The sequence below is a fragment of the Syzygium oleosum genome, unplaced genomic scaffold (assembly GCF_021117445.2).
Source record: "Syzygium oleosum isolate NSW1041296 unplaced genomic scaffold, Sole_v2.1 Sole_v2.09, whole genome shotgun sequence".
NCBI lineage: Eukaryota > Viridiplantae > Streptophyta > Magnoliopsida > Myrtales > Myrtaceae > Syzygium > Syzygium oleosum.
This window is the reverse complement of record NW_026607493.1, coordinates 390,532-462,620: the sequence shown is the minus strand read 5'-3', so window position 1 is coordinate 462,620 and position 72,089 is coordinate 390,532. Positions and strand designations below refer to the sequence as shown.

At 39.8% G+C, this 72,089-nt stretch overlaps 1 protein-coding gene, 1 long non-coding RNA gene and 2 pseudogenes across 2 annotated transcripts; 2 read left to right on the top strand and 2 right to left on the bottom strand.

Moving 5' to 3' along the window:
- The first annotated feature begins 39,751 nt into the window (after nt 1-39,751).
- LOC115669125 (uncharacterized) lies at nt 39,752-41,821 on the top strand. The gene is made up of 3 exons (XR_008817244.1): nt 39,752-40,140; nt 40,841-40,969; nt 41,376-41,821. It is a non-coding gene; the product is annotated as an uncharacterized LOC115669125 (long non-coding RNA).
- A 514-nt stretch (nt 41,822-42,335) lies between these two features.
- On the bottom strand, nt 42,336-42,997 carry LOC130139002 (G-type lectin S-receptor-like serine/threonine-protein kinase At5g24080). The gene is made up of 2 exons (XM_056314884.1): nt 42,867-42,997; nt 42,336-42,743 (listed from the first exon to the last, which is right to left on the bottom strand). The coding sequence occupies exons 1-2, from the start codon at nt 42,954-42,956 to the stop codon at nt 42,405-42,407; spliced, it is 429 nt and encodes a 142-aa protein (XP_056170859.1). The 5' UTR covers nt 42,957-42,997; the 3' UTR covers nt 42,336-42,404.
- Nucleotides 42,998-48,517: 5,520 nt separating this feature from the next.
- On the top strand, nt 48,518-53,281 carry LOC115680435 (probable glycosyltransferase At5g03795; annotated as a pseudogene).
- An 8,061-nt stretch (nt 53,282-61,342) lies between these two features.
- On the bottom strand, nt 61,343-62,197 carry LOC115680411 (uncharacterized; annotated as a pseudogene).
- Nucleotides 62,198-72,089: the final 9,892 nt, after the last annotated feature.

Here is a 72,089-nt window from a genome sequence, read left to right as displayed (position 1 = left end):
CAGGTCTTCACGGTCAGACTTTCCCAACTGTAACGGAGAGGGGAGGTCACGATCAACTCACGATTTGCCGGCGCTCCGCCGTCTAGGGCGGTGCCGAACACTCGTGGGAGGACCTACAACCCTCTCTCTCTGATTCTCTCTCTTCGGTTTGGCTCCGTTCTCTCTCCTCTCTCTCTCTGGAATTTCTTCAAACACCTTCCTTCCTCTCCTTCAGTTTTTTTCCATTTTTGTTCTGCGATTTTTCCCGCTCAAAATTGGTTGGAACCGACTTCCGATCGGTTCGACCAGTTACCTGGTGCCAGCTGGATGTTTTCCAGCTGGCCCAATCGATTTCCACATGCCAAAATAGCTGAAAATGATCGGTGAAGTCGCGGGTTTGATTCGGTTTTTCTGGGTTTAGTGTACTATGACTGAGTCGGGCGAAGAAGGTGAGTAATCCAGGTCGAGTCGGGTTGACCCGGTCGACCCGACAGACCCGGATTGACCTAAATTCTCAAATTCGAGCTGATTTTGACCCAATTTTCTAATTTTAACCCCAAAATTGAATTTCCCATCATATTCCGAACCCAAATGTATAATTTGCCCCAATTTTTCTTATAATTGTGTCCAAGATTTTCTCATTTTTATATTCGGGTTAATAGGGTTTTATTCAATTTGATGTCCTAATGACCTGATTAGGCAAAATTGATGCCAAAATTGAATTACCCACACCTGATTAACCCTAGAAATGATGATCTCACATTTCGACAATTTCATATTGGGCACGATTCCCAATTTGGGTTCAAAATTTTTAATTTTCAATCAAATTTTCGGGATTTTTTATTTTTATGTCAAATTGTGCAATTGGACCGACCATTATGCAATTCAAGGTCCCAGAATTAATTGTTGTGAAGACACTATGACTTAAAAATGACTAGAAAAAATTTAATTGCATTTTTGGTTCAATTTGAGTTTAATTTTGCCCAATTTTGGGAAAAACATATACCCGATTGATATTTTTCAAAATTGACAATGTATTTATGAAATTGGATTTAAAATAAGACTAATGACTATTTTATGGAATTTTCTGATTCCATTTGCTATTTTTCTTAATTTTCTCGCCTATTTTGACTAAATGAAATTAAGGAAAAATGCAGAAAAATGCTAAAAAATTATTTTTTTGGTTTAGAAATAGGTTTCTAGGCTTGGCCAAGATTCCTAGTTCCTAATTTTGAAATTTTTGAAATTCTTTGAAAATATGAAAAAAAAAATGAGTTAAAAATTAAGTGTCAACAATCTCCTAACAGATATAGATGCAAAGGGATGGTTTTACTTTATCCGTGGTTGAGGAGATTGTATCGGAATATTCATGTGAAGTAGCTAAAGGTGTCAATAATCTCCTAACAGTTAGTGTTTTGATGAGGCCCATGGTTATGGCAAAATTCAAGCACGACTTGGACTTGAAAGATGTTTTGTGCTGATTGAACCCATGTGGGCTGTGGGAGTAGAAGCGAAGTTCAAATTCCATTGAAGTGATTCCAACTTGGTTCAAATGTCAAGTCAACATGGAGATTGTCGAGAATGTGTCTCAAGTTTGAGTTCGAAAAAGAAACTTTCCTAATTTAAATATGTTTCCTAGAGACAACTTCTTCATGAGTTACCCTTTGAAGTAATATGAGAGTATTGAAGCCAATTGAATCTTATTGTAAGATTCGTTAATTTTTTTGTGAGATTGAGAGATTAATTCATGAGAAATTAGGAGGCTAAACACTGTGTGAGTTATTTGATGTAATTGGGAGTGGGAGACACCGGTAGTGTTTGAGACTAAAATGTGGTCGTGATTTCCTTGTATTGATTGATTTATAATAGAATTTTATGTTATTCTCCCTGTTGACGTAAATCACGTAAATCTAGCGTCTACTTTATTTTCTTATTTTGCATATTCTATTGTTCAATTACTTGCTTTCCACAACAAAAATAGTGAATAGTTATCATCTTGCAAATTTTTGATAACCAGAGTTAATTAGTAGATTAGTGGAGACAAAAACTGCGGACGGTTGTCATTTTTGAATTAGTGATTAAGTGGCATGCAGTTCTGTAGCTGTTTTGATCTTTTTGCTGGCGATAAAGAGTCAATTTACTATAAAGAATTTCAACAGTATAATAAAGGACAAAAAAATCAATGATATCTCTGTAATTATGGAGGCAGATTCTAACTAAAAGTTAGCTTTACAAAATGTATACATCTTATATCAAATTTATCAAAGGAACTTTTTGATGAGTCGAATTTAAATTTTCCACGGAAACAAAAGATTATATTAGTTTATAAGAATTGATAAGAAAAAGAATTTTAGGGCCACTTTAAATGCTTTTAAAGAACTTTGCATATTCCGTTAATAAAAATTTCGCACTTTTGACTTGAAAGGGAAAAGCAAAATTATAAAAAAAATGGCCAAAACCCAAAACCGTAACACCACCATAAATACAGCCATTTGTGTTTTTGTTCATTTTTTTGGGGGCTCAGACTCTTTCTTGATTTAAGAGCAAAATCCACCTGAAGTTGAAGATAAAGCATTAGAGAAAACATCTCTTAATAATAGCAAAACAATGCACCTGAAGAAATCCATTTAGAACCACCGTCCAACTGTCTCTCCTGCAAATGCAACCACTCTGACCAACCTTTGGTTTTTGCTTCAACAGAAAGCTAATTTCGCTTCCCAATCATTTTATTTGTTTCTGGAGATGGGATGTTGGACCAAACCGTACGGCGAGCCACCCAATAAATTGACAATTGACTCAAAATCGTGGAGTCCTCACTCCCATGGGCAAATGCTTCTCGAAGCCAACAAAACGTTTTTTTTACAAATTTCTTAATGGGAAAGAAAAATTGGTGGGAGCAGCCCGCTGCAGCTACCTCTGAGGCGTTATTACGAGGGTCTCGCACTCGCAATGGGATATGCGATTATCTCGTTATTGCAGCTCCCTCGATGTGTTTGCTCGAATCTCTCAACATGAGGAAGTAAATGCGTGAGACAAAAAGCCGGCGAGATATTGGCTCACGATATGACTCGAATTTATGATCTCAGGAAAAGTAGTGCGACCCTTTTATTATTTTGCCGCCTACTCAATCGTACGTTGATAAGTGTCCTAGGCAACAGCTAATCATACTCAATAAGAAAATGTTTTACTTCCCTATATATTGATATTGCGTATTAAGAATTACTTTGACTATTTAACAAGTGTTTTAGAGGTACTTTTCAAAAACAGAATCTCGACAAGAAAAACAAAGAGATATGTGTACTAGAAGTCCTAAAACTTATCATGAAAATGCAATTGAGTCCTAAAACTTTTAAAAAGTACAATAAAATCCTAAAACTTATCAAATTGTTTCAATTAAATCCTTCCTTTAGCCGATATCAACAATTAGCTTAAAGACCACCAGAATCGGCACCTTCTGTTTTTCTATAGAAGATCACGAATCTGATTCTGTCCAAATCTTAATGCTATCAACGAAAGATTTAAAGTGAGTTTTGATAAAAATCAGATTCAAAGATATGGTATTTGCTAAATATCCACTTTGGGTAAGAGTATCAAAATTTCATGTTCATTCTCTAACTTGCCTTGCAAATAATTTGATAAATTTATCATGATTCTTGATGATACCTGCTGAATTGCTTTTGATTATATATGATTCATATTGATATTGTTTCTTGTCGTAAATAAAAGGCATTATATGCATTCATTGCAGGACATGACATGTATAATGCTTGTACATGATAGAAGCATCAACATCTCCTTGTGCAAATGATGCCAATGTTACATGTTATATTCTTATTGCATTTGAGATTCTTTTTGCTAGAGGAAAATCCTCTAATGTTGAAAGCGACCGTTGCATGCTTTTGTGTATTCGGTTACAAGTGTTATATTGTAAAAAAAAAAAAATTGATGACAATGTTGGAAGTGGAAGAACCGATAAATATCAAGTTCGAAGATAAGTTGACAGGTGCACAAGCTGATGTTGATGAAGAATGAGTGCTACTACCTGTACCAACTGATGATATCTATCAAGATCAGCAACTTGAAGCACCAAGTTTGAAATCTACACATTACCAAAAGATTGGAGATACAACTCAAGTCATCCTAAAGATCAAATCCTTGGAGATCCTACCAAAGGAGTTAGGACCAGATCATGACTCAAACAAGAGCCAAGGGCATGGAATTTGCAAATATCATGAAGAACAAATTAGAAATGAGGATGATGGGAGAATTGAAGTATGTCTTACCATAGGAGAGAACATCTCGTTGTAAACAACACCCTCCCGCTATGTATACCCCTTCGCCACAAGTCTTGCCTTATGCCTCGCTACCTCGACAGCAGGAATCCCCTCCTTTCGTTTAAAGAGCCATTTACTTTCGACAATCTTCTAGCTCTTGGGTACTTTGACCAGCTTCCATGTCTGATTTTGATGGAGTGATTCCATCTCCTCAATCAATACCCCTAGCCACTGCGACGACACAGGACTAGCCATCGCCTTAGAGTAAGATGAAGGCTTATCTATCTCCATCTCATCACCTACAGTCAATGCATAAGTAATATCTGTATAACCATAACGTACTGGTGGTTTAATTTTGCTTCTCTGTCTCTCCACGGCTATAGTGTGCTACGGCTCTGCCAGTTGTTTTGTATCACCGACTTTAGGAACTGCTACCTCATCTGCAGTTTCTACTTTTGTTACCTCCGAAGTCTTTGGAGTCTCCACTTGAATCTCTATCTTAGTATTGACATCACGATCCGTCTGCTCTACTAGTTGTGTCTCAAGACTCCTCCTTTGAAGTATTGCAGTCTCGTCGAAGATCACGTCTTTGCTAATTAGAAAACCGGGTGATCTAGGATCAATGCACCACAACGGGTAGCCTTTCACCCCATGTGCATAACCCAGAAATATATACTTATTCGCCCTCTACTCAAGCTTACCATCACTAGCATGAGCATATACAGAACATCCGAATACTCGTAATCCGGAGTAATCAACAGGTTTTCCCCGACCATCCTTCCTCAAGAGTCTTCCACTCAATAGCAAATGATGGAGATCGATTAACCAGGTAATATGCCATATTCACTACTTCAGCCCAAAATTCCTTGCCTATTCTTGCATGCGAAAGCATGCTCCGAGCTCGGTCCAGTAAAATTTTGTTCTTTCGTTCTGCGACGCCATTCTGATATGGTGTCTCGGGCACCGTGCGGAGTCTCATAATCCCTTCTTTCTCACAGGACTCGGTAAAATCTTTACCACATAATTTCATGTCGTTATCGGTTTCCACTCAATAGCAAATGATGGAGATCGATTAACCATGTAATATGCCATATTCACTACTTCAGCCGAAAATTCCTTGCCTATTCCTGCATACGAAAGCATGCTCCGAGCTCGCTCCAATAAAATTTTGTTCTTCCGTTCTGCGATGCCATTCTGCTATGGTGTCCCGGGCACCGTGCGGTGTCTCATAATCCCTTCTTTCTCACAGAACTCGGTAAAATCTTTACCACAGAATTTCATGTCGTTATCGATTTTCAAACACTTGATCTGTTTATCTGATTGCATCTCAATCAATGCCTTAGATTTCTTGAACCGATCAAACACATCAGATTTGTGCTTAAGAAAGTATACCCATACCTTTTTCGAGTAGTCGTCGATGAATGTCAACTATATCGGGCACCTCCTTTCGAAGGAACCAGTGACGGGCCCTAGACATTTGAATGAATATATTCAACTAGTCGCTTGGTTGAATGAATAGCTATAGTAAACTTAATCTGGCGCTGCTTCCCAAAGATACAGAGCTCACATAAGCCTAGCTATCTTATCTTATGGCCCTTTAACAACCCCTTCTCAGTTAGCATCGTCATACCTATCTCATTCATGTGCCCCAATCGCATATGCCATAGCTGAGTCAAGTCAAAATCTGACTCACCTGATGAAACTGCAGCAGCTCTGGTCACGGTCTCTCCTAGTAGATGATAGAGAGAACTCACTTTCTTCCTCTTTATCACTGTCATGGCACCTCGAGAGATATTCAGTACTCCACCTTCGGCAGTGTACTTACACCCGATATCATCAAGTGTCTCCAGAGAAATAAAATTCTTCTTGAACTCTGGTACATGCCTTACATCTATCAGTGTGCGCACCACCCCATTGTACATCCAAATCTGAACTGTCCTTATCCCCACAACATTGCAGGTTGCATTATTCCCCATCATAACTCTACCCCTGTCTGTAGTATGGTAAGTAGTAAACCAGCTCCTATGAGGTGTTATATGATAAGAAGTGACATCCTAAATTTTGTCTAATCGATTAATAAGCCAAGGAAATTTATTTGGCGACGGCGATCGAATTTATTTAAGTAACACATTCATAATGGTCATTTGAGGAATTTAGGGACGGTGGCATTTAACCTATACTTTGTGCGGGTATTATAAGTACCTAAGATAAGTAACTTAGGACACAATTGGAACCCTAATATGTACAAGCATGGCCGACCACCTAAATCTATTTTTGCATGCAATTTAATTAATTTTAAGCCTTCTAATGATGCATGCTGCCCCCTTTAGCCAATGATCTTTCATGCATGGATGACAAGCTTGCCAAACACACTTCTTAGGCTCATGACGAGAGCTCATCATCATTTTTCTCTCTCCCTCTCCCCTTTAAACTCTTGGCACACTCTCTGTCTCACTTACTCCTCCTCATTTTTCAGGAACCACTCAAGAAACTCTCTCCCTTTCTCTTGCTACTCTCTCGGCCGACCCCCTCACTTCCTCCTCATCTTCATTTCTGCATTTTCTTTCCTTAAGCACTCTCGGCCAGCACTCAAAGGAGAAGGAAGCTGGTTCTGGTGAGCTCAAGGCAAGGAGAAGTGACTAGATTCTACTCCCCTTGATCCTTTAGACCCTCGATTTTACGTCGCTCGTCAGATAAGAACATCCCGAATCTTGCACCCATTCATCTCCTAACGAACCAATAGTCACACAAGACGGCATTTGCATCACTAGTGCCCTCCTCATCAACGTTTGCCACACTACTTGTGGCATTCTGCTTGTCACCTCTATTTCTCCACTTTGGACAATCTCTCTTGATGTGTCTCTGCTCGTGACACTCAAAGCACTTCATGCGTCCCTTGGACTTTCTATTGCGTGACTTTGACCTGCCTTTACCTCTGCTGCTACTGGACCCTCGATGTTGATCTCTACCTCGAATCACTAGTCCCCGCGCTACATCCTGCGCTAGACTATCACCTCGCAACTTTCTCTGCCACCCCTTAGAAAACAATGCAAACTTTATCTCTTCCGAGGTAATCGTAGTATGCCCTTATAGCAGTGAATCAGTAAAGTGTTCACATGATTCCGGTAAAGAAGCCAACAACATCATACCCTGCTCTTCATCATCAAGTATCTTATCGGCATTCTTCAAATCCATTCTGAGTTTATTAAATTCATCTAGGTGGGATCTAATCGACATACCTTCAGAATATCGAAACTGAAACATCCTCTTCATGTATAAACGATTGTTTAAACCTTTCGTTACATAGAGAGCCTGAAGTTTTGCCCACAACACTGCGGCATCCTTCTCCTCTGCCACCTCTATTAACATTTTATCTGATAAATTCAACAGGATTATACTTTTTGCTTTCTCCATTAGGTCTACCTTATCAGCTGCTTTCATTATAATGGGCAACTCATCTTTGCCATCTAATGCCTTGGCCAAACCTTGAATTGTCAATAGTGCACACATCTTGACGCTCCATAAACCAAAATTATTCCTCCCATTAAACTTTTCAATCTCAACTTTCGTTCCAGACATAATTACAATAGCAGAATTTCCAGATAATAATTAGACAAGCAAAAGCCCCAAATCACAATCTAGAAAAATCTAACCCTTAAGCTCTAATACCAATTGTTGAAATATAATGCCAAAATTACATGATCTTGAAAATTAAGTCAATATGAAAATACCAGAGAAATAAACGAGGAATGATAAAGGACACCAGAGATTTACGTGGTTCGATCTGAATATCGGTACTTACATCCATAGAGAGAATCAACAATAAATAATTAACAATAATCGGAGAATCAGAGTTATAATTCGCTCATACACTTAAGTGTTTGCACATCTAGATTTAAGTGTAAATCTAAAGTATTTATAAATAAATAACCTAATTAGACTAAATAAAGTCATTGCAAAAAATCACGGTGTGTGCAAGCACCAGGCAAAACGTTCTCGTATGATCGAAATCAAGAACATCCGTACGTTCTTTTCTTGTGCGGCGCTTTGAGCTAAGAGCTTCTTGGGCGACTCTCGCTCGTATCGCTCACGAAGGAAGAAAAAACTAGCATTTTATTCTGTCCACCGTGCGGCTACCCTAGGAAGAGAGAAAGGGGCCCACAAAAGGATTTTATCTTTTCTTTTATTCGGCTGCTGCAAGCCACACTCAACAAAAAGTAAAACCCTTCTTCCTACGATGACACTTTGCCCCCGTAAAAGAAACATATAAATTGTAGAATATATTGCCCATCTTTTGTCCTGTAGTGCTAGAACTATTTTTCTCCTTTTAACCGAAACAGAAGCTTTTCTCTTGAATTTTCTTTTGCGATTAAACTTGGATATTTATACCATCGAATCGAATTCTATAAACAATTCAAACTCGAAACATAGTTTTAACATACAGTTTATCATACATAGGTGAGGAGATGATTCCCAAGTTTGGTCAAACTTACACAATGCAGGGATAAAGCCCGACAAGATAAGCATCCTTTTAGTTATATCAGCTTACAAATATTCTAAAATGTGTTTAATTGATGAATGCTGTAGATTCTTTTCATCCATGCGAACAGAATTTGATATAGAACCTTTACAGGAGTATTATGCATCATTTGATGGTGTTTTGAGGAATCTGGGGATTTCTTGAGCTTGGATGTAGAATCCACTCCAATGCAATTCTCGGTAAAAGAGTTATAAAGCATGTCCTTTCGATGGAACCGCGAGATCCTTCCACCTATGTGCTTGTTGCAAAACTGTACTCTGCATCTAGAAGATGGCGTTGTTCTAAACAAGTGAGGAAAGAAATGAGAGTCAAAGGGTTTCAGAAACAGCCTTCATGGAGTTGGGTCATCCATCAAAACAAGACAAATCATTTTATACAAGAGATAAGTTCCATTCCCAAGTCAAGGACATCTATAGCGGGTTGGAAATCCTAATTTCAGAATGCCAAAAAGCTGGGTATGTGCCTGACATGACACAAGTTTCGTTCTTCATGAAGTTGGAGAACATCAGAAAAAGGATTTCTTGTTCTATCACAGTGCAAAACTTACTGCAGCATTCGGGCTTTGATGAATTGACCAGGAAAACACATCAAGATTGTAAAGAACATTAGCCTTTGTGAGGACTGCCATCAGTTCTTGTTGGGAAAAAGTTGCGAAAAAAATCGACTAACCTCTCGATGCACAATAAACGAATTACCTAGGAATGTGAATTGGATCATCAGCGAATGTTGGATGAATTTGTAACTTCACACCGGTCCGAATATAATCATGACGAAAATATTCTTGTTCCACAGCGTTAAGCCGATCATGTTCTCAAAGTAATGATGGAACCCTTTGTGTGTGTTTTCTAATCGAGAGAGGAGAACGTACGTTTTCTCTACTGTACGATGTCTATCTTATCATCTTTCTCTCTCGTTTGGAAGTTATATAAACTTCCCTCAACTGACAACTAATGACACCCCTTCAAAGGGTGCCACTTATACACACATCCCATCATGGACGAAACGGTGACATTTAACGTCTTCCACTCGAACATGATGGACTTGATAATGCTTTATCAAGAACATAAGGCATTCACCATTTATCTACTTTGAAAACGATTCATACTGGCAAAAAAGACGTGCAACCAATGAATACACCTGCACTTGGGAGCTCAAATTATGCACCTGTTAGGGATAACATAACGGCTACAATCTAAAACGAAAAAAAAAATGAGTAAATTATGCCTCACAGTGCCTCAGACATATTTTGTTACATCAGTCTAAGTATACCTATCCCTTAAAAGCTATACTTGACCATTCTTATAACACCATGTATTTACAATTATTTCCGAAGCCATAAAAGGCAAAATAATTGGTCGACGAGTAAACACATGTGATAGATGTATAATAACAATAGTCTTCCTTCACACTCATGTTTCTCTCAATTTTAGAATAACTGCTTTCCTATACACTTCCCCTAAAGCCATATTTGTTCATGACCATCGGTAACATGCTAAAGTAGCAACATTACTACGTTACTTTGAGAACATACTCAAAAGTAACATAGGGCACAAAACGAAGTAATTAATTCATAAATTACCTCAATGACTCACATGATGAGTAAATATGGATAATTTCACTCACCTCCCTTATCGGTAGAATATAAACACATGTAATATGAATTACATGCTATAGTGAATTCTTCTTTCTATAAGAGCGTATGTCATTTATTAAATATATCCACTATACAGATCTTAGCCTAAACATAGTCACATGCTTCTCATATACATATGTTTAGCTCGATCGTTATATTAGCTTGCTTTGTATAACACCCAATTAAGTACTCGCATCCGGCTTCCATCAGGCATACATGATTGTGGGATTATTATGTTCGGTCTTATCACATATAATTAGAGACATCATCTTGATCTTAATCAAGGTGACGTAAAATTGTATTATGTACTAAATTTGCTCTTCCAGCATTTATAGTACATATTGTCTCATTTCAACCCTCTTACTATAGTATTTGAGATGATTGCTCGTGTGAGTGAGCCAATCATTGCCTGGTGACGTACATTTCAACAATATATGTGTGTTTATGCTAGTCTCATAACATATTGTATTAATTGATAAAACATCAATTCATTAATAAACAAGTACAATACATATACACACATAATTCAATGATCCTCAACAATATTACATATCACATTTTACGGAATCCTAAAGACATCATGTGGGTCATGAACACGTCTCTAGAAACAGACTTTGTGAATGGATCAGCAACCATCCTGCTCGTAATAATATATTGTAGGACCATTTCCTTCTGCACTATTATATCTCTGATAAAATTGTTCTTTTATGTTAATGTGTTTTTGTCCTACCATTATACTTAGGATCTTTCACACAGGCAATAGCCGCTTGATGTTAATACCTGATTTTTTGTCTAATTTTCAATTTTACATAAAAAAACACAAAATTAGGATTAGAAATCTTGTCCATGCTTAGGAACTTATTTCTAAACAAAACATAATTTGTCTAAATTTTTCTTTAATTTTTCCTTAATTTCTTCTAGTAAAAAACGAGGATAAAATCAAGAAAAATACCAAATGAAGTCCAAAAATTTCCAAAAAATAGTCGTTAGTCTTCTTTTAATTCCAATTTTAGCCCTGCAGCTTCAATTTTACAAAATTTCAATTGGGGATATGTTTTTCCCAAATTTGGGTAATTTCAGATCCTAATTGAACCAAAAATCCAATTAAGTCATTTCTAAGCTTTTTTAGGCCATGGTGTCTTCACAATAATTGATTCTGGAACCTTGAATTTCATATTAGTCAATCGAATTTCACAATTTGACAAAATAATTGAAAAGCCCCAAAATTAATTGAAAATTAGGGATTTTAGGACCCAAATTGGGGATTTCTTTCAATTTGAAACTTTTTTTATCAAAGTCCATATCTTCCCCAAGGGCAATCGACCATGGGGAATCCAGTTTTGGCCTTAGAATAGCAAGATTAGGTCATTTAGACCTTCAATTGAATAAAAACCCACTTGAACCGAATTCAAATTTGGGGTTTTTGGGCTTAGCGAGTTTCGGTTCGGTTCAGGGGTGCTTCCTTAACGGTTCGGTTCGGTTCGGTTTTTCAAAAAAACTAAATCGAACCGAACCATTTACAGCCCTACCAGAGGCCAGTCCAACTCAGTTGAACCGGTTTGAACCGGTCCGGTTCATTCCCGGGAATAAAAAATTAAAAAATAATAAAGAATAATAAAAAATCAGAAAAATCAAGAAAATTCAGAAGAAAAATAAAAAAATCAGAAAAATCACAGAAAATTTAGAAAATTCATAAAAATTGCAAAATTCCAAAAAATTCATAAAAATTGAAAAATTCCAGAAAATTCATAAAAAAAAATTGAAAATTTCAGAAAATTCATAAAAGTGGGAAAATTCGGAAAACTCATAAAAAATTCAAAAAATTTAAAAAATGGAAAATTTCGACTTCTAGAATTAGAAAAATCAAATGAAAATTTTTAAATAAAAAATAAAAAATTTCAAAAAGTTGCAAAATGGCTCAGAATACTTGTGGCCACCCTTTTTTAGTGAAATTAGAATTTTTGGGGGTGCACAAGTTGTTCTTTTGAAAATTCCCAAGTTTAGAGGTTAAAAGGGGTCTAACCCCTAAAAAATTATAAAACCCCAAAAACGACACAACCCTTAACAATGAACAAGCCTTTAGGGCTTCACTAGGCTTTGATTATTTTGATTAATTTTCCTTTTTAGGGACGATATTAGGATTGTTGTTTGTGATTTGAATTGATTGTGCATATCATTATTGATTGATTCCTCCTCATTTCGAATGGTTAGGATTAGCGGATAGGTTTCGAGAAATTGCATGACATGTTAGACACTTCAAATCGAGTTAGGTACCGAAATGGCATTAGGGATTTCGATATTGAGGTCGTTGACGTAACCAAGTCTCCCTACCCATGATATCTCTGGTTCGTAGAAATCAAGATGGTTCTCCCCTGTCTCGATTAGATTTCTAGTCAACCATTAAGGACTAATAGTGACTCCAAAATAAAACATAGGCTAAATAGAAAACAAACAACCAATAACCGCTGCGTCGTGAGGTATGGTCGGGGAGAGACCCTCGTTCGTTTAATAATGAAACACCCTACCATTCACAATGAACGAAAGTACCTCCAAGCGCGCTCCAAAACCCGCTCGGCACAGCGATACTTGACTATCATAATAAACTATCACTGGTCTTGGAACTTCATTGACAATTGCTAAATTTTTCAAGAAACGTTTTAGCTATACTACTTCTTGCACTGCAGCAAAGCATGCAATAAATTCTGCCTCCATCGTAGATAAAACTGTCCATGTTTGTTTCTTGCTAATTCAAGAAATTGCACATTCATTAAGCAAGAACGCATATCCAGATGTTGATTTACGTTCATCTAAGTCTTCTCCCCAGTCAGCATTTGAGTAACCTAGCAAGCGTAATTCGTTACCTTAAAACCAAAGTCAATTGTCCATTGTGTCTCTTAAGTATCTTAGGATCCTCTTAACTACTTTCCAATGTGCTTGACTAGGATTTGACTGGTATCGACTCACTAACCCCACGGCATAACATATGTCGGATTGAGTACACATCACAGCATACATCAAACTTCCGACTATACTATAGTAAGAAACAATTTCCATTTCTTTCTTTTCATCTAGAGTCTTAGGACACATCTTAGAGCTTAGGCCTTCGCATTGCATGATAGGGGTATCATTGGGATTACGTGCTACATATTGAAACGTTTTTTCAAGAAACGTTTTAGCTATACTACTTCTTGCACTGCAGCAAAGCATGCAATAAATTCTGCCTCCATCGTAGATAAAACTGTCCATGTTTGTTTCTTGCTAATTCAAGAAATTGCACCTTCATTAAGCAAGAACGCATATCCAGATGTTGATTTACGTTCATCTAAGTCTTCTCCCCAGTCAGCATTTGAGTAACCTAGCAAGCGTAATTCGTTACCTTAAAACCAAAGTCAATTGTCCATTGTGTCTCTTAAGTATCTTAGGATCCTCTTAACTACTTTCCAATGTGCTTGACTAGGATTTGACTGGTAACGACTCACTAACCCAACGGCATAACATATGTCGGATTGAGTACACATCACAGCATACATCAAACTTCCGACTATACTATAGTAAGAAACAATTTCCATTTCTTTCTTTTCATCTAGAGTCTTAGGACACATCTTAGAGCTTAGGCCTTCGCATTGCATGATAGGGGTATCATTGGGATTACGTGCTACATATTGAAACGTTCAAGAATCTTCATTATATAATACTCTTATGACAGAGCAAGGAGTTTCCTTGTTCGATCTCTTTCAATCTTAACCCCCAATATATAAGCAGCTTTCCCCATTACCTTTGTTTAAAAATTAGTGGACAACCATTATTTTATGGTGATAACCAAATCCTTATCATTCCTAGCTAACAGAATGCCATGCATATAGAGTGATAAAATCACAAATTTATCCTCGAACCGTTTGACATACATACAACGATCTTCTTCAATCATCGCAAACCCATAAGAAGTTATGGCTCGATGAAAACGAAAGTACCATTATCTAGATGATTGCTTAAGGCCATATATTGATCGATGAAGCTTGCAAACTTTGCGCTCCTGACCTTTAGCTATGAAACCTATTGGTTGTTTCATATAATTTCCTCATCTAGTTCTCCATTGAGAAATACTGTCTTTACATCCATTTGATGTAATTCCAAGTCCAAATTTGCGACAATAGCTAGGATAAGGTGTATCGAGGCAAACCTTACAACTGGTGAAAATGTTTCCTCATAATTTATACCCTCTTGTTGAGTATAGCCTTTTGCCACAAGGCAAGGCTTTTACTTTTCAACAGACCCATCCACCCTACGCTTGATCTTGAAAACCCATTTATTTCAAATAGCCTTGCGTTCGGGTGGTAGATTAACCAAGTCCCAGACATGGTTTGCTAACATAGACTCTGTTTCATCTTCCAAAGCTTTTCTCCATTTTTCATTGTCAGTAGATGAGAGAGCCTCTTCAACTGTCTTAGGCTCTGCATCGTTTTGTGTGACAATCATAAATGATTCCCCTTCAATCTCAAAATGACGACGGGAAATGCTTTTATGATTACTTTTACGTAACTGAACTCCTTGTGGATTCAATTCACTACGTGATGCGACACTCCCACTAGTTCTAGTGTGTTGAGGTAAATCTCTATCTTCCTCAACAACATTAGTGGGTGTGTTACTAGGATCTTTCATCCCATATAATTAGAAATCCTTGTCAATCTCACTTCTACTAAGAAAATCGTTCTCCAAGAACGTGACATCTTGTGATTCCATATCAGTCACACTTCCATCAACTTGTTTACTTATGAACACATACCCTTTGGAGTATTTGAAGTATCTAATGAAGATACATTTCTTTCCTCTTGGACATAATTTTTTATATTTACGGGGAGAATCATGAACATATGCTGCACAACCTTAAGGTCGTAGATTGCTTAAGTCTGATTTTCTACCAGTCCATAATTCATAAGAAATAAAAGTGACTGACTTAGAGGATACACGGTTAAGTATATAGGCAGCAGTCAATAACGCATCTCTCCAATATAATATAGGTAGATTTGCCTGTGCCATCATAGACCTAACTATTTCCGACAGGGTTTTATTCCTTCTCTCAGCAACTCCATTTTGTTGCAGAGTACAAAGAATAGTCAAATGTCTTACAATCCCTTTTTCATCACAAATAAACTTGAATTATTTAGATAGATACTCACGTCCACAATCAGTTCTTAATGCTTTTCTTGTTTTGTTTAACTAATTCTCTACCGAAACCATATATCATCTAAAGCAATCTAATGCTTCTAACTTATGGGAAATCAGAAAAACAGAATTGAAACACATGAAGTCATCTATAAAAGTAATGAAATATGAGGTTCCATGCCTTGCTATCACGTTTAATGGATCACAAATATCATAATGTACAAGCTGCAATAGAAATTCAGCTCTGGTTCCTTTACCAAATGGTTTTCTAGTTGCTTTTCCTGCAAAACAATGTTCACATATGGGTAGTTCAATCTTAACGAGTGACCCTAAAAGGCCTTCTCTAGCTAATCTATTCATTCTTTGTAACCCAATGTGACCTAATCTAGCATGCCAAATATTTGCATCAACTTCTACATTACTAGAAGATACAATCAAAGAAAAACAACCATCATCATTAACATTAAACACATCATAGATAATGTCTAACACCATAAAAACATTCAGTACATAACTAGAACCACAATAAACTGTTCCAAACTTAATATCAACACTATCATCATGGAAATTCAAAACATAATCTAAGTTTAGAAGAACAACTACAGAAACCAAGTTTTGTCGAATATAAGGAGCATACTAGACATTATGTAGGAATAGACTTCGACCACAACGTAAATTTAATTTACATGTGCCGATGCCCATCACTTCAATTCTTGAGTTATTTCCAACATATATCCATCTACTTCGAGGCTGTATTTGATGATACTTCACAAATGCTCTTCGATCTCTAGCTACATGATTTATAGCTCCTGAGTCTATCGTCCACATATGATGAGATTCAATAAGCGTTAAAGTGCTATAAACAAAAGCATTACTCAAAGTAATGGAGTAATTTGGTACCTCTTTCGGCTGATTGCATTCACGAGCGAAGTAATCCAACTTGGCATTTCATCTTGACCTTGTCCTTTTCCTATCATGCTTCTTGTGGTGGAGGGTTTTAGCTCTCTTGGGCACAGGACCAGTCTCCTTTCCTTTGTTGTTGAATTTGTAGTTCCTCTTATACTTAAAGCCCGAAATTTTGCGTGAACCAGATTCAACAACACAAGCATATGTAGAGGATTTCGCAGCTTCTAGGTGCTCATCCTCTAATTCCAAATAACGCGTTATATCGACAAAAGTTACAATATTCTCATTGTGCGTCACGTTGATTTTCATATGCTCCCAACTGTTAGGAAGAAACCTTATAACAGCTTGAACTTGCTGTTCATCAGTTAGGGTATGACCTGCTGTCTTTAGCTCTCGTATCATGTTTGACATCTCCCAAAGATGCTGCCTTATTGTTTGATTTTGGCATTTTCGGAATGTATCAAACTTGATAGTGAGCCTCCTCAATTTTGTAGCAGAAGTACCTCCAAACTTGTCTCTCAGTGCAGCCCCCATTCCTTGAGCGTTATCGAAACTTTCAAACTCGCATATGAGATCATCTTGCATACAACTCGGCAAAGTGATGCAAGCAATGCTATTTTTTTTTTCTAAGCTTGATAAGCTTCGTGATCTCTTTTGTGCTGAGATGTAGCAGAAGTTCCATGCTCATGTTCAACCATGGTGTGGTTGAGGGTTTCCAAAACCTCTTGCTCTTCAAGGATATACTGAACCTTTCGGTGCCATATATCAAAATTGTCACCGTTTAGTTTCTCATCCTTGTTGAGGACAACCACAATGGTCTTAGATGCCAAAGCCATTATCAATGACAACTACACATTGACATAATAAACACAGAATGAATACTAGCACATTTTTCACATTAACACACATATTTACTTTGCACCAAAGACAAATTAAATTAATGATAATTCGACAAAAGACACTAAAATGAACGTTTACTATGTTTCCAATCAGCTTCTGCGTTACGATTGTCTACGATCATTAATTTTGTTTAATTTATGCAAAATTTAAGTTCTAAGTAAGAATTCCTTTGAGTTCTACCAACCTATTGTCGCGACCTACCTCTCGAGGGCAACTCGATAAGGCGGGTTTAGAGGTAAGTGTTCATGAAACGGTCCATACGGTACATCATAAAAGATGGCTCATCCGTACAGTCCATTATTCATGAACGTGAATCTTCCCTAATTCATAGCTCGCGTGACAACGGATCAATTTTATCTTTTTTAGGAGTCGCCACTAGCCTAGGTCGGAGGTCGGCTAGAATACCTAACCAATACGTGGAAATTTCGTATTGATTTCTACGAAAACCAGAGATCAAAGGTTCGGGGACTAGCTTACGTTAATATTTCTATTAACGCCCTTTCGGTACCGTTAAACTTAACATGGTTGTTATCTAAGTTGTCATGCATTTGTTCTTTACCATTTCAAGTTAAAGACTTAGTCCACTAAGTGATCATGCATCTTGTTTTTGTATTTTTATTTAAGATTCTAAACTAATCCTATCTTAGTCTAGAAAAAGAAAGAAACAATCAATTGTATTGAAAGACATTTCATAAAGTAAATACTCAAAGTATTGAAAAGACGAGCTAATTCTAAGTGCGAGAAAGTAAAACCCGTAACTTGTCGGGTGTTTATTACGACACAAATTGAAAACCAGAGACATGATCGGGGATGAATGAATTGAATACAAATTGAAACCGGATCGGATATCGGTTTATCGCCACCATCAAATGAATATAAATTGAGACCAAATTAGACATCGGTTTATCGCCTTGGTCTTTTACAATTTTGGATTATCCCCTCCATGGACCGCCTCTCGGGTGTCGGCGTTTACATTCACAACATACATTCACGACAAACAATATACAAAGGAATAACCAAAGAAAAGCAATGGTGCAAACAATTCATTAGTCAAGCACGGGCCTCGGGATCGGCCTTTGTTTTTCATGCATTTCGATTCACCACCCACCTAATCATCTAACATTATTTGATTAATGGTTAACGATAATGGGCTACCATTTGCATTCACAAAACGGCAACTCATATCAATTAACCCCTAAAGTCGGGTTCTAAATGACCATAATGGGCTACCCGCCGAACATGCACCGGGCCTAACATCCATCTAACAAACACATGCATAGCAATGAAATAAGCATGCATTCAGGCCCATGGGCCTTATTTCTCAACCAATCAAGCAATGGGAAGTGGGCTTCATAAGGAGACCACTTATTCAGTTATTATCTAATTCGGTTTGCTTCTATTCAGATGTGATTAACTAACCTAATGATGTCCAAATGAAGTGATTCAGGTGTCATTAGAAATCTTATGTCATGAGGATCAAAATTTAAGAAGACCATTTTTTCTAAATCCCCACCAATTGTCACGAAACAGACAATTTCACTCTCGGTGACAGACTGGACCCGGTTCTGTTAGGGATTTCAAAATAATGGTGGGAAAAATAACAAAACTTATCAAAACAGTGTGAAAATTTTTATGAAGTTATAATTCTCTGTGTGTGACAACTTTAATATTTTAAGTTTTTGCTAAAAATTAATCCAAATTTTTATAAAATTCGGTTTTCACAAAGGACTCAACTGCAAATCGAATTTTAACCCGAGAAGACCTTATATGAAATTTTTAGCAAATTGACCCTCTAAAAATTGCTATTAGGCCTTCCAAATTTCCAGTCAACAAAATGAGACCCCAAGGAACAACTTTGTAGTTTTGCATTTTCGCAAAGGAGGACTCTAAATTTTTCAAATTTGGAGAAACATCTTTTGGATTCCAAAGGAATGAAAATCAGATCTGAACACAGATACTGATTAGATCATAAAAATTCATTTTGAAAATTGAAATGAATTCTGATTTTGATGAAATTAGTATCACTGGAAATATATCGATCTCAGTGAAAACTTTCATGAAGAAAATTTTTTCATATTTTGAACACGTGAATTTATAAAAATCGAAGAACACATGAAGCTCAATCAGAAACTAGTCTGTCACCAGATCTATGCATATATGGCGTTGCAGATCGTACAATCCTAACATACTTGGAATTTTATAAAAATTTTATGATGAACAGATTAAGATGTCTTCTACGACTTTCATGAAGAAAGTTTCTTCAAAAAACGATCGTAGAAAATCAAAAAAATCATAGAACAGCACAACATCAATCAGGAAATCATCAGAACAGACTTGAACATCACATTCCAGATTCTGATCCTAACTTTCGAAAGAGTTTTGACCTAGCAAACTAAGTCTTATTGAGGCATACAATATATCAAATCGAAGCTTGAGACATGTTTTACGACTCTCTAGTTCATCACTTCGCAAGATTTCGACATTAACGAGCTGAAATCAGCATCTCAAACATGCAGGTTTCTCTGTACACGATTTCACAGAATAACATCCAAATGTACCTACCTTGTTTAGGAGTGTTGCTGAGCTCAAACGAGCTATTTTGGCCACCGATAGACTCCGGAATGGCGCCAAATATAGCTCCCGATATCTACGTCACAAGGTAAGAATATCGGCGTAAGATTGCGATCTAAAGATGAAGAAGTAAAATCAAGCTCAAAGTTGAACTCCGGTGGCTTTTCCGGTGAAAGCTGGCCACCACAGCTTCGTGACAGGGCTAAGGATGATGATTGCAAGCCTTAGACCGCCTAGGAAGGACGCCGGAATTGCCGGAATCATCGGCTGGACAGATCACCGGTTCGGCCGCCGGTGATGCAACCGAGAGAGAGATGGAGCTGATCGGAGATGCTCCGGCCACCAGCAGATGTGGCCAGCCTTGCGACTGGCTTTAGGACGTCCGGGGGGCTACCGGAGTGGCGACGGTGTGCCGGAAATCGGCCGGCAAGTGGCCGGCGTGAGCAAAGAAAACTCACGGCCAAGAGAGGGAGAGGGAGAGAGAGATAACGTGAGATGGAGAGAGAAGGAGAAGGAAGAGAGAGAAAACAGATATGAAAATGTGAGACCTCCCCAAATTTTGGAGGGAAAAAAACCTATATACCCCCCTCAACTTTGAATCCTAGCCCTTAGATTGATCCAATGGCCTAGAATGCATCCTTAATAATTAAGAATATTCCTTAAGGGCTAAGGATTGGTGACATGGCATTATGGATGGACATGATCAATTCTAAATGAATGGCCACGATTGATTTGCTTACCCCCTAATTAATTTGGTTAATCCTTAAGGAAGGGCATTTTAGTAATTTCACTTAGGGGCATTTTCGTAATTTTCAATTAAGGGCATTTTTGTAATTTTTGGGCTCAAAGGGATGTGGCCGGCCTTGGCTGGTCGGAATGGACCGCCGATCGCCGGATTTTCGACCGGAAAATGGCCGATCCGATCAGACCGGTTCAATTCGAATCAAACTGGGTTGAACCGGTTTGTCCCGAGTTTGGCCAGGTTGAACCGATTCAATCCTTGGCTCCATTTGTTCCAATTTTGTACAATTTGATCTCTATCATGATTAATTAACCCAATTAATATTGAATTCGATCAAATTGGATTGAACCGATTTGAAATTCATGCACAAATTGATCCAATTTAACTTGTTTAGCTCAATTGTTCTTGAATTTGAGTTAATTGCATGGCCAAGCTAGACTAACGAATTTAATTGAAGTCCAATTAGCCAAATTGAGTCTCAATTCATCAAATTGAATATTAGTCTAGAGTGGGTCAAGTTGAATTGCACTAATTGGACCAATTACTCTTAGACTTCTCAATCGTTGGATCACTAAATTGATCAAATTGACTCAAATTCATGTGAATCTTCCAAAATTGATTTTGAATTTGGATTTAATATAAGAAATTAGGCTCATTCGTGTCTCAATTGCGCAAATCATGAAAAATCGATCCAAATCACTGATTAGGGCTAAAATTGGGGGTTTTTGCTTTTGGCTTGGAATTACAAAATTTTTTCCAAAATTGAATATAATATGACCTCTCGATCAAATGTCGTGAAGAAAACTAACCTAAAAAATGACTAGAAACGAAGTAATTTCATTTTTGGCCGATTTGAACCGAATTTTGCAAATTGGGAAAAAGTTTATTCTAAACCGATTTTTGTAAAATTTCAAATGCCAAAGTCAAATTGAATGTAAAATAAGACGATTTTTGTATTTTTCAATTTTTTGGTCAAAGGTTTGATCAAAAGTCAAACCCTAGTTGACTTTTCGCTAGGAGCCTGATTTTATGATCAAATCTTTAAATTTTTCTGGAATTTCCAATTCTAAAGCGAAATTGGACTTGAAAGGAATCTTTTTATGCGAAAAGCCCCAATTTGACCTGGGGTTGACTTTTGGTCAAAAGGTTGATCAGAAAGTCAACTCGAAAGTCAACATTTTGACTTTTCAGGTTTTTATATGAAATGAATAGAAAATTGTTTACAAAAGCTAGGCCAACAAACAGAATTAAAAAACGACACTTTTTGTTCAAGAAACGGTTCTGTCGCGATCGGAAATCATAATCTTGAATTTTCTGCTTTTAATGATGCGTCGGCTAAAAATTAGGTATCAACACCTATGAACTCCAACTATAAAAGACGATTTAAAAAACATCATGTAATGATCACATTCTCTCATATAATCATAGGGCATAGCATGATATGAAATGAAAAATAATTCATGCATCAAGAATCACAAAATGAATGCAAGGGTAAAATAGTAATTTCATGTGGCCTAAGGGCAAAACTATAATACAAGACACCAAGGGTAGAGAAGGAAAATCACAAAAAAACAGAAGGTAGAATCATAATTCAGCGGGAAGAGGTAGAAGGTGCGTGCCGCGCATGCGCCCAATAGTTGCAACATGTGCTTGCAGCCCACACGCCCGAGTGTTGTTGTGCGCACGTGGTGCACACACGCTTGCGTGTTGCAACGCCAATGCGTGTGGACAACAAACCAGCGCCTTGCGGCCGTGTATGGAGTCGCGTGCGGCGTCCCCCGGTGGCGTGCCACCCATCGTTGTGTTTGTCTCGACGATATCTATCACCTTATGTGATCAAAAATAATTTCAACAAATATTTTTCGAGAAAATGGCCAAACAGTATGGTCGATTTCAACTCAAGACCCGTCCTGCGCACCCGGTTCGTGTTGACCATCAATACCGCAATTTCAGTGTATCGGACATGTAGACGGTTTGGAAATCGATTCGCTAAATGATTTCCTTATTGAACAATGAGCGAAAACTCAATAGAAAAATAAGATAGAGATCATAACCTGGTTCTGATACCAATGTTGGGAAAAAGTCGCGGAAGAAATCGACTAACCTCTCGATGTGCTAGTAAAATTCTGCACGCGTCAACGAACGTGTTGAACAAGTAATACAATGATGAGAAGAGTATCGTCCTACATAGATTGATGATAATAAATCAATTAAATATTAAAAATAAACTAATTCTAAAATTTATCTAACAGATCAAAATAGAATTGAGAATAAATAAAAATTGACAATTTTTAAAAACGAAATTTTCGAAAATAAAGGCAGATAATCAATCAGATAAAATATGTTAGAGCATCCGATTTCACCATAACCACTAGATATGAATTTCGGATCATGATGCATACAAGAACAATATCAAATATGTGATAGAGAAATTTCTTAGTCTATTTACTATCCTATCTCTAGATATAGCAAACCTACTCAGTTTATCAATCCACTATATCTCTATGTGAATTTAAATAAACATAAGTGCATTAAAATATGTGAATATTCCCGGTTTACAATGAATCTTTTGGATCACCTTATCACCGAAAGTTACACAAATAACATGGTATATTTCTATCCACATTTAATTCATGGTTATGTATTATAAGGAACAATTGCATATTATCACTTCTCAATCTCAAACATACACATCAGATCATTCAAGGGGAAGCCAGTCACTTAAAGGCATTAAGCACAATAATATATAACTCACATGAATGAAATCACTTGCAAAGCATAAAAAGTATGAAATTCATACCATTATGGTTAGGCTACATTATAGCTCTAACAAAGAAAATTAGAGCATAAAAGAAGAATAAATGAAAATATAAATTAAACCAAACATCTTGAATCAAAGAATAGGAATCCTGTCACCACGTTTCTCTTCTCTTCAAAATACTTGGAAAACTCCTAGAACACTAAAAACAAAAACGATCTAAAAGAAAAACTAGCTGTTCCCCCAAGTTATCCTATTTATATGATATCATCCTAGACTCCTCTCACAAGGAAATTGATTCTTTTTCGCATAAAATTAGCGAATAAATCGCAGAATTCCCAATGTAATATCCACATTCTAACTCTTCTCTGGGTAGTATATTCCTTTTCTTCTTTTTGCCATATTTTCCTTATTTTCTCCATATCTCAATATTCTACATAAACAAGGAAAAATTAAGTAAATAAAATGAAATCCAAATATATTATAACAAATATTGCATATTTATTGCTTAAAGTAGAAAAAATAACTCTATTTCTAGAGAGTTATCATGTGCACAATAAATGAATTACCAAGGAATGTGAATTGAATCACCAGCGAATGTTGGACAAATATGCAACTTCACACCGGTCCGAATATAATCACGAGGAAAATATTTTTGTTCCACAGCGTTGTTGACACCTGATTTTTAGCTTCTTTTTTTTTTTTCAAAAATCTCAAAATTAGGACTAGGAATCTTGGCCAAGCCTAGAAACCTATTTCTAAACCAAAAATAAATTTTTTAGCATTTTCCTGCATTTTTCTTTAATTTCTTTTAGTCAAAATAAGTGAGAAAATCAAGAAAAATAGCAAATGGAATCAGAAAATTCCATAAAAATAGTCATTAGTCCTATTTTAAATCCAATTTCATTAATGCATCATCAATTTTGAAAAATCTCAATCGGGCATGTGTTTTTTTTCCAAAATTGGGCAAAATTAAACCAGAATTAAACAAAAAATGCAATTAGATCTTTTCTAGTCATTTTTAAGTCATAGTGTCTTCACAACAAATGATTCTGGGACCTTGAATTACATAATGGTCAGTCCAATTGCATAATTTGTCATAAAAATAAAAAAATCCCCAAAATTCAATTGAAAATTCGGAATTTTGAGCCCAAATTGGGAATCGTGTCCAATTCGAAATTGTCGAACCACGAGACCATCATTTCTAAGGTTAATCTGATGTGGGTAATTCAATTTTGGCACTAATTTTGCCTAATCAGGTCATTAAGGCATTGAATTGAATAAAACCCTATTAACCCGAATATAAAAAGTTAAAAATCGTGGACATGATTATGACAAAAATTGGGAAAAATCACATATTTGGGTTCAAAATGTGTTGAGGAATTCAATTTTGGGGTTTAATTTTGAAAATTGGGTCAAAATCGAGCATAATTTGCTAATTTAGACCAACCCGGGCCTGCTAGGTTGATCGGGTCAACCCGACCCGACCCGGGTCATTCACATTCTTCACCCGACTCGCCCAGAGCATGCCAAACCCAGAAAAAATCTTCTCAAACCCAGAACTTCATGAACCTTCCACTATAACATCCTAAATTTCGTCCCATTTCCGGAATCAATGAGATCGATATTATTCTCATTTAATTTTAGCAAGTCTCGCCCGGAACGGATCCTTCACGGGATACTGACCAATAGGAAATGGCTAACTAGGAAAACGGTACGTGGACCAGGGACCCGATCGCGAATCGGGCACCGATTCTGAGAAACGATGAGGAAATATTTTGAGCCAATGTGGGCCGATCCTAGGAAGGTGACGGATTTAGTTTGGCCAATGACGTACGATCGGATCGCGGGTGATTTCGCACGACCAAGAGTACGCGTGGCGAACACATCCCGAACTTAATCCGAACGATCGAGACCTCCGGAACTAGCGATACTTCCTCGCGTTCTCCCGGTAATCGAGACCATCACGACTCGAGTAACCCTAGGTCAATACGCGTAACCCCTAAACAGCCGCACGTTAGTGAGAGACCCTAAAATTGTAATTGAGCAGTTTTGATTGCGAAATTGGATCCAGACTTGGATGTCGAATTTCGTGGACGTGCATGACTATTTTGCGAGGACGACGTTATTTTAGTGTGGCCAATGATGTTTGGGGTCGATACGGTCGAAAATGGAAATTCGGCCTGGAATCGGAAAATTACAATTTTGCCCCTAGGCCTATTTTTAGTATTCCGAATTTTGGGATAATTATTGAAAATTATTTTGGGAAAATTAAGTGGATAATTATCAGCCCAATAATGCAGAAAATCTTGGACCAAAATGCCCCTCAATTATTGGGCTTAGATTAATATGGACCAAGTGAGCGAGGGGTAAAATGGGAATTAGAAAAGTTGGTCAAACCCTTATTAGACCAATGATTCTCTCTTTCTCCTTCATTTTCCCCCACCTTCGGCCACTCCTCCTCCTTCTCTCTCTCCCTAGCCGAATCCTCCCCTCCTCCCTCTCTCGGCCGCGCATGAGCCACCGCCCGCCGGAACGCCGCCGTCGGCCGCCGTCCATCCAAGTCATCGCCGTACCACCACCCGTCCATTCTCTCTCTCTCTCTGTCTCGTCTCTCTCTCCCTCGTACGGCGTGAGGACCGCCAAGGACCACCGGTCGTCGCCGCCGTTCATCGCCGCCGAGGAGGCCACCGTCCGCCACCGTGAGCCGCCGTTTGGACCGCCGTTCCCCCACCGGTTCAGCTGCCTCTTGGAGCCTAGAATTAGGTGAGTATTTACCCCTAAACCTTAATTAGGACAATTATACATTTCTAGATAGGTTTAGGGTATTTTAGGAGTTAATTATGGTGTGTTTAGGCTTGATTAAGGGCTGGTGCTTAGCGGTTGATCTTGTGGTGAATTTGGGAGTTAAATGAGTCGAAATGGAGGTGGATTAATGTCCTAGGACGGGCTGATTTGTGGCTGTCCCCGTGGATTTGAATGGGACTAAGTTCGGTTAATTAGGGGATATTAAGGTTGTTTAGTGGGCTGATTAGTTAGTGTGGATTATGGTGTGATTTGGGAGCCGAATATGCTAATTTCAATGTGGTTTAGTGCCCTAGAGTGGGCTGTTTCATGGCTGGAATTATTAGGATTAAATGGCCTAAGTTCGGCTAATTTAAGGCTTAATGGTGGAATCCCGAACATGCTTCGTATTGTTCGATTGGTGGCTGATGTGGTGATGGATTGGGAGGTTTAATGGAATATTTTGAGGTTGATTTATGGCCGAGAATGATCGAAATTAGTGGCTGCCCATGTGATGGTTAATTGGCCTAAGTTCGAGTGATTTGGGATTTAGTTATGGAAATTCCCGAACATGACTTGAATTGTCCATTGAGTGGTTAATTCATGCTTGATTGGGTGTTAATTTGGGGTTGCCATGTCAATTGCCTTATGTGGCCGAGAATTGATGAGCATGTCGGGCCTCGAGAGTGCGAAGTTATATTATTTTAATCGCGTGAATAGTGTGCGTTGATCATGTGCCATGCAATATTGAAATGAATTGCTTTATGGACATGCTAGTATGTCGATTGGGTTTAATGTGATTAATATGAGCATGTTCAATGATTAATTGAGCACGTCGTGGCATTTATTGAGTATGTCCTGACATTGATTGACTACGTGCCTGAGTTGAAATTGGATGCTCATTGTGCATCGTGTGATTGCCCGAGTGCTGGATTGCATGGCCATGTATAACGCATGATTGAGCATTGGCTTGATTCGAGAATTGTGCGAGTATGCGTGCCTGACATGAGCATGTGATCACCCTAATCACCCTGATGCGTTTTACGCAGGGTTCAGATAAAATTGGCTGTGTACACGTGTGATCACATTAAGCCCTGATGCGTGTTACGCGAGGTATTGAGTCCGTCCTGATGTGTTTTACGCGGGACGATGCCCGGTTCTACCGGAAGATGGCCAGCCTGATGCGTTTTACGCGGGTTTTGGTCCGTATATGGAGATCGGTGTTGCGCCTGATGCGTTTTATGCGGGCTAAAGACACTGGGCCTGATGCATTTTACGCGGGCCATGAAGTGTTGGTATTGATTAATAGACCTAATGCGTTTTACGTGGGTCGATCTCTAATTGAGAAATGAGCAGTGTGCCAGTGTGCATTATTGAGCCAGATCACGAGCATGATCATATTGGTAGCATATGTGTGCAAGAATGCATTGGCAATTGTGCAAGCATGTGCGTATCGGTGACTCGTATGTGAGGCAGGCACTAATGAGTATGAGCATGCGTATGGCGTACGTGTGACTAAGTGTGATCGCGTATGCGCCATGAGCATTATTTTATGCCTAACCTGCAGGGTCAATTGTGATGCGGTTGCATCCGAAAACCCCCAACATGTAGAAAACCCCCAAGCTGGTGAGAACTCAACCTCAAGCCTAGCTTTACTAATTGGCGAATGCAGCTTGAAGAATGGGTACTATGTACTTCATTGGGTCAAAGAAAGTGGTTGAATTGAAGCCCAATAGGAGTTGTATCAATGGGAGGTCGAGTGGAGCTGTTCTCGTGCATTTTGGATACCTTTTGGTAATTTTGCTTGGTGGCTACGGTTGAAGTACGAGATTGCACAAGATTCATTCTAGTTTCCTATTTTGAAGATTTTATTTAGATTCCTATTTTAAGAGTTATGTTGATTCCCTTTTGGTTGTTTCCTATTTTGAAGTCTTATCTTGGGTTATTTCCTATTCTGGGATTTCCTCTTAGGTTTGTTTCCTAATTTGTTGTTTCCTATCTTAAGTCCTAGTTTCTCTTTAAATAAGGGTTCGGCCTACATTGTAAGGGGTTGGTGAATGAATAAGAATTCCTCCGAGTGAGTTGATTCAAATTTTTAGGCATCTTTATCCTAAGAGAGTGGTTTCTCTTTGGTGGTGAGCCGAAGGTCCTTTATCCTTGAGTTGGTGGCGTTGCCTTTATGCTCTCGGTGGTGAACCTATTCAAACTCAATCGAATCGTGGCTGGTGGTGCGCCTTTAGGCCGTGGTGAAGATTGTTCTATCCCTCTCGTGAAGATCCTTGGTTGATGGTCTAATCTTTACGCCTTGGTTCCTAATCGAATCTTTACTTTATTTGCTTGTTTGGATGCTTTGTGGAATCACTCGCCCACGCACGCATCAAATTGGTATCAGAGCACAGGTTAGTTCATCTTGAGTGATTCCTTTGCTGTTTCACACATCAATTCGCAACATGGAAGGTGATGTTCCAAGAGGCATGACCTTGGAGCAAGCGCACGACGAAAGGAGAGATCGTGCCATCGAGGGTCTCCAAAGACAGATGGAGCGCTTATTTGAGCGCCTAGACCGACCCGCAAGAAATCCTTTCGCCCGTCAACACCGAGATGAGTCCGAGTCTCGAAGTTCCCATGGAGATTCAGAATCCGATGAAGAAGATTCAAGTGCTTCAGAACCTCACGCACGGAGGAGAAGAGGACGGCATACACGAGATGACCGTGACATCAAAGTTGAACTTCCCGAATTTGCCGTAATCTTAATCCCGATGAATTTGTTGAGTGGATGCACGCTATTGAGCGAATGTTCGAATTCAAGTCCTACTCGGATGAGAAGAAGTGCAAGGTTGCTATCTTGAAGTTAACAAAGTATGCTTCACTATGGTGGGAGAATGTGAAGAACCAAAGTTAGGGAAGGCAAGAGCAAAATCCGTTCTTGGGGAAAACTCAAGAAACTCATGAAGAAGAGATTTTTGCCCGATTATTATAGGCAAGATCTTTTCCTCAAGATGAATACTCTCAAACAAGAAGGATTGAGCGTTGAAGAATACATCCGGGAATTTGAACAAATCATGATGAGATGTGATATTCCAGAATTGCCAGAACAAAGCATTGCTCGGTTCCTTGGTGGCTTGAACAAAGATATTGCTGATTTGGTTGAACTTCAACCTTATTGGGCCTTTGAAGATGTTTGCAAATTAGCCATGAAGGTTGAAAAGCAACAAAAGCGCAACAAGTCCTCAACAACCAGATTTGCGCCAAAAGGAACATCCTTCTTTAAGGGTGCTTCTTCTACCAAGCCGGAAGGACCAACAAAGGACAAGGGCGAGAGAAAGCAATTTCGAACCTACTAAAGGGTTCTCGGCCAGAATCCGAAGGTGACAAAAGAAAGTGCTTCAAGTGCCAAGGCTATGGACACTTCCAAGCTAATTGCCCAAATCGGCGAGTTATGACTCTTCAAGAAATTGATGAGATCAATTCATCACTTCAAGAAGCCGAAGATGATGCGAATCCGAGGGAATTGAAGAGAACGTTATGGAGGTTGCTGATGATGGTGAACTATTGGTGATCCGGAGAGCTTTGCACGCCATAATTTCTCCTAAGGATGATGGACAAAGGGAGAACATCTTTCACACCCGTTGCACCATTAACGGGAAGGTGTTTTCAACCATCATTGATGGAGGGAGCTGCACCAATGTTGCGTCGACTACCTTGGTTGACAAATTGAAGTTGCGAACGTCCAAACATCCTGAGCCATATAAACTTCAATGGCTTAGCAAAGGAAGCGATCTCAAGGTAACCAAACAAGCCTTAATTTCGTTATCAATTGGAAAGAACTATCAAGATCAGGTTTTGTGTGATGTTATCCCTATGGATGCATGCCACTTATTGTTGGGTAGACCATGGCAATATGATAGGAAGGCTGTTCATGATGGACATAAAAATACTTATTCGTTTAACAAGGATAGGAAGTGCATTACTCTCACACCTTTGCATCCGACTCATGTACTTAAATCTCAACCTGGGGAGGGAAACACTAGTAAGGAAAATCTGTTCTTGAGTGAAACACGGGTTGAGAGAGCTATTAGTAAGCAGAAGAATGTGTTTGCTTTGCTAGTGGTTGAAAAGAGTGAGTTAGAGCGTCCCATACACCCCAAAATACGTTCTTTGTTAAGAGACTATGCAGATGTGTTCCGGAGGATCTACCACCGGATTACCTCCAATTAGAGGCATTGAACATCACATCGACTTGCTGCCCAAGTGCCACTTTACCAAACAAGGCGGCTTATCGATGCAATCCGGAGGAAACCAAAGAGCTGCAAAGACAAGTGGGTGAGCTCATCAAGAAAGGGTATGTTCGAGAAAGCATGAGCCCATGTTCCGTCCCGGCTCTACTTGTCCCCAAGAAGGATGGTACATACCGCATGTGCGTTGATAGCCGAGCGATCAACAACATTACCATTAAATATAGGTATCCTATTCCTAGACTTGATGATATGCTTGATGAGCTATATGGTTCTATTATCTTTTCAAAGATAGATTTATGAGTGGATATCACCAGATTCGAATGAGAGATGGTGATGAATGGAAGACGGCCTTTAAAACCAAGGGAGGACTTTATGAGTGGATGGTTATGCCATTCGGACTATCTAATGCCCCTAGTACTTTCATGAGGTTGATGAATGAAGTTCTTCGACCTTATATTGGTCACTTTGTTGTTGTTTACTTTGATGACATTCTTGTGTACAGCAAAAGCGAAAAGGAACATGTTTCTCACTTGAAACAGATTTTTGAAGTCTTAAGGCAACAAAAGCTCTATGGAAAGATGGAGAAGTGCCAATTCTTTTCTTCTAGCCTTGTCTTCCTTGGATATGTTGTTTCGGGAGATGGAATTTCCGTTGATCAATCAAAGGTGGAAGCAATCAAGTCTTGGCCAATTCCTAAGTCAATTTCGATGTGAGGAGCTTCCATGGACTTGCTTCATTCTATCGTAGGTTTGTGAAGAACTTCAGCACTATTTTGGCCCCTCTCACGGAGAGCTTGAAGAATAAATCATTTGAATGGACAAAGGCTGCTCATAATGCTTTTGAAGCAATCAAACAGAAGTTATGTGAGTCTCCTATACTTGCTCTCCCTGATTTTAACAAGGTGTTTGAAGTTGAATGTGATGCAAGTGGAGTTGGAGTTGGAGCTGTCCTAGTCCAAGAACAAAGGCCATTAGCTTACTTTAGTGAAAAGTTGGCGGATTCAAAGAAGAACTACTCAACTTATGATAAGGAGTTCTATACCATTGTTAGAGCTCTTGATCATTGGAGTCATTATTTGAGGCCAAAACAATTTGTTCTTCATTCTGATCATGAGGCATTGAAATACATTAGTGGTCAACACAAGTTGAATTCGAGACATGCTAAATGGGTAGAATTTCTTCAATCCTTCTCATTTGTTTCTAAATATAAACCTGGCCATACTAATGTTGTTGCGGATGCTTTGTCAAGAAAATATGCTATGCTTGCTCGTATTGGACTCTAGAATCCTTGGATTTCAATCAATGAAGGGATTATATTCTGAGGATGAAGACTTCTCTCCAATCCTTGAGAATTGCAAGCATGAAGCTCAAGGTACATATTCTGTCCAAGATGGTTTTCTTTTAAAGGAAATCGCCTATGTATACCAAAGAGTTCTTTTAGAGAGCTCTTGATCCGAGAAGCGCATGGAGGAGGCCTAGCCGGTCACTTTGGTATCAACAAGACACTTGAGGTCCTCCAAGAGCACTTCTATTGGCCAAAGATGAATGGAGATGTACATGCTGTCATCTCGAGGTGCGCAACTTGTCAAAGAGCCAAAAGTCACTTTCATCAAGGATTGTACACACCACTTCCCGTCCCAAGCCAGCCTTGGGAAGATGTGAGCATGGACTTCATTGTTGCTCTTCCACGCACTCAAAGAGGGAAAGATGCGGTCATGGTGGTGGTTGATAGGTTCTCTAAGATGGCTCATTTTGTACCATGCCACAAGGCCGATGATGCATCTCATATTGCCGATTTGTACTTCAAAGAGGTTATCCGTCTTCATGGAGTACCTAAGACTATTGTTTCGATCGTGACTCCAAGTTCTTAAGTTACTTTGGAAGACATTGTGGGAAAGCTTGGAACCGTACTCCTATTCAAACGGCTTGTCATCCCCAAACCGATGGTCAAACGGAGGTAACCAACCGTACTTTAACCACTCTACTTCGTGGTTTGGTGAGTAAGTCTTTAAAGGATTGGGATTTGAAGCTTGCGCATGCTGAATTTGCTTATAATCGATCTCCTAGTTATACTACGGACGATCACCATTTGAAGTTGTTTATGGCATTAATCCTCTCACTCCAATTGATTTGATTCCTATTCCATCTAACTCTCAAGTGAATTTTGATGGAAAAGAAAGGGCTGAATCTATGAAGAAGCTCCATGAACAAATTCGTGCAAAGATTGAAAAGGCTAATGAGACTTATAAGAGGAAAGCAAATCAGCATCGCAAAGGAATCCATTTCAATCCAGTGACCTTGTGTGGTTACACTTAAGGAAGGAAAGATTTCCTTCTCGCCGCAAGAACAAGCTCATGTCAAGGTCGATGGTCCATTTAAAGTTCTTGAACGTGTTGGCGAATGCATACAAGATTGAGCTTCCCGGAGATTATGGAGTCTCGGCCACTTTCAATGTGGGGACCTTGCACCATATTTAGAAGATGAAGACCTTGGAAGATTTGAGGGCAAATCTTTTCAACCTGGGAAGAATGATGCGGTTGCATCCGAAAACCCCAACATGTAGAAAACCCCAAGCCGGTGAGAACTCAACCTCAAGCCTAGCTTTACTAATTGGCGAATGCAGCTTGAAGAATGGGTACTATGTACTTCATTGGGTCAAAGAAAGTGGTTGAATTGAAGCCCAATAGGAGTTGTATCAATGGGAGGTCGAGTGGAGTCAGTTCTCGTGCATTTTGGATACCTTTTGGTAATTTTGCTTGGTGGCTACGGTTGAAGTACGAGATTGCACAAGATTCATTCTAGTTTCCTATTTTGAAGATTTTATTTAGATTCCTATTTTAAGAGTTATGTTGATTCCCTTTTGGTTGTTTCCTATTTTGAAGTCTTATCTTGGGTTATTTCCTATTCTGGGATTTCCTCTTAGGTTTGTTTCCTAATTTGTTGTTTCCTATCTTAAGTCCTAGTTTCTCTTTAAATAAGGGTTCGCCTACATTGTAAGGGGTTGGTGAATGAATAAGAATTCCTCCGAGTGAGTTGATTCAAATTTTTAGGCATCTTTATCCTAAGAGAGTGGTTTCTCTTTGGTGGTGAGCCGAAGGTCCTTTATCCTTGAGTTGGTGGCGTTGCCTTTATGCTCTCGGTGGTGAACCTATTCAAACTCAATCGAATCTTGGCTGGTGGTGCGCCTTTAGGCCGTGGTGAAGATTGTTCTATCCTCTCGTGAAGATCCTTGGTTGATGGTCTAATCTTTACGCCTTGGTTCCTAATCGAATCTTTACTTTATTTGCTGTTTGGATGCTTTGTGGAATCACTCGCCCACGCACGCATCAAATTGTGTACTCGATCTGGGCCCGAGGGCCTAGGTCAATTGATTGCCAATTACTGTTGGTTGTTTGTGATTTGTTGCCTGTCATGAGGTGCATGTTGGCTTAGTTTAGGTTTATGGGGTTTTACTCGCTGAGATTCGTCTCACGGTTGTTGAAACCCACAATTTCAGACCCCCAGCCATGAACCCATGAGGGCCGCCTCCTCGTTTTGGGATCCCTAGTCATGTGGACACTCAGGAGGTGGAGTACCCTCTAGGAGACGACCGAGCTTATGTCAAGTACTCGAGCGTTGTTTGGGTTGACGAGGGCAGAGTGCACCTAAAGTCTTATTCGTACGTGGCTTGGACTTATCGAGATGGCTTAGAGGAGACCGGTCCGCTGAGAAGCTTTGACATTCCCTTTGATAGCGTTGGCGAGTGGGACTCTTCGGCGATCATTCCTCCCGATGGTGAGATCGTTGATCCCAAGGAGCCGGATAAGGAGCCGCCCAGGGTGCCCCCAGTGGAGCCGCAGGCTGTGCAACCATTACAGGCGATCCCTCCGTACCGCGATCCTCGTATTCCTCTGGGATTCGAATCAGAGGACTCAGTAGTAGAATGGGAAGGAGGTGATCCTCAGGAGCCACCAGGGCTAATTTAGGGGTTGTGTATAATAGGTCTGACCGGTCACTTTTTGAAAGATAGGTCGACCTGTAATAGAGCTAAGTTAACCCAACCACCTGTCCCTTTTTGTTGTGTCGGTGGATTTTGGATGCTCATCTTGCTGAGCTTGTTTGTAAAGCTGTTGAATGCTCGGTTTGATGGTGATGCACATGCTTCCTGGTTAATGCAAATGTATATTTTATAATCTTGTTGTTTGCTGTTTGAGCTATCCTGGGTCACGTGTGTTAACTGTACGGGTGCTTATATTGCTTCCGCTTGTGTCTTGAGCTCTGTGTTGGGTGTTGGGTCGGCAACGCGTCCTGGGACGTTGCACAAATTCGACCTATGTTGGGATGCTCGCGCGCCGTAGGGTTCGGGGCGTGACATCCCCGGTCAATCTATCACGTGTAAATTGACTTGGCCAGCTGGAGAATCTCCAGCTGGCGCCAGAGAATCATCCTAACTGATTCTAAGTCGGTTCTAACTGAATTTGGGCGGGAAAATTAATCAACAAAAACAAGAAAAAACTAAACATGAAAAAGGAGAATGTGCTCGGTGAAATGCCAGAGAGAGAGGAGGGAAAGATAGAGCGAGAAAGAGCGATTTCTAGTGCGAGAGGGAGTTGAGACTTCCTAAGGCCGAGCGATCGGCACTTTCCGACCAGAAAGCGCCGGCAAATAGGTCTCGCCGGTGAGTTTCCTCACCGGCGAACCTGCAACTGAGCTTACCGTGAAGGCTTGAAACAGTGCTTCGGTCGATCAATCCAGGGGCTCTCCAGCGAAGCGAAGACCACAGTTCGATAGTCCAGGTGTTGTAGAACATCCCCACGGCCACAAATCAGCTCGGGAGAGTCATTTGATTCACTTCCAAAACAGGTAAAGTATGATCTTCATCATAGTTTTTCCAGAATTTCCAGAATAAGTTTTAGCTCAAACTTGTGTGTTTCTTCGTGATTTTGTTATGTTTGATACTTAAAACATGTTTTGATCACATTTTGTGTTGCATGATTGCATTTTGGGCGTTAAACGAGCATAAACCGAGTCAGCCATTATCAAAATCATCTCGCCGGAGCTTGAGGACCTCCCGCCGGAGCCTCATTTTGGTCCTAAGACATCCAAATCAGTGATTCCAGGCCCTTGTTTGATGTTTTGTTGATCATTAGAACCGAGTTAGACGGCTAGGGCGAGTAGGATAGTTATTTAGGTTATGGAAATGTAAATCTTAGCCAGTGAAAGTTAGTGTTTTTTAGACTGGATTTCGCTAGCCTGTGAAGGTCCGGCGACACTCCGGTTAGGCTAGATTGGTAGTAGGTAATATGAACTTTATAGTGAATAAATCTGAATGGCAAAACACTCACCGGAAGGTCGTCGGCGGCGAGCTCAAACCGACGGCCTTGATAACGGTTGAATCTGAAATGTGCCCACTAACTGCTCGACCAAATGCCCCAATGAGCATAGGGCAAAACGGCGCCGTTTTGGCGCTGTGTTCGCCGGAGAAGACGACTGGCACCGGCACCGGCGACGCCCGGTTCGGCCAAGCCAAAACGGGTTGAATCGGGCTGGTCCGGTTCACCACTTCGACAGGAAAATAAAAAAAAATCTAAAAAATTGAAAAAATCAGTAAAAATCAATAAAAAATTTGAAAAATTTTTAAAAAAAATCAATTAGAAAAATAAATAAAAAAATTCAGAAAAATTTGGAAAACATAAAAATTTCGGAAAATTAGAAAATTTCATAAAAATTCAAAAATTTTCAGAAAATCCATAAAAATTCAGAAAATACAAATAAAAAATGTGAAAAATTTAGAAAAATCTAAAAAATTCTAAAATTCATAAAAATTTTCAAAAATTCATAAAAATCAATTCTCGGTTAATGAAATTCTCAGAAATTCAATTTTCGAAAAAAAAATAAAAAATAAAAAATTTCAAAAATTCACAGAATAGTTCAAAAATACTGTGGCCAACCTTAGAAAGTGAAATTTGAATTTTTTGAAGTGTCCAAGTGGCATTTTTAGGAAACCTCAAATTCAAGGGTTATAACCCCTAAAAAACCCTAAAACCCTAAAAAAGACACAAATCATGAAATGAACAAGCCTTTAGGGCTTCACTAGGGTTTGGATGTTTTCATTGATTTTCATTTTTAGAGACAATTTAGGATTGATTGATTTGATTGACATTGATTGTATATTTAATTCTTGATTGATTTCCCCACAATTAGAATGGATATGATTAGTGGTAAGCCTTGGAAACTTGCATGACACGTTAGACATCGTATCGTTCTTAGGTACCGAAAGGGCGTTAAAGATCTCCATTCGAGATCATTAGCGTAACCAAGTCCCCGTACTCAGAATTTCTGGTTCGTAGAATCGTGGTATTTCTCCCGTACCCCGATTAGGTTTCTAGTCAACCTACCAATAATGATTAGTGGCGACTCCAAAATCGAAAATTTCGATCAAATAGGAAATTACCATCCACTGTCACGTGAGGTATGGTCTAGGAGAGACCTTTGCACGGAAATACTTCCTTAGCGTGCAAACCCCAAAATTCCCAAAAAAAAAAAAGCGCAGCACGACAAACGTTATTGCCGATCATCTTCTTAAAGTAACGATGGAACCATTTGTGTGTGTTTTCTAATCGAGAGAGGAGAACGTACGTTTTCTCTACTGTATGTATGTCTATCTTATCATCTTTCTCTCTCATCGGGAAGTAATATAAACTTCTCTCAACCGACAACCAATGACACCCCTTCAAAGGGTGCCACTTATACACACATCTTATCATTGACAAAACGGTGCCATTTAACAGTTCTTGAAGTACAAATCAGCCATCACAAATAGACAAATACTCTTGCGGGATGCTACGGGATTTCACTACTTCTCAAGTGGGCACTGCTCATGCAACAATCAATGGTAAAGCTCATGCAGGTTATGCTCTCCCACGTCTTTTGCTCAAAGTGTGCGGTTATCATAGAATTTATTTAAGCTTTTCGAAGAAAGAGTAGATGTAAAATTGATGCAATAGCTCCCAACAAAAGAAAGGGATGGAAGACAGCCAAAAACATCAGATCAACGTTCAAGAACGGAAGTCTTCGACAACATCTTTTAATGTTATGCAGCTTTTAGTTAATTGGAATACTGGAATTGAAAAGTTATGAGAAAAATTCAACGTCCATGCAGAAAAGCTGCTTCTTAAAGGAGGTAATGTCTTAGTCGGTTCATTTTTAAGAGCTAAATATCTACACCCGATGTTCTCGCACCCCCTAAAATTACCTACACTTAAAAAATAGAACCCCGGAAATTACCTGCTTCTTTGTTCGACGAGAGCTTTTTAATGAGCCCAATATTATTAGGTGAATCGTGAAATCATAGATCCGAGATTTCAACTCTTATCGGGTCTAAGGCTTGAGTTTATGAATTGGGTGTAGTTTCGGTAACTTATTACCTTAAAAAATCATTAGTTATCATAACTTAGAGGTCTGGAAGTTTCATTCGATTCTAAGACCTCTTGGTATGGTTTTCCTCTCTGGGATATTTCTTCCGGGTATCGGAAGGTTTGACCGAACTTTGACTGACGATTACTCCCTTGTTCAACATTCCTTCGGACCTGATTTTTGTTGCGTTGGGATGCTAGCAATCTCTAATTGCAAGATGTGCAATTGAAATCGAAAACTCATAAACTTCCTTAGACTGCGGAAGATAGGCGACCAGTCCGAAGGATAAAAAGTTGACAATCAGATTGGGGTGGTAAAATTGGTGTCAAAATATTCGTTTTGATGAGTAGAAACCATTTGTTATGTTTAATATGTGTTTTAGCTGTTGTATCACGCTGGTCAAATTTTGATCAAGAACTTAATGATCTGATGAAACTGGAGGTAAAATTTTAGGTGATGAACAACCATGTTTTTTGTAGTTTCATGAGACTATTGTGTGGTCTGGTTTTATGTCGAGTTGGTGTCTATTTTATGGCGTGGTTTGCATTAAGATGAGTAACCATTCTCTAGATAGTTATGTGGATGAGTAACTGCTCTCTCGTTGGAAAATGACCAGTGGGTTCCCCGAACTCATATAGACGTTTTGGTAGGGGCATATAAAAATACGTTTCGTTCATTAATTTTTGGCCTAATAAAAAAAAAAACACTAATTTTATCTTGAATGACAATTTTGGCTTGAATTTCTTTTGTCTCATAAAAGATCTCAAAATTTCACTTAAATCCCAAATCTGGCTTGAACAATTTGAAAATTTCACATCATGGGAGGTCAGATTTGGGACTAGAGTAAAAGTTTGTGATTTTTATTGAGATAAAAAAAAGTTCGGGCCAGAATTCTCAATTAAGGTAAAGTTAGTGCTTTTTTTTTGGAATAAGCCCTTAATTTTTTAAGTAATACAAGCAAATATATTTTTAAAAAATATTTTTCAAATAATTTATTTTTGGTGAAACAAATGAAGTATAAGTTATAATTTCCAATATACTAACTGTCGTTATGGTACGCACAATCAATATTTTATTAATAAATATGCTGAACAAGTGTTTCGGGGCGCTCGTTAACAAAACCAACTTCCGATGTCATTTGATGTTTAATAATAAAATCTTGAGATGCAAATTTATTACTAAAGAAAAACAGAGTTCGGAACGTGGTGTCGAGGCGAAAAGTGAAGAAGTTTTTTTTAAGTTTTTCCAAAGAAATCGGTCATCATGAGGGACAAAGAAGAAGAGAACGTGCCGTGAAAAATCATTCGAACTGGTTTACGATGAAAATGTCAATAAAATTGAGGAAAAAAATTGTTGGGAGGCGGGACAAAATTAGTACGGAATTATCTGAAGACGATTCAGTCTCGTAAATGGGGGACATATGATCCAAGAAGCTGACGTGGACGGTCACTCTTACCTTAAATTTATCCTCGCCGATTTATGGGGGCATTGTAAACGAAGTGCGTCAATTTCCACGTTGAAGTCAAACGCGGTGCATCAGAAGCCAAAATGGGTTTGACCGTTGCCGCTGTAAACGAGAGGTGGTACGTACGAGAAAATATTACGTGAGTGGAATACTCCACGTCAGCAATACACAACTCCACTGAGCGAGTGACACTTGGCAAGCGGGCCCACAGATCAGATTTATTAAAAAATCTCACTCTTTCCCTTCTCTCTCCCGTCCTCCGTTAACTCTCCTCCGTTAGTGCTCAAGTATTCACTTTTCACCTCCTGGTTTCTCTCTCCTTTACTCCTCCCGCTCTCTCTCTCTCTCTCCTCTTTAATTACGCGCGCTCTCTCTCTCTTCTTTCTGCGTCTTCATCCCCTCTCTCTCTCTCTTACTTCATTTCAAATTTCACACCTCTCATCTCTCTCCTCCCTCAGTCTTGGAAAATCCTCCGACCACCTCCGATGAGCACCACCGGACGCTCCCTCTCAACTGCTGGAAAAGGACGGAGGCTTGGTGGAATCGAGTCGGGGTCGGAGGGCTCCCTCTGAAGAACTGGTCATCGAAGAGAGATCGAGCCGTGGTTCTACCCGGAGGACCCAGAAGATAGGCGAAGTTGAACTCCCTGTCGACGGCATCGCCTTGCCATCCTTGTCGCCATCTCCGCATTCACTGGCACTAACCGTCTTCTTAGTTGCCCGTTCATCTTCTCCTCTTCCTCCTCCTCCTCTGCCTCCTCCCATTGAGGTGATTAGTTGAGCACCACCCATCGGTGAGCTCCGCTGCTCTTGACTTGTGCATCTTCCGCTACTGTTGACTATTGCTTGAAATTTGTTGACGATTAGTTGCCTTGATTTTGTGCATCCTTAAGAGGGAAAATCGCTTGAGAAAAAAAAAAAGTCCTTTTTCCTCACTGCGTTGGAACCTCGCTCACCTTCGCCCGTTGTCGTTAGCCATGGGGTCTCAGGAGGGTACAAAACCATCCGTGTTCTTCTTTGTTTTGTGTCCGGAACTGATTTTTGATGATTTGGGCTATTGTTGTTTGATGCGTAAGTTTCGGATGAGAAGACTTTTGTGTTTACCTTTGTTCTTGTAGTGCACCCAACGTGTTCAACAAAATGTCCATACCGAGTCCGTATATATGATGAGTAATTGTTGGTCATATTGTTTTTTTGTTTTATTATTTGCTGATGGGTAATTGTTGTATCTATTATCAGAAGCCGTGATATGATAAAAAGACCACTGAATTAAGTGTATCATACCAAAGACAAGATGTGCAAGGAACCATTATTTTTGTTTTGAACCTTTAGAGATAAAATTTGATATTTCAATCAGTAATTAAGTTTTAAAGATTCGTCGTTTCCACAGCAGATATATGGAGACTGTAGGTTTTTGTTCTTCTGCATTTGTCATTCTAGATATGTGCACACACATGCCCACAGACATACTTCTGACATGCTCTTTGCTCATAGAAGTAGAAAACTCATCGCATCGTCAAAGATCAGGAGCCTTGAAAATGAGAGCATCAGAATAACGTCGACAGAGGGGACATTCTTGGACAGAGAGAGTGATGGGGCAATGGTTGAAAATTCTGCAGATGGGTATGTTAACAAAGAAGACACTTTTTGCTTTCTAAAGTACTGTGTTGGCTTTCTTCTTCTGTTTATAATTGACTGCAGCCATCAGCTAAGAGCCTTAACTTATCTGCAATAAAATTTATGTATGTGTATGTAATTATTCATGTGCATATATTGTGTGCTTGCTATGTATGATCTCAAACTATCGATTTCTGTCAGTTTACATGGAGCTGAATATTGACCCACTGAAGTGCCTTAGAACAGAGAAAATGAAATTTTTGATGGCTGGCTTTTGTGAGATGAAATTGCCAATAATATCGTAATAATAGTGTAATTTGCATCATATTTTGCACGAATGTGGATTGCATTGACCTGCTCGGGTCAAATTGTCTTGGATTATTTTCTCAAGCAGATTAAACTTTTGCACCAGGGATGAACAAAACTGGCCCATTAATGTTCAAGCCACGGGGGGTCAGAATAGTGTTTTCTTGAACATTTCAAACTCCAGGGGCACTTCTGAAGTTGAAATAACTGGCAGCATCAATGACGATCTTGGTTCACCCATCAAACAAGCAAATGATGCACCCCTAGAGAAAATGGATACTGAGTTGGCAGATTCAGGTGATGACGTCCCCTCTACTGCTATAGCCAAAACGGGTATTGGTGGGAGAAGATTGAGGGCCGTGTTTGATGATGATGAGGATTAGCATAATGGAAATCAAGGTTTTGTTTCCTGGAACATCGCATTTTTCTGTAAAGGCTTTGAATAATTCTTCCAACGGTTACGGTTGCCTTGCAATGTACATAATAGTTGGGATTTTTGTACACTTGCAATGCTACTTCATGTTTTTTTTTATCCATCCTTCTCTTTTACCAGTCGGTCGATCACCTGGTAAATTGAACTGCAACCATGATGAAACCTGAACTATTAATCATATATAAATGTAGAGAACATAGAGTTGAAATGAATATGGTCAGGGGTGGGAATCAGCAAGGCTTGACTATGACCAAGTCCAGGATTGACAAATGTAATCGTTCTATGTGCTGCTTTCTTATGGTAGGGGGCGCGCTTTTCCAAATATGAAATGTGCATCATGTTCATATGTATCATGTTGTGGTCAAGGTATTACGACGATCTCTCCGATTATAGTGCCTCTATTTAAGGCCACGTTTAAAACTTGAATGACGATCCCACAGTCATATCTGTATGAGGTTTTGAAACCTACACATCATTGTACCTACGTTTTCTTAATGGATATTTGGTAATTGGTATATCCTTTTAATTCTTTTATCTAAAGCATTTCGATTGATCATTTGAGGTTAGCTATGGCTTATCAACGATCTTTTGGAGGACTAGAATCGGATCGACCTGCGATTTGACATTCTGTCATACTTGCAAAAAAAGTGCGAAGAATCTATTTCATTTGATCGGTCGTTCTTTCCTCTAATCCTGTCTATATTATCTAAGTGACATCGTCGAGTAACGACAAGTTGCATTAGACGACAGATGGATGGTGATAGTAAAAGAGCTAGACTGATTATATTCTCTTTTCATTGCCTTGTAGACTTGATCTAGCCCTTCTTCAACTAATTCAAGAACAGTCTGCGGCATTGGAGGTGCGTTGATCTCCACCGAGCCTTCTAGCATCCGTACCACTTCCCCCATTGTCGGTTTCACGACCACTTCATCTTGAATACACCAGAATGCGACTCTCAATGCTCTTATTAGCTCTTCCTCTTGCACGGCCCCTTCTAGTCGTCTATCCGCCACTTTAATTGGTGTTCCTTTCACCAATTCCTAAGAGGAGGTTGACAGGATTTATAACGGCGAAAGCATATGAAAAAAAGGAATGCGCTGAACTGCTATAATAGGAAATGCGAACACTATTAGACACTATAAATTCCTGGTTCGAGAGGGTACCTTAAAAGCCCAGCCAGGGTAGAAGAAGTCTTGAGCGTCAAAAGACATGTCCAGGTTTCTCCGTCCTCCGACGATCTCCAAAAGAAGCATCCCATAACTATAGACGTAGTTATAGGCCGGTTACTAACCCATTCCGGTTATGTAATAGGCCGGTTACTAACCCATTCCGGAGCAAAGTAGCCTCTGGTTCCTCTAACCATGGTCATGACTTGTGAATGCTCTCTCCCCATCAACTTAGCTAGCCCGAAATCTGAAACTTTGGGACAGAAATTCTCATCCAGTAGAATATTTTCCGGCTTAATGTCGCAGTGTATGATCCTGATCCTGCACTGCTCGTGAAAGTATGAGATCCCTTGTGCCATCCCAATGGCTATTCGGAAGCGGGTTTGCCAATCTAGCAATCTGTCTCGCGAGCTGAACGAAGGGAAAATCCACTTGTCCAAGGACCTGTTTTTCATGAACTCGTAAACAAGAAGCCTGTCCATTACCAATCAAAGAATCCAGAAGAATGAAAATGAAGCATGAAAAAACCCATCTGCTTACGAGTCTCTATAATGGTTCTTTGCACATCTTGTCTTTGGTATGATACACTTAATTCAATGGTCTTTTTATCATATCACGGCTTCTGATAATAGATACAACAATTACCCATCAGCAAATAATAAAACAAAAAAACAATATGACCAACAATTACTCATCATATATACGGACTCGGTATGGACATTTTGTTGAACACGTTGGGTGCACTACAAGAACAAAGGTAAACACAAAAGTCTTCTCATCCGAAACTTACGCATCAAACAACAACAGCCCAAATCATCAAAAATCAGTTCCGGACACAAAACAAAGAAGAACACGGATGGTTTTGTATCCTCCTGAGACCCCATGGCTAACGACAACGGGCGAAGGTGAGCGAGGTTCCAACGCAGTGAGGAAAAAGGACTTTTTTTTTTCTCAAGCGATTTTCCCTCTTAAGGATGCACAAAATCAAGGCAACTAATCGTCAACAAATTTCAAGCAATAGTCAACAGTAGCGGAAGATGCACAAGTCAAGAGCAGCGGAGCTCACCGATGGGTGGTGCTCAACTAATCACCTCAATGGGAGGAGGCAAAGGAGGAGGAGGAAGAGGAGAAGATGAACGGGCAACTAAGAAGACGGTTAGTGCCAGTGAATGCGGAGATGACGACGAGGATGGCAAGGCGACGCCGTCGATAGGGAGTTCAACTTCGCCTATCTTCTGGGTCCTCCGGGTAGAACCACGGCTCGATCTCTCTTCGATGACCAGTTCTTCAGAGGGAGCCCTCCGACCCCGACTCGATTCCACCAAGCCTCCGTCCTTTTCCAGCAGTTGAGAGGGAGCGTCCGGTGGTGCTCATCGGAGGTGGTCGGAGGATTTTCCAAGACTGAGGGAGGAGAGAGATGAGAGGTGTGAAATTTGAAATGAAGTAAGAGAGAGAGAGAGAGGGGAGAGAGAGAGGGGATGAAGACGCAGAAAGAAGAGAGAGAGAGGGGATGAAGACGCAGAAAGAAGAGAGAGAGAGGGGATGAAGACACAGAAAGAAGAGAGAGAGAGAGAGAGAGAGCGGGAGGAGTAAAGGAGAGAGAAACCAGGAGGTGAAAAGTGAATATTTGAGCACTAACGGAGGAGAGTTAACGGAGGACGGGAGAGAGAAGGGAAAGAGTGAGATTTTTTAATAAATCTGATCTGTGGGCCCGCTTGCCAAGTGTCACTCGCTCAGTGGAGTTGTGCATTGCTGACGTGGAGTATTCCACTCACGCAATATTTTCTCGGTACGCACGAGAGAGGCAACCGGCCAGATCATATACAAGAGCTGCTCCAGTGCCGAAATTGCCCTTTGGAGTTTTCTTTGCTACGTGTATATAGGATTTTGTTATAAAGTGTGATAAACAGGTTTAGAACATTTTAGACAATTTTCCCTGATAAAATCCAAGACATTGAGACTCACATTATCTCAAATAGTTTTTAAAAGACTCCTTTATTTATTTTCTTAATTAATTTTGAGAATCTATCTTAACAATTTCTATAGAATATTAGGTAAAAGTTTGATTAGAAAAATCTCTTTTTGAGTTTGCTCTCCATATATAAGAAAACGGTGACCGCCGAAAATTCAAGTTAAGAAGTTACCTTGTAGCTTAGTCAGAATGACTTTTAATAGCTCATTTGTCCCCTACAGGTAACCTATGAACTTTTATGCACAAGACAATGGCAACTCACTATCCTTCAAGAGTTATCCAATCTTCTATCATATTTGATTTGAGAAAATTGTCAAATTAGTTCTAAACATATTATATAGATACCAATTTGGTTCTAAACTTTTGTAAGAAATTACGATGTAATTCTTCCGGTCAATTTTTATTAAAAATCGCTGACGTTGTGATGTACTACTAGACCTGTTAAAAGGGTGGATCGGGTTGAAAATGGTTTGACCCAAATTATTAACCTGTTTTGACCAATTTCTACGTAATACAATCTAATGACCTATACCTAACCAACTCATACACAACATACACTCAATCCTTATTATTAAGACACTTCCATATTTAATGTAATTTAGGAAAACTCCTACCAAAACTAAGGTGAGGTGCGGAGCGAGCAAGTGCGAGATCGATTGAGAGCGAGAAAGAGTAAAGAGAGAGTCATAGAGGTGGGTTGAGTCTAAGTAAATTGTAAACCCATTTAACACTCATATTATTTTGAGTTTTACCATTCTAAACTCATTTATGACCTATTTAATGAATCTAATTAACCCATATAATAACTCAGCCCATCAAATATGGGTTAAGAAATGGATCTGTAACTCATTTTGACAAGTCTATGTATCACGTAAGACGACCAGTGATGACTGAACCGCAATGTCAGTGATTTTTTTTATGAAAATTGATTGGAAGTATTACATTGGAATTTCATGCAAAAGTTTTTGACTAAATTGGTAAAATTGAAAAGTTTGGCATTCGCACAATAGGTTAATGACTGATTTGGTAATTTTTCACATATGAATTAAATATTCTTCATGGATAATTACACAAAAATTGAAATTCTAGCTTGACAATCATTATTTAGAATTCGTTCCATTGATTATTATCATTGCTTGTTTGAAGATCGTTGACATAACTGTACTTTTATATATCGACTACAAAATTTGGGGCATTTACTGTTTCCTGCTGTCGATGAAAATTCCACTCTCCTATATCAACGTTAAGTTACCATGCAGCATATGTATGAAGTCTAATCATTTAATAAATGAATTTTTAACAAAACTAATTAAATTTTAATGACTTGATCTTTAACATCAGACTGCGACAATTGTTTTGAAATGCAGTGGACAGAACGAAATTTGTTTAAAGCCAAAACCGAAAAAACGTAAGAGAAGCAGGCCATTTTCTCTTCGTTGTCTTGGTAACCGAGGAAAAGAAAAGAAAAAGTTACACAAAATCCATCAAAATATTAGTTTTATTTCGTTATAATTTAATGACTAGATCTTTAACATCAAAATATTAGTTTTATTTCCATCAAGAAGTAAGAAAAAACGTAAGAACATGGCAACTTTTATACCATCCCTCCAAAATTTTATTTCATTATAATTATTAAGTCCCTGCCCATGCATGTGCGAAACACATGACTTTTCAATACCAAAAATGCATTTTTCTTCAAATATTTTGCATAAATAGAGCTACCTTCATGGTAACTTTTAAAATCCATAGTCAACGAATGTACCAAAATGGAAATCCAGTGAATTCGTCATAAAAGGTGAAAGTTAAGAGACAAATGTGCAGTATTCCAATATTCGAGCGTTTTTTTTTTATATTTGTATTTTCCCAAAAATCCTTTCTTCCTTTTTTTTTTCCTCAAATTTTATTGAGGTTTCTTTGGTGTTTTTGATCGGGTAAAAGGGTTGTTGGGCATGCAGAGAACCAACGGACGGACGTCTATAAAGTGTCTGATATTAATAACTTTGGGTCCGTTTGTTTTGCCGAAAACATTTTCCTTATTTTTCAGCTTTTGGTTCGCTTTGGCAAATGAGTCAACGAAAAATGTTTTTCTACCAAAACTTAAATTCAGGAAAATGATTTATTTTTGGATTAATACCACGGAAAACCCCAAATTGGTACATCTATGACAATTTTACCCCAAACTAGTTTTTGACCACAAAAAACCCCAAACTGATACACCTGTAACAATTTTACCCAAAACTAATATTTTGACCATTAAAAATTTCAAACTGGTACATTTGTGACAAATTTACCTTCCATTAGTTTCCGTTAAATTGGATTCATACAAAAAAAAATCACAAACTGGTATACCTATGACAAACGAAGGGTCAAACATAAAACTAGCACGTCAGTCAACTGCCGTGTGTCATTTAACAAAACAATTTGACAGTAAAATTTAACGGAAACAAATTAAAGGTAAAATTATTACAAGTATACCAGTATGGAGTTTTTTGTGGTCAAAAAATTAGTTTGGGGTAAAATTGTCATAGGTGTACCAGTTCAAGATTTTTCGTGATATTAACCATTTCCTTTTTTAAAGAATCAGAAAACATTTTCCAAAATATGACTAAATATCGACCCTTGGATATGAAATTCTACATTTGGGCGTGGAAACCCCAACTTTGATTCTCGGGTCCGTGCATTCAGTATCAGGTCTCTGGCAATCGGGCTCGAGACCTTGATTAATGAAATGTTTGTTCTTATCAAAATATTTATAAAAAATCGATTTTTTTATTATTTTTAATTTTTTCTTTTCTTCCTTTTTCTTTTTGTTTCTTCCTCGGCCAATCGCCGGCCACGGTGACGGCCGACGATCGCCTTAGGTGAAGTCGAGCCTGACCGGTCAAGGAAGAAGCAAAAAGAAAAAAAGAAAAGGAAAGAAAAGTATATAAAAATAAAAATAATTAAAAAAACGAATTTTTTTATTATTTTTCCCATCATATTTTCATTACCAAACAACGGAAAATATTTTTCCGGTCTTTTTCAAGTTTCAGTCAAACACCGAAAAATGAAGTCACTTCCTAGAAAATGTTTTCTAAAAATGATACATTTTTCACGAAACAAACGGATCTTTCGTTTACTCCATTTGGATAAACTCCATTTGTATAAAAGTTTATAAGAAAAAAGTATCTCGGTTTGTGATGTTTCTAATAAATTTTCTTTTCCCCCGCGAAGCAGTTGACCCTTCATTAGCAATCTTCATGTGAGGGAGCTCCTACGTCCTAATGCTGTCCAAACCTTTTCCTTTACGTGAAAAAGAAAACAAAAGATTTCCTTTTCTTTTCGGAATGAATCCAGGAAAAGAAATTTACGGAAGGGCACAGCGGGGAATACGAAAAGTTTGCATGCAAATTCAGAGATTGAGGTCCGGGCACGAAGACTCTTGGCGTGATAGAGCAAAACATCAATGACCATGTGTGTTCTCTCTCTCTCTCTCTCTCGGCAAAGTACAGTCCCAGGTAGATTCAGAGTCATAGCAAACGGTTAGCAAGTCCGCATTGCCAACATAGACGACCATCTTCATCTTTTCCACTTCTTGGCCCCTGCATTTTGGGGCTTATATTGCAGAGAGAGAGAGAGAGAGAGAGAGATGGATTGTGAGAAAAAGATTCGTGCATGTTGGTCTGTGTCACCGTCGATGAAGCTTCTTCTTCTCATGGTGCCGTTGGTTGCGGTGGCAGGACTCGTTTCAGTCGCCGCTCCGAGGAAGTCACCTGCCAGGGATTTGGTATCCGAGTTCTCATGGTTATGGAACTCCTCTCACTCTTCCTCGTCTCCCACTCGGACTCCAACCGTGGATGCCGCTTTGCAGATTCCCGTTTTGCATGCAAAGGCCGGTGACGCTGGCGGAAGCAGCCTCAGAGGGTCCGAGGAGGGGCCTCCGACGCCGGACCATCCCCTGGTGGTGGTCGGAGTTCAGAAAATGGAGAGAGCAGTCTCGGATGATTTTGTTGCCACCACGCACTCTGCTCCTTCCCCGCTTGCAGTAGAAAGCTCACCAAATAACCCGAGCGTAAATTTCTCTTTTCTTAATATCTATCTTAATATATGGTACAGGGAACGCGTAATTTGATAGATAAGTTAGTTAATTACTGATGAGATGGCTTGTTTAGCACACAATCTACTGTTTACACAATAACGATCCAGAAAATTCTCGTCACTAGCATTTCAATTGGCTGTGTGCACGAATAAGAGTCACTCGTCCCTCTTTTCCTTTTTCTTTTCAGATTCTTGAATGCATAAAGCTTTCTGGGTTTTAGGTCAGAGTGTTATTTTCGCTAATTACAAGCCTAATTAACCTGTTGGGATTGGTAAAATCATTCTTCGTTGCATTCTGATTTGTTTCATTGCTCTGTTTTAGAAACCTAAGTAGTGTCTTATTGGTGTCAGTGCCCTAAACTTCATAAGCCTCTCTGCTTCTGTGACGACATAGACTCCCAATCTCTCTCTCTCTCTCTCTCCAAAATTTGTCTTGATTTATCCTCAGAATTTTCCTTCAAAAGTGTCTGCTAAGCACAGGAGGCACACCAATATTGGAACGAAGCAATGAAATCGACTTGCATTTATGCTATTACCTGATGGCACCATAGTTTGCACTCCACTTTGTGATCACCTTTGTAAAGCATTTCCTAATTTTATGTGCAGCTTTAATGTGAGTTTTATCATTAGTTGATATCGATTACCACTACTAGTATGGTTCCTTATTAGCATTTCTGAACTGACCTCTCTCAATTTATTTGCATTCCTCATTTTCGTAACATGAAGCCGATTCATGTCTATATTTATGCAGAACGCCACGAAGGAAAGTACCTCGGACTTTTCTGTAAATGTCGCCGGCCATGTGCCTGCCCTAAATGAGTCTTATGGTTTTGTTGAGAAAGCGTGGCGTAAAAGGTTATACACTGATTTAGAGAGGCTAGAAGCGGGGCTAAGAAGAGCTAGATCCAGGATTTGAGAAGCTAAGATTGGGAAGCCGGTGGACGACCCGGACTACGTCCCTGTAGGTCCAATGTATAGGAATGCTAATGCTTTTCACAGGTAATGTGTTCTTAAATCTCTAGCGAGTGAGTTAGGCAATGTTGCATAATCACTTGAACTTACAATTAGTACTCATTTACTAGGGACTTAGGCTGCATTTGGAATTGGCTTTGCCAAGGGACTTTGGGCATGGGCTAAAATTTGGTGTTCGGGAACAATTTTAGAAACTCCCCTTCAGCAAAAGTCAGCCTTCATAAGGCTGAAAGCCCAAGGCAAGTCCTAGGTTGCCTTGGGCTTTCAGCTTTCTTGGCATGCAAGTCCTCGGGTAAGTAAAAAAAAATTTCTTTCGAAACTACCCTCATCTATTTTTTGATTTTCTGGCTTTGGCTTCGTCTATCACCGTTCATCATCTTCTTCACTTACACCTCGGCCGACGTGGCTATGAGGGGACGGCAACCGGCCGGAGGGGGGCCGGCGTGGTCACGTAACCCAGCAATTGTCGCCTGGGCTCGCACGACCGCCGCGAGGGGCCACGCAACCTCAGCGAGGGCCGCCAGCAACCCAGATCTGGCGCCTCTCGGCCGTCGTCTGAGGTCGAACAACCTCAGGCAACTTCTGGCGACCACCGACAAGGGTTGCTTGCGGTCGAGCGACGGGGTCGCACAACCGCCTGAGGTAGTGCTACCTAGACGACCCTCGAGGGCCACCGACGACCCAAATCTGGCGCTACGCGGCCGTCTTTTGAGGTCGAACGACCTCAGGTAGCCCCTGTACGGCGTCAGATCTGGGTCGCCGGCGGCCCTCGCTTGGGTTTTGCGACCCTCGTTGGCGGTCGTTCCACCCCAGGCGACCCTCGTTAGCGGTCGCCGAGGGCTGCTTGAGGTTGTTCGACCTCAGACGAAGGCCGCCGGCGCCAGATCTGGGTCGCCGACGGCCGCCTACCCTTTGCCGGCTCCGGCGAAGGGTTTCAACTTTTCTTTAATAAAAAATAAAAAAAGTGCTTTGCAAGTGTAATTTTTCCAAACGCTATTTTATTCAAAATTGCCTTGCAATGAGTTTTTAAGTTATAACTTACCAAACACAATTTGCATTTTGAAAAACTCTTTCAACTTAAAGTTCTTTGTATTTTTTCAAAAGCCTTCCCCCAAAGTGTTCCCAAATGCAGCCTTTAGTACGTACAAGGTTTTTGCTATTTATTTCTTTGGAGTCGTTCCCAACCTTTACCGATTGATGTGTTACTTTGATTTGACCACTAAGTGAGGGATACACATTACAATGAATTAGAGAGTGAGACTTGAACACCATCATGTTGATGCAGACAAAAATGGGTTGTAAGTTGACTGAAGAGAGACGCTATCAGATCATCCAACATTGACTCAATTAATGGGATGTCTCTGTAGATCTGTACAGGTCATTGAACGTCAGTGATGCCCAACGAGTAGGAGCAATTAATTGCATCTTACGTAAGAAGCAATGGAAGATTAGTGGGTCTTGATCAAGAACTTAAGAGCATTAACAACTGGATCAAGAATAGAATTTTGACTACAATACCCCGAGTGGAATGTTTGCCTCTTAAGTTTAGTTAATATTACATGTTACTGGAAGTTCATATATCTTGCATCTAATCTTTTCATAGTATTTACAAGAAACAAGAAAAACAGGTGATATATGTTGGAGTTGGCGAATACTTCGGGGACTCTTGTTTTTCATATCGGGCACGCCCACGTGAGCTTAGGAAAATCTAAGTATAATCTGACGACATGTGACTCCTGTGCACGGAATGCGGGAGTTCGAGGGCAGCGCTCCCGAAACAGGAGTCCCGCTGATCGGACAGCGGGCGGGGGTTCCGCTCCCCGGTGAGTGGACAGTGGCCCCGCTTGCCGGTGAGCGGGCGGGGGCTTGGGGGCAGGGTCCTTGAAACAACATCGGGTTTGGTAGCCCGTTTGTTGTGGGATTAAAGGGATTCGGATAGGCTTGGGCTTTTGGCCCATTTTAAGTCCTATATATTGTACTCGTATGAGAGATCATTGTAACGAGTGGTTGTTGTTGTAAACCCTAAATATCATAGTGGAATCCCTTTGCAGGACATAGCCCTATTCGGGGGTGAACCTGGGTAAACTTGTGTGTCAATTTTTCTATTATCTGTGTAATTGTTCTGATTCTGTTTCGGATTTAACCCCATCAATATAGAGCTCTTGTTTGATTCTCTATGAGACACTCTCATTGAGGGTCACTTTGACATTTTTGCATTTGCTAAAAAGACTTAAATTCCAACTACAGGAGTTATCTGGAAATGGAAAAACAGTTCAAGATATTCATTTACAAGGAGGGCAATCCACCGGTATTCCACAACGGTCCTTGCAAGAGCATATATGCTATGGAGGGTAACTTCATCCACATGGTTGAAATAAACAAGCGATTCCGCACCGGAGATCCCCGCAAAGCCCACGTCTTCTTCCTCCCTTTCAGTGTGGCGATGATGGTCCAGTTCATGTATGTACGGGATTCGCACGATTTCGGGCCCATAAAGCGAACCGTGATTGACTACATTGATGTAGTGGCGAGCAAGTACCCATATTGGAATCGCAGCTTGGGCGCTGATCATTTTATGCTGGCTTGTCATGACTGGGTAGGTCTCCGATTTATATTTAGATCACCCCACTTAATGCATGCGAGGATGTAACGATGCATGAGACTTTGAGAATAACAGGAGTTTAATATTGAGAGTACATTGAAAGCTGAGATTCTTTTGCAGGGGCCGGAGGCTTCCTTTGCCGTTCCACATCTTCATAGGAACTCGATCCGAGTCTTGTGTAATGCAAATATCTCCGAAGGCTTTGACCCGTCCAAGGACATCTCGTTTCCAGAAGTAAACCTCCACACCGGTGGGATACATGGCCTAATTGGGGGGCCATCGCCGTCACACCGCTCAATATTGGCTTTCTTCGCGGGCGGGCTTCACGGGCCCATCAGGCCCATTCTCCTCCAGCACTGGGAAAACAAGGACGAGGACGTGAAGGTCCATCGGTACCTCCCTCGAGGCATGTCTTACTATGACATGATGAGAAAGAGCAAGTTCTGCATTTGCCGGAGTGGCTACGAGGTTGCGAGCCCGAGAGTGGTGGAGGCTATCTACACGAGATGTGTGCCGATGCTGATCTCGGACCACTATGTGCCCCCATTCAGCGACATCTTGAACTGGAGATCGTTCTCGGTCGAGGTTCTGGTGGGGGAGATCCCAAATCTGAAGAGGATACTCACTAGCATCTCGTCGAGGCAGTACATAAGGATGCAGAGGAGAGTGGCGTAGGTACGAAGGCATTTCAAGGTTCACTCTCCGCCTAAGAGATATGATGTGTTTCACATGATACTTCATTCTGTGTGGCTCAGGCGACTTAATGTTAGATTGAGTGACAATCAGTAATCTGTGTGGTAGAGAAAAATTATTGAATTGAATTGTAGATGTGGGAGGAGGAACAGATTGCATTGGCCACTGGCAAATCCTCTTCCAGTTCAGCACAGTTTCAAGAGCTAAGATGGTTTTTGATGTTATTAATAAGGCGGTTCCGTGCAGAAAGAAAAACAAATTTGCAGCAATTTTATCTAAAAGATAGGGGAACTAACCAGGATTGATTTCGTGAAGAACGGTGCTGACCACCGGGCAAATCCGCATCAAAATGTGAGTCAATGATGTCCTCTAAGTCGCCGTTTCCTGTGATGTAATTGGTTCGAGCGAGGCCTTACAACTCATTTTTTTGACCAAATTTGGACCCAAAGTCAACTCGTCAAGACTTCGTCCAAATTTCGATCGAAGGATACAACGAGGGTCAACAACTAATTTGACGCATCGAATGCCAGATAGTTGGAAATTGCGAATTTTTTAACAAGCGAATTTTTAATCAAGATTGTCCGATCTTGAGATCACTAAAAATCACGAGATCATATAACGAAGGGAAGAAAGTCTAGCTTGACTTTAAATATGAGAGGCTCCCACACTATTGTTACTCTTGCAAAAGGATAGGTCAATATGCTATCTATTGTGAGGAGGTGCCATACAACGAAGAAAATTTCGCTACAGAGGATGGATGTATTTTTGGCTGGTGGCCTGAGGATTAAGAAAATAGCCCTTTTTGGATGATTTTTTTAATGGCAGTAAGAAAAAGGCTAGTAGTGAAGAAGAAGTTGTCCTAGAAACTCCGCCAAACCCAAGATAGATTGTGCTATATGAACCAGGGACCTCCAGCCCACAGAAACAACCAAATAGCAATAGTGTGGGGAAGGGGAAGGAGATACTTACTGGAGATTACTAATTTGAGGTGTAGGATTGCCAAATGGCTGAAGCAATCCCACCTTATGTCACGGATCCTGCACAAATAGAGATAATGAAGACTCTAGTCCCTGTTTCTCAAAAGAAAAGCTTTGCAAAAAGAAAATTTCAGTTGGTAAGAAAGCAAGGAGGTACAACCGCTATGATACTCAGCAACCTAACTTGACGGTACTCGATGAATCCTAGTTACTTGAGACACCTATCCAATTGGCAACAGAGAATGAACAATGGGCTCTAGTGGCATGCCCAAATAAGCCACCGGATTATATATGAATTTCGTGTGATAGAATTGTCAGGGATTGGGCACAACCCTGATAATTCAAGCCATCCAAGCCCTAGTGGCTGAGGAGAGGCCCAGTTCACTGCTCTTAATGGAAACAAAAAACCAAGAAAAAGTGGTATTTCGTTTAAAACAACATTTGCAATTTCAGAACTTATTTGTGGTGAATCCAGTAGGGATCACAGGGGGTTGGTACTCTTTTGGGATGATAGAATCTCGATTACAGTGGAGTCACACTCTTCACACTTTGTGAATGTGACTGGGGAGTATATAGAGAGTAGGCGGAGAATGCGTATCACCTTTGCTTATGCACCAAATGATTTTCAAGCAAGACCTCACCTTTAGGAGGAGTTGTACCAGATAAGTCACTCGAACAATTTTCCATGGGTTTATGTTGGGGATTTCAATGAAGTTCTTGACCTTTGGGAAAAAGTTGGTATGCGTTTAGCAGAGAATTACCGAATGAAGGCTTTCCAAGATTTCTTAGATTCTTGCTGCCTCATGGACCTAGAGAGCAAAGGGTGTGCATATACATTGGCTAACAATAGGGAAGGGGATGCATATGTGAAGAAAAGACTAAACCAAGTAGTATGTTCTATGAGTTGAGAGTCACTTTTCTGAAAGTGGAGGTTTATGCATTATCGGTTATTGGTTCCGACCATAGCCCGCTATTAATTTCTCTCCCCAGGACATGCAAAAAGGAAAAAGGAACTAAAGTTTCAAGCTTTTTGGCCGGAAGAAGCTGAATGTGAGGAAATTGTAAGGGATGCTTGGCTAAAGACTTGTTGACAAAGCTGAAAAGAGTTTCTGGTGAACTAGAAGTTTGGAGTAAAAGAAAGTTCACGAATGCTCAGAAAAGAATCAATAGCTTGAAGAAGGAAATCCATAAACTTACAAACATTTTGAGTGGAGGGCAGGACTGAGAAAGAGTCCAATTGCTAAAGGAAGAAATAGAAAAATTGTGGAGGCAGGATCAAATGTATTTTCATGCCAGGATCAAAGAGTCCAATTAACCCATATATTGGTTAAGATCGAGAATAAATTGGTTAACCCATAAATTGGTTAGGATCAAAAATTGTGGAGGCAGGATCAAAGAGTCCAATTACTAAGATCGAGAATAAATTGGTTAAAGTAGGGAGACAAAAATACAAAGTATTTTCATGCCACACCATACAGAGATGGCAGAGGAATATAATAGATCTGTCAAAATGGATCATGAACCCATTTTTAACCCATTTATCAGTAAATGGGTTAGTTATATTAAGTAAATGGGTTATAAATGGGTGTAAACATAATATGAGTGTTAAATGGGTCATAAATAGGTTTACAACTTACTTAAACCTAACTCATCTCTTTTGCCCTCACTCAATCTCTCGCTTACTCACTCCGTACTCTTATTTCAGTTTGGGTACTAGTTTTTCTAGATTGAGTTAAATATGGAAGTATTTTAATAATATGGGTCGGGTTGGGTATGGGTTGTGTATGGGTCATTAGATTTACATTACATGGAAATGGGTCAAAACGGATTAAATGGGTCTATTTGAGTCGGACCATTTTTGACCCAACCCAAACTTGACCCGACTCACCAGTTTGACAGGTTTAGAACAAAATTACAATGCTAAAATCTGAAAATGAGGAATGGACACGAGATGTTGATCAATTAAAGCAATCAATGGAGAATTCTTTCGGAACCTTTATATTTTGGAGGGCCCCCGCAGCTTTCAACCAATGTTAGAAAACTATCACAACTTGGTTGGAGAAGAAATAAACTGTCGTCTAACAACTGAGGTGACACTAGAGGAAGTAAAGGCAGCAGTTTTCTAGTTGGCCTCCACTAAGGCACCAGGGCCGGATGGACTAAATGGGCAATTCCATCAACACTTTTGGGAAGAGGTTCAACATGATGTATTCAAGGAGGTGCAGAATTTCTTTAGGTTTAGAATCTTAAAACCATATTTAAACAAGAGTCATATCTCCCTTATCCCCAAAGTACCCAACCTAGAGAGATGGGAACAGTATCACCCTATCAATTTGTACAATTTCATTTATAAAATCATCTCAAAAGTCTTGGCTAACAGACTAAAGCCTTGACTTCCGGATTTGATTTTGTTGGGGCTAACAATACAATCTAGAGGGGGGGTGAATAGATTGTTTGAGAACTATGAAAAATATTTGCGAAATATAGCAAGTTCAACTTCAAATATTGGCAAAAACAATTTGTAGAAATTAGGTGCATGCTGCTATTTGACAAATCGTGATAATAAAGATTAGGTAATATTAATATTGAAGATATAAAAGATTTGCAAGCAGATATATAGTGTTTCAGCTTTATCCTAAAGCCTATATCCACTCTCCAGACTAACAGCCGCAATACGGCTGTATTGCACTAGTAATCTGCTCAACAAGTTATAATTGACAAGTGTTGATTCTTTACAAATGATATATCATATTATCAGGACTCAGCTACTGCACTTACTTTTTTACACTTGATCTTTCACACGATTACTATACAGCAAGATCATCACAGTGAAGATCTTCCGAGAGAACTGAACAATATCAATAAGGAAAGCAGCTCAGAGCAAATATTCAATCAGTACTAAGGGTGCGTTTGTTTTGGTGAAATTGTTTTCCGGGAAAGTATTTTCCGGATTTTCATCTATTTGGTTATCCGAAAATGATTGGGATAACGACACAAACAATTCTTAAACTTTGACTCAATGTGCAATTTGATCCCTGAACTTTTAATTTGTTCAATATAGTTCCTGAACTTTAACCTAATGTTCAATGTGGTCCTTGAACTTTTAATTTGTTCAATGTGGTCCTTGGACTTTTGATACATGTTCAATTTAGTCCCTAAACTATATGAAAATGTTCAATGTAGTCCCTGAACTTGAATTAATGGAAATATTATATTGAACATTTTCATATAGTTTAGGGACTAAATTGAACATATACCAAAAGTCCATGGACCACATTGAACAAATTAAAAGTTCATGGATCACATTGAACATTAGGCTAAAGTTCAGATACTACATTGAACAAATTAAAAGTTCTAGGATCACATTGAATATTAGGCTAAAGTTCAGATACTACATTGAACAAATTAAAAGTTCTAGGATCAAATTGCACATTGCGCCAAACTTCAGGGACTGTTTGCGTCATTTTCCCAAAATGATTTGGTCAACCGAAAACACTTTCTGGTCAAGGAAACCATTCATGCATAAATTTAGGAAAGTGAATTCCCTACTTAAGGAAGGTGAAAATAATTTCCGGAATTAATTATCTTAAATATGTTAATATTTTATTTTTCTTTTTTTCATTCTTTTTATTTTTTTTCTTTTTTCTTCTTCCTTCCTCCGCTGGTTGCCGGCCTTGGCGGTGGCCTGCGACCGGCCACAAGCGCGGGTCGACGATGGCCGGCCTCGTCGACCCACGCTTATGTTAGTTTAGAATAAAGGAAAAAGGAAGAATTTTGAGAAGAAAAAGATTAAAATAAAATAAAAAAAAGAAAGAAGGCTGAAGGCTCCAAAACTGGCGCCTCCAACAGATTCTATTAGAAAAAAGTTCAGCCGGAGGCCCAAATATTATTTGAACTTGCCACCTAAAGGTTGACAAGTGGTCCACCTCCAATTGGGCCATTTCCTTCCCTTTTCGTTCTCTGTGCAGACTGTATGTAATTTTTAAATTTTTAATATCAGACGGACCAATCACAAATGAAGAGTGGCCTATTGTGGTTAACGCTCAATATTTATCTGTTGGTATACCATATTGGTGTTTTTGGGTTGAGAGATGGCACTGTTTTACAAGAATATGTCTTCAAGTTATTGATAATAAAAAGTGACAGTTGATCTATGTAAAAAAAAATAGCTCATCCAACCTATTCTTTTTTTTTTTTAGATAAGTACGTTGGAAGTTTTAAAACTTATTACGAAAGTATAGTTGAGTTATAAACTTGCAAAAAGTGTAATCAAGCCTTAAAACTTGTCAAATTGATGTAATCGAGTCCTTCCGTTAACTTCGTCTAACTTGGCTAACTAAAAATACTAATACGGCTTTTTTCTTTTATTGTTTTGTCTCTCTTACGTAGCTAAATCATAAAATATAAGGCTAAAACGGTATCGTTTTGGTACAAATTTGATTTTTAATATAAATTTTATTTACAATAAATTTTAAAAAAGCCAAATTTAAAACAAAAGGGGGAGAAACAGGTGAGGAGGGTTGTAGCCCTCCCCGTAACTGCTCCACTCTCACCGGGAAGGCCGGCGAGGGTGAGGGATGGGTGACAGGGTTTGCGGGGCCTTGCCCAGGGGCTAGTGACCCTCGCCTAGATTTGGGCAAGGATCGTGGCCCTTCCCCAAATTGGGTAAGGGTCGCCGGCCCTCGCCCAGACCTGGTTGAGGGCTACACCATCATTTTAGACTTATTCTTCTTATTTTATCCACATCAGCGCCACGTAGGAGAGAGAAAATAATAAAAAAAGCAATGTCAGCATTTTCTGTTAGCCAAATTAAGAAAAAGCAATTTGGACGAAGTTAACAGAATGATTTGATTGCACAAATTTGATAAGTTTTAAGACTTGATTACACTTTTTGTAAGTTTTAGGACTTAATTGTGCTTTCATGACAAGTTTTAGGATTTCAAGTGTACGTATCCCTTTTTTAATCTTGAGAAAAAGTCACAAAAAATTCCAAACTATATAAACTGTGACACATTACTCTGAACTTTTTTGTGACATGAAAAATCCAAATTATGCCCATTGTGACATATTTATCTAAACTTTTTCTTTGGACATAAAAAACCTTAAACTTGTACTTATGTGACACTTTACCCTCTATGTAAGTGCCATGTCAACATTATTTGCTTTTCAGCATCTATGTGGGCGGATATTTACAAAAGTTTGACAGAGGGTAAATGTGTCACATGGGTACAAATTTGGGATTTTTTATGTCATTAAAAAAAGTTATGGTAAATATGTCATAGTGGGTATAGTTTAGGGTTGTTGGTCACTTTTTCCCTTTAATCTTTTTCTTCCCAAAATTGTCCCTTTTCCTTTTTTCTCAACTAATATAAGTTTTCCCACAGTTTTTTTCCTTTATTTGTTTTTGTATTGCTTTATTTCTTTAATCTAACCAAAGACAAGTTTACATTTTGTTTTCTTTTTCCCAACTTGTCTTTTGAACATACGATTGTAATTTTATCATTACATATTTCCAAATCAATGCACTTACCTCTCTTTTAAGATTTTATGTTTTCTACGTTACTTGGGTGACAGCCCTTTACAAGTACTTTTCAATTAAATCTAAATGTAAAAAAATCATTTCAATTTCTTAGTATACTTATTATGTGAAAAATCAAATTTGGGATAGTAACAAATAATACTTAAATATTATTGTCGCAATAATATTTATCTGATCACCAACTGACGTGTGTGGAGGAGTTGCCATCTGTTGTACCATGTTTCAATTTCATTTAGGGTTAAAACCACAAAAAACCTTAAATTGGTATACCTATGACAAATTTACCCAAAATTAATTTTTTGATCATAAAAAACCCTAAATTGATACACATGTGACAAATTTACCCCAAATTAATTTTTTGAACACTAAAAACCCCAAACTGGTACATTTGTGACAAATTTACCCTCTGTTAAATTAGATTAATACTACGAAAAATCATAAATTGATAAATCTATGATAAACAGAGGGGTAAAACCCTAAACTGGTAAACTCATCAACTGCCATATGTTATCCAACTCATCAATTTGACTGTAAAATTTAATGAAAACTAATGGAGGGTAAATTTGTCATAAGTGTACCAGTTTGGGGTTTTTGATGGTTAAAAAATTAGTTTGGGATAAATTTGTCATAAATATACAAGTTTAAGATTTTTTGTGGTATTGACCCTTTCTTTTTTTACTCCCATGTCCCAACACCACTATCAAGAAAGTTTTTTTTATGGGTATGGATTTTAATTATTTTGTTTCAATATGAAGATAAAGCTAATATCTGTGTAGAAATTATTTAATTTTTATATAATTATTTTTTCCTATCAAATTAATTCATTTTATCTATCCAAAAATATTTTATAATAATTAAATCTAATTATAGGCAATTAGATTTTTTTATAACGCCTAATAAAATATTGGCGATTCATGCATATCTTTATAGAAGTACTCGGATTCTAACATGAGCTCCTTGTAAAAGCTAAAGTATGTATTTTGTAACAGGCAAAATTTAAATTGAAATATGCGATAGTGACATACGATCTAACAAGACACATTGAATAGGAGGACATTTTTCATGTAATTAATGTGCGTTACTCTTCGTACTTTTGATAAATATTATATTTCAACAGAGTAATTAATCTTAAAAGAAAGTAAGGATATTGAGATAACCTTCTATACAATGAAGAAAATTTAATTTTCTCTCCGATAACGAATGGCCTGTTCTTGTATACAGCAAAAGCAAATCCACAATCAATGTCCATCGAAGGGGTATAGCGGAAAGCAATAAGCTGAAGACACTATATGATAATTTATGCGCCGCCCTTGTCGAGCAAATAAGCCCATATCCATCAAAAGTAACTGCACAAGGCAGTTACTTGTTTTTTCGGGATGTGGAAGTTACGTTGTTTTCTTCAAATAAGAAATAAGAAGAAAACAAAAGTAGTCAGAACTCTCCAACGAACACAAAAAGAAAGAGAAAAAAGTTTCTCTAATTCTCACTCTCGGTCATTCGTTTATACGGTCGAAGAACGGAAATCGAAACTCTCTCGAAATTACAAAAGTGCATTTAATCTATGAAAATCAAAAATATGTTCCGTTGTGTCACATATCTTCCGATCAGTGATTCAAATGTTTCTGAACATGTTTTCCGCAATTTATCGTTTATGAAATTTAGATTTAGTATCCTTCATTATTGGAATTAGTATCCATCACTATAAAATGAAACATTACATATACGCGGAATCCCATAGACATTACTGAACTCATCAAATTACTCAATCCTTTTGTTGGTGCACCATCAAGTGAATCGATCCTAGCGACCCCAACCTCACGAGCCTTGGGCACCTCCACCTCCCCCACCACCAGCTCAGCCACCTTCCCGTCCTCCCCTCTCATCACCTTCTCCTCTGCTTCCTCGTCCACGTAGTTCGGGTCCTTCTCGTCAATTGCCGGTGGCGACGGAGCCAGTTTGCTCTCCGCCGGATCCTCCGGTCCCTCCCACGTGTATTTGCCGCCAAGGCCATCGGCAGGGTGGCGCTCCATCCGCCGCACGCCCTTGTCCATCAGCTTCCGCTCTATGTACTTGAGGGTGTCCACGCCGCGAGCCTCCACCTCCATCTTCTCCACCCTCTGCTTGCCTTCCTCGTCACGAGTCACGACGGGGAGCGTCGTGGTATTTTTCCTGTTGTCGACACGTTTCATGATTTTGTCGCTGATCGGAAGAAGAAACCAAGCTTAAGAAGGGTTGTGTTTTTGGATGAAAATGGTCTGAGGATATATATACGCGTGTGTGTGGGAAAAGTCGAGAACTTGGGATGCTAGAAGGTGCTGGAGAGTGACAAAGTGAGATACGAGCTGAGATGGTGCTCGAAATGTCTAGAACTTAAGTTGGAAACTAAAGATAAAAACAAAATAAAAAAAGTTAATGGTAGGCTGTTGATTAAAGACACCGGATATGCATTTTTCTTTTGTTTTGATTCTGTTGGGAAAAAGTCTAGAAAGAAATTGACTAACCTCTCAATGCACAATAAACAAATTACTCAGGAATGTGAATTGAATCACCATCAATTGTTAGATGAATCTGTAACGTCACACCGATCAGAATATAATCACGAGGAAAATATTCTTGTTTCACAGCATTGTTGACACCTAAATTTCGGCGCATCATTTAGTGGTTAATTGCATAGAAAATTAGGGATTAAATTTTAACCCCTGAACAAAAATATTATAAATCGCATAGCATAAAGTTTAGGTTCATATAGATTAACTGCATTTCGCACCGGATCGGCGGTGGTAAGCGAGCTTAAAATTCATCACGTAAATCGAGCTCGGGCACCGAACGAGACTCGGCTCACTCGAAAAGCATGGGCCGAAAATCACGCGCAAAAGGGCTTGGTTGTCTTAATTTGAGCTTAAATTAGCCCATTATGCTTAATTAAAGAAAAGCCCAAATTAATTCAGCCCACTTAGAATTAAATTAAAGCCTAAACCTAAGCCCATTAGGACTAGAAAGCCCGGCTAATTGACCTAGGTTTACATTATAAATATATGTTTATGTCTCATAATCTGGGGGAAGCTTTCATAATTTCATAAATCAGATTTTTAGAGAGAGCAAAAGGGAGAGAAAGAGAGAGAGAGTCGGTTGCGTACGGGTGCATCCGCCGCGTCCGCGCTGCCCCTCCGCCGTGCCCGGGTCGTTGCCACTGCTGTTCCGCAGCGCCCAAAGGACTCTGCAGTTTATCCCTGGCGGTGCTGCTCTCCCTCGTGGTCACCTTGAACGCCACAGGATAACTTCTTGCTCCAACCGGCCACCGTGAGCAACACCAGCAAGTCTTCATCGCTGAACCTGCAATTGCAGCGAAGCATCTTCCCGAAGCATCAGACTAGTCGCTTCCCCTGCCCAGTTGAAGACTTGTCCAAGTTGAAGGCTGAAACCGTGAGTCCAAGAGGTTGACTTTGTCACCTTTCTGCCAACGTTACTCCCTCCTAGTGTCCCCGAAGCAACAGCCCAGCTGATCCTGACGATCTCCACCTTCACATGACGGTTCCTGCTCGTCTCTTCTCTGTCCAGCGACCAATCAACAGCAACTGCAAGCAGCGAATGTCCAGGAAGTCCAGTGAGTTCTTGAGCAGTCTTGATTCTTTTGTGATTAAAGCGTCACAACCAGCCGCCATAGTCGGCTAAGCATCCAAGCCCACCGAGAGCACTCTCGGCCGAGAACCAGTCCAAGCCGTGGAGGTCCCCAACTAAACACCATCTTGCTGTCCGTGAGCAACACCGACGAGACACCACCGCTGTTGCTCTCGACGCCGCGCCATCGCTCATGCACCGCCGCTCGTGCACCGCCACTGTTCTCGACGTCGCGCCGCCGCTCCTAACGCACCGCCGGTCACAATCCCGATCCGCTGTAAATTCAAATTAGGAGAGAAATCTGCAAATCAGGTAATTATCTTATCCCGATTTGATTTGAATATTTTATTACCTAATTTGTGCTTATTGATATCTAATCTTGCATACTTAGATAATAGGCAATATTTCAATTAGGATTTATTTCCTTTTTTTTTTGAAATCTTGGATATATGATCTTATCAAATTTGGATAGAATTTGAAATTTTCAAAATCCTTTGAATATATCCAAGATATTTGAGATATCTAAATTTTTTCAAGATGTGATCGATTAGGAAAATTTCCTAATCCGCAACCGCACACGTGGAAATAAATCTATCTATCAGGCTTTAGATAGAGTTATTTCCATAGCGGGTATTTCGAATTTTAGGATCGATCTGTCAGGCTTCATATCGAAACTTAATTCGAAAGATTTAGCGGTTATATTTTTTTACTTGATTTTAATTTCGAATTTTGATTAAAAAATGCCAAAAATATTACTCTAGAATAGGTTAATTTCTTTAGTTTAAAATTGCATGTTTAGATAATTGGCATTTTTAATTCCGAATTTCATTAAAGAAAAAAAATACAAAAAATAATATGCCCTTCATTAGCAATAGGTCACGTCGTCGCATGACATATAGTTTGCATGTTAGGTTGCATTAATCGCATGTCAATTTTTTGCACGCCATTACATATAGGTTAGCTTTCATTTAAATAAATAAAAAAAAATCAAAAAAGAAAATTTCTGCACATTTGAACTCTAAGTTAGGATTTATCAAAATTGTCAAATTAAGTATTTTTCTTGAAATTGGTACCAAAAGGGCGTTAGGGAATCTAGCGTAACCAAGTCCCCGAATCCATAATTTCTGGTTCGCAGAAATAAAATAGTACTCCCGCTATTTTATTTAGGTTTCTAATCAACCTACCTTAAATGATTAGTGGCGACTCCCATTGAAAATATTTGCATGCTCATAATTGGACCTAAGTTGCGAATTGGTAGAGTTTGGGAGAACTCGAGCTAGGTTAGTTAATTTAATTGATCTAGTAATCCATTAGCCTAAGATCGGAAAACCCGATTTTTTTAGGTTGCGACAGCTTGGCGACTCCGCTGGGGAGATTAACTTTAAATTTTTTTTAAAAAAAAAAAATTTTAAGGAGGACTTAGGCCAAAAAATTTTTATGGAAAAATCACTCGATTTGACAAAATTTGATCGGATTCTCATTCTTAGGTGTTAAATGGTTTTGCAGGATGGGAGTTATAAGGGGAGTAGTGATTGGCTAAACCTTTGTTTTGCCGGCTTGGTGGAGTGGAATTGTGATTTAATTTTTGCACTATTGAAGTGGTGTTTGCATATAATTGTTGTGCATGATTTACAGTATTTGCACTACACCACACACAACCTGTGACCGGACCTGGGTCACACCCATAGTTTTAAGATAGTATTTGGATGGTTCTTTAACCTTGGCGGTAAGACTTCGCTAAAGGTTATCCCATTTGGATCCCGAAATTTTTTTCAAAAAATGGCTCAAGGGTCGTCCTCATGCACATGAGGCTACAATGCATGGAGGTTACCCTTGTCGACCGAACCAAGCCGAAGTGATTGGACCCGACTAGTCATGATGATTATACACGAGGCTGCGACGTGTCGTTCCATTCATCATTTCACTTTGCAAAAGCCATTAGGATAGATAGATTAAGATTTAAACTCACGATTCATGTGCATGTCTCTGTGATTGACATTTTTTCCCCAAAGACGGTAATTTCTCGAGCTTTATCTTTGGTTTTCTGTATCTTATTTTGAATCGGTCCATGGTTTAGGTTGAGTCTTTTGGCACGTGGTCTATAAGAATGGGTCGCCTCGATATCTGTTTCGTGCTTACTCCGAAGCTAGAGCTCAAGAAGAACGTTCTCAAGCATATTGGATTCATGCTGCCAATCCTAGACATAGATGTTCAGAGCGGGATCATGCAAGCACTCACTCATTTTTGGTGCCCCGAGACAACCACATTTGTGTTGGCAGGTAAGTTTGAGCTCACACCGACTCTGGAAGAATACAGTATTGCCATTGGGAAATCGATTGAGTTGGATATAGTCGAACCACCCATTAAAGTAGATCTTGTGGTATTGCTTGCTGAATTTTTGAATTTGACTAAAAAGGAAATTGAAAAAGTGCTAAAGGGTAATTGTCAAGCATGCCCATTATCTTTTCTTATTGAATGTTTCGAAAATAACTCCGTCCTCATGAGATCTAAAATTTTTATCCTAGTTTGTTTTGGACTCATCGTTTTTCCATTCCGCCAAAATGCTATTGATCCGGTGATAGCTAGGACGGTAAAACAAATATGTGGTGGAGTTAGTTTTATAAACACAATTCTGGCAGAAACTTTCATGTCTCTGACACGATTCAAGAAAGGAAAAGATAGAGCTTTTCGAGCCTCGATTGAGCTTTTACAAATCTGGCTTTTCTCACACCTTTCTCAATTTGGGGAAAATATGACTGTATTTGAAATTGACATGACTGATAACCCTATTTTAAGGTTCAAACAAATATAAGATCAAACTAAGAGCTTGCACTATACACAATTGGTCCATCTGTTCAAGGATCCAAGCTCTAAGATTTTCCATTGGCAAGCTGTGTGGTTTCGGGAGGTTGAGGGTCGATTATACCATAGCGATCAGAAGCCCGTACCTTTGATGGGCATTTATGGGGCAACCTGCTATCAGCCCCTTCGAGTTACACGTCAATTCCGATTTCTGCAGGATGTCCCACCTCCACTCAGGCCCAATGAATTTCAAGTCCAGTTCGAGAAGGACGAGTCCTACAGAGTCGAGCTTAGGCGTCATTCTGAGGCTTGGCAGAATTGTTCCACTCAGAAGCTGATTTGGCCCGCGGATGAGCCCACCGGAAGGATGAGAAGTCACTTTGCCACAGCCCAGTATATTCAGCATCATACCATCCCTGCTGAGATACTCCCGAAGATCTCGGTCGTGACAGTACGGCATACCCTTCAGACTCAAATCAAAATCAGCGAAGAAAATGCGACGAAAGCCCAGGATAAGGCAGATGCTCTGGCTGAAGAGAATGCACGATTAAAGCGCGCCTTGAAGGCCCATTCGTTTATAGATCACGTAGCCTCTAAAAAAAGGAAGACTATCTGATTTCTAGTTTGGTTTAGGGAGTTTTTCTTTCTTTTTAAGATGGAATGTTAGCTTACATTTGTACTTCATGCTATTGATGTTTTTTGGTAATAAATGTTGCTGAACGATTTTTATAAGAATTCTTTTGAGACATTTTCCATTTTGAGCAATTCAATGAAAAACGTTGAGCTATAATTTGTAAATTTTGGAATCAGTCCAGGTTTTTATTGAATAAAGCAATTTGGAATTTCGGGATTTACTGGACGAATCGGTCGTTCGAAAGAAATTTCATCTTGAGGGTCTAGAGGATGTCATGGACCGACTCGTTATTCTTACTTGTCGTATTTATTCCACCGTTGCTTTTTGCAGGTAATTTGCCACGGATCCCCCTCATCCTCATAATACTCGATCGGTGACCAAAAGAAGGATGGCCAATCAAGCCGAGATTGCAGCCATGATCGACGAAAAGCTGAAAGAACACATGAATACAATCAATGAGCAGATCACGGCTGCCATGTCCAAAATGATGAGTGATCTCATGGCCAAGCAGCAGCAGATTAATGTTGCCTCCAAATCAGAGATTCCACCTCCAACCCGTCAAGGCCTCCGGCTTGACAAATCTCCTGCTGTAAACACTAATACAACCCTTCAACTGGATGATGCCATTTTGATCAACACTAGTGCTTCTCCGTCGGTTCCTGTTCCTCATTCACCCCCCAACGATGAGAATGCCAAGTTGTTGGCCAAGCTCGACCAGAGGTTACGTGAAGTGGAGGGAACTCAAAGTGTTCCGCCTGTTGATTTGTCCATTTTTACCCGGGTCCAAGTGCCCGATAAATTCAAGATGCCAGCCTTTGAGAAGTACGACGGCACCTCGAACCCAATTCAGCACATCGATATGTACCAGGGGCTCATGAATAGATATGTGTCTAACGGACCCCTAATGATCCAAACCTTCCAAGCAAGCTTGAAGGATGCTGCAATGAGGTGGTATACCAACCACCAGATCAACCGGAATGACTCGTGGGAAGAGGTGGCAAATCTTTTCGTCAAGCACTTCAAGTTCAATCTCGACGTCACTATTACAAGAGAAGACCTAGAGAGAGCTGAGCAGAAAAAGGGCGAGACTCTGAAGGAGTATGCCACTCGTTAGAGGAACATGGCAGGGCAGATCATGCCTGAACCCTCAGAACGTGACTTAATGAAGTTATTCGTGTCGACTCTACCGCAGCCGGTTCGTTCACGAATGTTAGTAACGGCCGTCCAATCTTTTGGCCAGCTGATAGCCATGGGTGAGGAGATTGAGACCGGGCTTAAGAAAGGATGGTACAGTGAGTCAGGTTCATCAAGCAAGAGATTTACTAGTAAGAAGGACAAAGAGCATGTCCCCGAAGTCAACATGACCTATGTGCAGAAGACGCCAGCTCAGACCCCTAAGCTACAATTTAGCACCCAGCAGACGACCTCTTATGGACGGCAAGGCCAGCAAGACCCACGCCAACAGCGCAAATCCCGCCAGTTTACTCCACTTCCCGGGACGTTATCTCAGGTACTGGCGGTGCTAAGGAAGAAGAACTTGCTGAATTCAGAGCCACAAAGATCTAACGCTGCCGGCTATGCAAAGTATGATCCGTCGAAGAAATGCGATTACCATGGAGGTGAGGTTGGGCATTCAACAGATGATTGCCAAGTGCTCAAACATCGAGTGCAGGATCTACTCGAGACTGGAGCGTTTGCACTACAGCCAGCCGGTAAGCCCAATGTGCAGAACAATCCACTCCCTGATCATTCGAGCAGTACAAATGTTGTCCTTGGCCCGGGAGTCAAGCAGGTTCGAGGCTTTAGGGTCCCTCTCGAAAATATGTTCGATGCTTTAGTCCGAGCTGGTTATGTTTCAACCGGTGAAGTGGTGTCACTCGGTGACATAAGAAAGAAAATGGATGAGTTGGTGAGAGAGGGGATGATTGGGACAGCAGATGAATTCGGGGTAGTGGCCGCTATATCCCAAGTCATCGTTGATTGGAATGAAGAACTCGCAAGGATGACCGATGAACAAGTGAAGTTGGATCCTGACATGCCCGCTCTCGAGGACGCCTCTGACGGTGACCTCGGGATCATTATACCCGACACTCCGGAAGTATTGATCCTGGCATCACCTCAGCCCTACGCTTATGAGAGTGACAAGATGGTTCCATGGTCGTACGACGTTGATCTGATTACGAGGTCAGGGCGAACTTATCCTGATAAGCAACCGGCCAAGCCAGTGGCTGAGAAAGAAGCGAAGGAATTCCTGACTGTGATTAAGGCTAGTGAATATAGCGTGGTTGATCAGCTAAGAAAGTTACCTGCACAAGTCTCGTTGTTGGAACTTCTCCAGACATCAGATAAGCATCAGGGTGCTCTGATGAAGGTTTTGAGTGAGATTCATGTGCCCGAGACTATTGAAGAAGATAAGCTAGAGGGGTTTGTCGGGGCGATCCTCCTCAAGGATCAAGTAGCATTTTCTGATGATGAAATCCCAGTTGAAGGACGTGGTCATAATAAGGTGCTTCATATATCAGTGAAGTACAAGGAGACTCACATGGCTAGGGTGCTTGTTGATAACGGGTCAGCTTTGAATTTATGCCCGTTGGCTACTTTGAAAAGGCTAAGCATTAATCCATCTACCATGCAAGCAGCTAGAACTTCTGTTCGAGCCTTTGATGGAGTAAAGAAGGATGTAATAAGCCAGATTAACTTAGAGCTGCAAATCAAACCTTCGGTGTTCGGTATTCTTTTTCAAGTGCTGGATATCCCTTCTGCTTTCAATTTCTTGCTGGGACGGCCATGGATCCACAATGCAGGCGCAGTACCCTCTAGTTTGCATCAGAAGATCAAGTTTGTGGCTGAGGCAAAATTGGTTACAGTTTATGGAGAGGAAGATCACCGAATCTTCAATGCGACATCGGTCCCATACATAGAGCCCGATCATGTTGAAGAGGATAGCTATCATTCATTTGAGATAGTTCAAGTTGTTCAGGCTTCCTCTGATATGCCTTGCCCGTTCCTGAAGTTTCTAATGCAGCTATCATGGTGGCCAAGGTCATGGTCGGTAATGGTTTTGAGCTAGGTCAGGGTCTTGGGAAGGAAGGCCAAGGCATTCATGCCCCGATTGAGACAAATGGACAATCCCACAAGGCTGGTTTGGGATATCATGGGCCGGGAAGCTGTGGACAAGACCTCGGTTGTTGCAAAGACCGAAGAGGAGTAGGTCAAAGTCCCTTACCACCTCCCATTGACCACATCTTTCACTCAGCTGGAGTAGTGGGAGGATATGAGCGTTTAAAGCCTAGCCCGACTGAGGATGATCTCGGGCTTATCTTTCCTAAGTCGCCACAAGCCCTAACTAACTCGCCTAAGAAACACGGTAAAGCGATTTTGGTCAGTTTGTCTGATGATTCTGAAGATGACCAGCCACCCTGTATTTTCAAGGAGCCGGAGTCGAGGGTGGATGACTTTGACTTTAATGATGGTATACCCTATCTCACCGGTTGGTTTGCTGAGACCTCAGTTTGTGCAATCACTGAAGGACCACTTGAAGGGATGGGCGCTAGCCCTCAAGAGTAATCATTTCTAGTTTTTGTATCTTCCCTGCGTGGGAATCTTTATTGCTTTTTTTGATTGTCATTCCTATTCATGTTGCACTTAGGTTTTTCAATCCAATAAGATGTAATTCATTGGTTCAATATTAATAAAATTACAGCGTTTTTTTAGCATTTTGAATCTTGTTGAAGTGTCCCAAACCAACCCGATGACGATAACCAACGATTGAAAAATTTGTCATCTACGATAAGAACTGAGGGTTGGGCTTCTCAAGAATTCTCGTTTCGAGGTCTTCGAAAGCAAAATGAATTTCAAAAAAAAGCAAAGAACAATTTTCAAAAATTGCATGTAGTTAAGCCTTGTCTTGTCTTTTTTATCCCTTTCTTTCATGTTTCAGGACTAATCTCGAGGCATGCGAAGGGACGGGAATCATGGATCCTCATATATGTGATGCAAGTCAATCCGATGACTCAGACGATTCTAATCCGAATGATGAAGAGATACGACGGAAGTTGGAAATCCATGAGAAATCTAAGCCTCTGATTGTTGAAGAAACCGTAGTGATCAATCTTGGCGACACGGAGAATCCTAGAGAGGTGAAGATTGGAGCATGTCTCCCTGAAGATGTGGCCAAACGCTTGACCCAATTGTTGAAGGATTATCAAGACATCTTTGCCTGGTCTTATGCTGATATGCCGGGTCTTGATCGATCGATCGTCGAACATTGTCTACCGACTGATCCTTCGGTTGAGCCTGTGAAACAAAGGCCGCGAAGAGCTAAGCCAGAACTAGCGAAGAAAATCAAGGAAGAGATCATGAAGCTTATTGACGTGGGATTTATTGAGACTACCCAATACTCAGAATGGGTCGCTAATATAGTCCCAGTGATGAAGAAAGACGGTCGGGTTCGAGTATGTGTTGACTACCGAGATCTGAACAAAGCTAGTCCTAAAGATGATTTTCCACTCCCGCACATTGATGTGCTTGTGGACAGTACAGCTGGATTCGAACTATTCTCCTTCATGGATGGTTTCTCAGGTTATAATAAGATCTTGATGAATGAGGATGATAAGTTGAAAAGAGCATTTACTACTCCTTAGGGGACATTTCATTACAAGGTGATGCCCTTCGGTCTCAAAAATGCTGGGGCAACTTACCAGCGGGCAATGGTCACGTTGTTCCATGATATGATGCATAATGAGATCGAGGTCTATGTTGACGATATGATTGCAAAAACTTGACGTGGAGAAGATCACATAGAAACCTTGACGAAATTATTCGACAGGCTTCGTAAGTTCAAATTGCGCCTCAATCCGGCAAAATGCGTGTTCGGGGCAGCCTCTGGCAAACTACTCGGCTTCATTGTCAGTAACAAAGGGATTGAGATTGACCCATCAAAAGTGAAGGCCATTTGTGAAATAAAATCTCCCGCTTCGGTGAAGGAAGTTCGTAGCTTAGTGGGTAGACTAAACTATATAGCCAGATTTATTTCTCAGCTATCTGAGACAGCGAAGCCTTTCTTTAAACTTCTCAAGAAGAATGCGCTGGTTAGATGGGATGAAGAGTGTGAACTGGCATTCGACAAGATTAAACACTACTTGATGAATCCGCCAGTGCTTGTTCCACCAACGCCGGGGCAACCTCTGATCCTGTACCTTACAATCCACAGTGAATCCTTAGGTGCCATGCTTGCTCAGAAAAGTGAAGAGGATGGAAAGGAGCGTGCGATTTATTATTTGAGTAAGAAATTCACCGCCTCTGAGATGAATTATTTCGAAGCAAAAAGAACGT

Excerpts from the sequence above, each read along its gene's own strand:
- LOC130139002 (XM_056314884.1), bottom strand. The coding sequence starts at position 42,956 with ATGCTTCTTTTGGAGATCGTCGGAGGACGGAGAAACCTGGACATGTCT. Across the intron at positions 42,744-42,866 it reads ACCCTGGCTGGGCTTTTAAG|GAATTGGTGAAAGGAACACC; the intron begins GTACCCTCTCGA and ends ACCTCCTCTTAG.